This window comes from Mirounga angustirostris, unplaced genomic scaffold (assembly GCF_029215605.1).
Source record: "Mirounga angustirostris isolate CCGP_5_RB_7025 unplaced genomic scaffold, mMirAng1.0.hap1 SCAF_16, whole genome shotgun sequence".
Taxonomy (NCBI): Eukaryota; Metazoa; Chordata; class Mammalia; order Carnivora; family Phocidae; genus Mirounga; species Mirounga angustirostris.
The window spans coordinates 40,787,377-40,859,465 of record NW_026991724.1 but is presented as its reverse complement, the minus strand read 5'-3'; the positions used below and the strand labels follow the sequence as shown (position 1 = coordinate 40,859,465).

The 72,089-nt window shown below is 43.9% G+C and overlaps 1 long non-coding RNA gene across 1 annotated transcript; it reads left to right on the top strand.

Annotated features, from left to right (window-relative positions):
- The first annotated feature begins 34,393 nt into the window (after positions 1-34,393).
- Positions 34,394-48,161, top strand: LOC135362794 (uncharacterized). Its single transcript, XR_010408005.1, has 4 exons — positions 34,394-34,449; positions 41,776-41,971; positions 42,141-42,415; positions 46,063-48,161. It is a non-coding gene; the product is annotated as an uncharacterized LOC135362794 (long non-coding RNA).
- Positions 48,162-72,089: the final 23,928 nt, after the last annotated feature.

Genomic DNA, 72,089 nt, shown 5'->3' with positions numbered 1-72,089 from the left:
AATCTTGTTTTATTTTTCCCTGCCTCCTCCTATGCGCCTCTGTTTTGTTTCTTTTTTTTTTTATTTTTAATTTAAAAAATTTTTTAAATTTTATTTTATTTATTTTATTTTTTTTTATTCTAATGTTAATCCCCATACATTACATCATTAGTTTTAGATGAAGTGTTCCATGATTCACTGTTTGTGCATAACACCCAGTGCTCCATGCAGAATGTGCCCTCCTCAATACCCACCACCATGCTAACCCATCCTCCCACCACCCTCCCCTCCAGAACCCTGTTTGTTTTTCAGAGTCCATCGTCTCTCATGGTTCGTCTACCCCTCCGATTTCCCCCGCTTCATTCTTCCCCTCCTGCTACCTTCTTCTTCTTCTTCTTTTTTTTTTTCTTAACATATATTGCATTATTTGTTTCAGAGGTACAGATCTGAGATTCAACAGTCTTGCACAATTCACAGCGCTTACCAGAGGACATACCCTCCCCAGTGTCTATCACCCAGTCACCCCATCCCTCCCACCCCACCCCCCACTCCAGCAACCTTCAGTTTGTTTCCAGAGATTAAGAATTCCTCATATCAGTGAGATGATATGATACATATCTTTCTCTGTTTGACTTATTTCACTCAACATAATACCCTCCAGTTCCATCCATGTCGTTGCAAATGGCAAGATCTCATTCCTTTTGATGGCTGCATAATATTCCATTGTATATATATACCACATCTTCTTTATCCATTCATCTGTCGATGGACATGTTGGCTCTTTCCACAGTTTGGCTATTGTGGACATTGCTGCTATAAACATCGGGGTGCACGTACCCCTTCGGGTCCCTACTTTTGTATCTTTGGGGTAAATACCCAGTAGTGCAATTGCTGGATCATATGGTAGCTCTATTTTCAACTTTTTGAGGAAACTCCATACTGTTTTCCAGAGTGGCTGCACCAGCTTGCATTCCCACCAACAGTGTAGGAGGGTTCCCCTTTCTCTGCATCCCCGCCAACATCTGTCGTTTCCTGACTTGTTAATTTTAGCCATTCTGACTGGTGTGAGGTGGTATCTCATTGAGGTTTTGATTTGGATTTCCCTGATGCCGAGCGATATTGAGCACTTTTTCATGTGTCTGTTGGCCATGTGAATGTCTTCGTTGGAAAAATGTCTGTTCATGTCTTCTGCCCATTTCTTGATTGGATTCTTTGTTCTTTGGGTGTTGAGTTTGATGAGTTCTTTATAGATTTTGGATACTAGCCCTTTATCTGATATGTCATTCGCAAATATCTTCTCCCATTCTGTTGGTTGTCTTTTGGTTTTGCTGACTGTTTCCTTTGCTTTGCAAAAGATTTTATCTTGATGAAGTCCCAATAGTTCATTTTTGCCCTTGCTTCCCTTGCCTTTGGCGATGCTTCTAGGAAGAAGTTGCTTCGGCTGAGGTCAAAGAGGTTGCTGCCTGTGTTCTCCTTTAGGATTCTGATGGACTCCTGTCTCACATTGAGGTCTTTCAACCATTTGGAGTCTATTTGTGTGTGTGGTGTAAGGAAATGATCCAGTTTCATTCTTCTGCATGTGGCTATCCAATTTTCCCAACACCATTTGTTGAACAGACTGTCTTTTTTCCATTGGACATTCTTTCCTGCTTTGTCAAAGATGAGTTGACCATAGAGTTGAGGGTCCATTTCTGGGCTCTCTATTCTGTTCCATTGATCTATGTGTCTGTTTTTGTGCCAGTACCATGCTGTCTTGATGATGACAGCTTTGTAATAGAGCTGGAAGTCCGGAATTGTGATGCCGCCAGCTTTGCTTTTCTTTTTCAACATTCCTCTGGCTATGCGGGGTCTTTTCTGGTTCCATACAAATTTTAGGATTATTTGTTCCATTTCTTTGAAAAAAGTGGATGGTATTTTGATGGGGATTGCATTGAATGTGTAGATTGCTCTAGGTAGCATTGACATCTTCACAATATTTGTTCTTCCAATCCATGAGCATGGAACGTTTTTCCATTTCTTTGTGTCTTCCTCAATTTCTTTCATGAGTATTTTATAGTTTTCTGAGTACAGATCCTTTGTCTCTTTGGTTAGATTTATTCCTAGGTATCTTATGGTTTTGGGTGCAATTGTAAATGGGATGGACTCCTTAATTTCTCTTTCTTCTGTCTTGTTGTTGGTGTATAGGAATGCCACTGACTTCTGTGCATTGATTTTATATCCTGCCACTTGACTGAATTCCTGTATGAGTTCTAGCAGTTTTGGGGTGGAGTCTTTTGGGTTTTCCACATAAAGTATCATATCATCTGCAAAGAGTGAGAGTTTGACTTCTTCTTTGCCAATTTGGATGCCTTTGATTTCTTTTTGTTGTCTGATTGCTGTGGCTAGGACTTCCAATACTATGTTGAATAGCAGTGGTGATAGTGGACATCCCTGCCGCGTTCCTGACCTTAGGGGGAAAGCTCTCAGTTTTTCCCCATTGAGAATGATATTCGCTGTAGGTTTTTCATAGATGGCTTTTATGATATTGAGGTATGTACTCTCGATCCCTATACTGAAGAGTTTTGATCAAGAAAGGATGCTGTACTTTGTCAAAAGCTTTTTCTGCATCTATTGAGAGGATCATATGATTCTTGTTCTTTCTTTTGTTAATGTATTGTATCACATTCATTGATTTGCGGATGTTGAACCAACCTTGCAGCGCAGGGATAAATCCCACTTGGTCATGGTGAATAATCCTTTTAATGTACTGTTGGATCCTATTGGCTAGTATTTTGGTGAGAACTTTTGCATCCATGTTCATCAGGGATATTGGTCTGTAATTCTCCTTTTTGATGGGGTCTTTGTCTGGTTTGGGGATCAAGGTAATGCTGGCCTCATAAAATGAGTTTGGAAGTTTTCCTTCCGTTTCTATTTTTTGGAGCAGTTTCAGAAGAATAGGTATTAATTCTTCTTGAAATGTTTGGTAGAATTCCCCTGGGAAGCCATCTGGCCCTGGGCTTTTGTTTTTTGGGAGATTTTTGATGACTGCTTCAATTTCCTTAGTGGTTATAGGTCTGTTCAGGTTTTCTATTTCATCCTGGTTCAGTTTTGGTAGTTGATACATCTCTAGGAATGCCTCCATTTCTTCTAGGTTATCTAATTTGTTGGCATAGTTGCTCATAATGTGTTCTTATAATTGTATTTCTTTGGTGATGGTTGTGATCTCTCCTCTTTCGTTCATGATTTTGTTGATTTAGGTCATTTCTCTTCTCTTTTTGATAAGGCTGGCCAGGGGTTTATCAATCTTGTTAATTTTTTCAAAGAACCAGCTCCTAGTTTCGTTCATCTGTTCTACTGTTCTTTTAGTTTCTATTTCATTGATTTCTGCTCTGATCTTTATGATTTCTCTTCTCCTGCTGGGTTTAGGCTTTATTTGCTGTTCTTTCTCCAGCTCCTTTAGGTGGAGGGTTAGGTTGTGTACTTGAGACCTTTCTTGTTTCTTGAGGAAGGCTTGTATTGCTATATACTTTCCTCTTAGGACTGCCTTTGCTGCATCCCAAAGATTTTGAATAGTTGTGTTTTCATTTTCATTGGTTTCCATGTATTTTTTTAATTCTTCTTTAATTTCCTGGTTGACCCATTCATTCTTCAGTAGGATGCTCTTTAGCCTCCATGTATTTGAGTTCTTTCCAACTTTCCTCTTGTGATTGAGTTCTAGTTTCAAAGCATTGTGGTCTGAAAATAGGCAGGGAATGAATCCAATCTTTTGGTATCGGTTGAGATCTGATTTATGACCTAGGATGTGATCGATTCTGGAGAATGTTCCATGGGCACTAGAGAAGAATGTGTATTCCGTTGCTTTGGGGTGGAATGTTCTGAATATGTCTGTGAAGTCCATTTGGTCCAGTGTCATTTAAAGTCTTTATTTCCTTGTTGATCTTTTGCTTAGACAATCTGTCCATTTCAGTGAGGGGGGTGTTAAAGTCCCCCACTATTATTGTATTGTTGTTGATGTGTTTCTTTGCTTTTGTTATTAATTGCCTTATATAATTGGCTGCTCCCATGTTAGGGGCATAGATATTTACAATTGTTAGATCTTCTTGTTGGATAGATCCTTTAAGTAGGATATAATGTCCTTCCTCATCTCTTATTACAGTCTTTGGTTTAAAATCTAATTTGTCTGATATAAGGATTGCCACCCTAGCTTTCTTTTGGTGTCCATTAGCATGGTAAATGGTTTTCCACCCCCTCACTTTCAATCTGGGGGTGTCTTTGGGTCTAAAATGAGTCTCTTGCAGACAGCATATCGATGGGTCTTGTTTTTTAATCCAGTCTGATAGCCTGTGTCTTTTGATTGGGGCATTTAGCCCATTTACATTCAGGGTAACTATTGAAAGATAGGAATTTAGTGTCATTGTATTGCCTGTAAGGTGACTGTTACCGTATATTGTCTGTGTTCCTTTCTGGTCTATGTTGCTTTTAGGCTCTCTCTTTGTTTAGAGGACCCCTTTCAAGATTTCCTGTAGGACTGGTTTTGTGTTTGCAAATTCCTTTAGTTTTTGTTTGTCCTGGAAGCTTTTTATCTCTCCTTCAATTTTCAATGACAGCCTAGCTGGATATAATATTCTTGGCTGCATATTTTTCTCATTTAGTGCTCTGAATATATCCTGCCAGCCCTTTCTGGCCTGCCAGGTCTCTGTGGATAGGTCTGTTGCCAATCTAATGTTTCTACCATTGTAGGTTACATATCTCTTCTCCCGAGCTGCTTTCAGGATTTTCTCTTTGTCTATGAGACTCGTAAGGTTTACTATTAGATGTCAGGGTGTTGACCTATTTTTATTGATTTTGAGAGGGGTTTTCTGTGCTTCCTGGATTTTGATGCCTGTTTCCTTCCCCAAATTAGGGAAGTTCTCTGCTATAATTTGCTCCATTATACCTTCTGCCCCTCTCTCTCTTTCTTCTTCTTCTGGGATCCCAATTATTCTAATGTTGTTTCGTCTTATGGTATCGCTTATCTCTTGAATTTTGCCCTCGTGATCCAGTAGTTGTTTATCTCTCTTTTTCTCAGCTTCTTTATTTTCCATCATTTCATCTTCTATATTACTGATTCTCTCTTCTGCCTCATTTAATCTAGCATTTATTAGCTCCCCCATTTTTGATTGCACCTCATTAATAGCCTTTTGATTTCTACTTGGTTGGATTTTAGTTCTTTTACTTCTCCAGAAAGGGTTTCTCTAATAACTTCCATATTTTTTTCAAGCCCAGCTAGTATCTTTAAAGTGATGATTCTGAACTCTAGATCTGATATCGTACTAATGTCCATATTGAGTAGGTCCCTGGCAGTCGGTACTACCTCTTGTTTTTTTTGTTGAGGTGATTTTTTCCGTCTTGTCATTTTGTGCAGAGGAGGATAGATTAATGAGAGAACAAAATGCTAGCAGAGTAACAGCGTCCCCAGAAAATATACTCTAAACAAATCAGAAAAGACCTGAAGCAGTGGGAAAAGAAAGGGAAAGAGAGAAAAAAGAAAAAGAAAAAAAAGAAAAAGATAAAGATAAAAATAAAAACAAAAACAAACAAAACAAAACAAAACAACAACAACAACAAAAAACCAGAATGTGATCAAATATGATCAGGCTGGTATATAGATCAGTGCCACACACTAGATTTGGGGTGTATTTTGGTCTTTTAGGAGAAAGTGCCTCTCAAAATTTTAAAGAAAGAAAAACTTATATATGTACAAAAATAAGGGTTGATATGATGAAGGGATGGAATATGACTGTAAAGATGGAAATTATAAAAAATTTTATAAAAGGAATTGATAAGAAGTTGTTTGAAAAAAGAAAGAAGAGGATTTAAAAAAAGAAAAAAGAAAAAAAAAAGGAGAGGATGTGATCAGGCAGGGGAATAGAAAACACCATATACTAGAGATTTAGGGTATATTTTAATCTGTTAGAAGAAACTATCTCAAAATTTTAAAGAGAGAACAACTTATATATATAAGCCAAAAATACGGGTAACTACTATGAAGGGATAGAATATGACTCTAAAAATGAAAAATAAAAATGTTTTTTTAAAAAAGGGATTGATAAAATGTTCGTTGAAAAAGGGAAAAAGAAAAATTAAAAAAAAAAAAGAAAAAAAGACAGTTAAAAAAATATTAACTTTGAAAGACTAAAGAATCATGGTAAAAAAGCCGTGAATTCTATGTGCAGTATTCCCCTAGCGCTGGAGTTCTGCCGTTCTCATTGATCGGTAAACTTGGTCTTGGCTGGCTGTTCTCGCTGATCTTCTGGGGAGGGGCCTGTTGCCGTGGTTTCCAAATGTCTCTGCCGGAGGCGGAATTGCCCCGCCCTTGCCCCCTCCCAGCTAAGTAATCTGCTCGGGTTTGCTCTCCGGGGCTTTTGTTCCCTGCGAGCTTTCCGTACAGCTTTGGAGGCGGAGAGTGAAAATGGCGGCCTCCCAATCTCCGCTTCGGAGGAGCTGAGAACTCGGCCCCGCTCCTCAGTGAGCCCCCAGAGAAAAGCCGTCAGTCACTCCCGTCTCCCTGGTCTCCGGCCGCACTCCGTGCTCCCCCGGCCTGTGACAGTGCGTTTCTATCTCTGGCACCCGACTTGGTGTGGAGTCTCCGAACCCAGCAGATCCCTGCGGTGCGCTCCCGCGCGGCTCCTCCCAGGGGAGGAAGGTGAGTCTCCCCGGATCTGCCACTTGTGGGGTCCCTGCTGGAGGAGCAGGGGCCCGACTGGGCCGCGGATCCCGGTTTATGGCCACCCCGAGCTGAGAGCCCGCGCCTGGGCTCCGCCTCTGCAGCCGGCTTCCCTGCTCCGATATCTGGGAGCTCTGCCGCACTCAGGCACCCCCGGTCTTTCTGTGACCCCGAGGGTCCTGAGACCACACTGTCCCGGAGGGTTCCACCCCCCGCTTAGCCACCAGGGTGACGTCCCTCAGCGGAGCAGTCTTTTAAAAGTTCCGATTTTGTGCTCCGCGGCTCTATCACTTGCCAGAAGCGGCCGACGGACGCCCCTCCCCCGCCGTCTGTCCTCCCGAATATCGCCTTGGATTCACTTCTCCGCACGTCCTACCTTCCAGAAAGTGGTCGCTTTCTGATGAGAGAGTTGTTGCTCTTCTTTTCTTCGATCTCCTGTTGAGTTTGTAGGTGTTCAGAATGGTTTGATCCCTATCCAGCTGAATTCCTGAGAGGAGACGAAATCCAGGTCTCCTACTCCTCCGCCATCTTGCTCCACCCCCCCTCTGTTTTGTTTCTTAAATTTCACATCTGAGTGAAATCATATGATAATTGTCTTTCTCTGATTAACTTACTTCGCTTAGCATAATGCCCTCTAGTTCCATCCACGTTGTTGCAAATGGCAAGATTTCATTCTTTTTGATGGCTGAGTAATATTCTGATGTGAGATATATATATATATATATATATATCACAGTTCTTCTTTATCCAGTCATCTGTTGATGGACATCTGGGCTCTTCCCATAGTTTGGCTATTGTGGACATTGCTGCTATAAACACTGGGGTGCAGGTGCCCCTTTGGATCACTACATTTGTATTTTTGGGGTAAATACCTAGTAGTGCAATTGCTGGGTCATAGGGTAGCTCTATTTTTTTAAAAAATTTTTTATTGTTATGTTAATCACCATACATTACATCATTAGTTTTAGATGTAGTGTTCCATGATTCATTGTGCATAACACCCAGTGCTCCATGCAGAATGTGCCCTCTTTAATACCCATCACCAGGCTAACCCATCCTCCCACCCCCTCCCCTCTAGAACCCTCAGTTTGTTTTTCAGAGTCTATCCTCTCTCATGGTTCGTCTCCTCCTCTGATTTCCCCCCCTTCATTCTTCCCCTCTTGCTATCTTCTTTTTTTTTCTTTTTTTTTTTCTTAACATATATTGGATTATTTGTTTCAGAGGTACAGATCTGAGATTCAACAGTCTTGCACAATTCACAGTGCTTACCAGAGGACATACCCTCCCCAGTGTCTATCACCCAGTCACCCCATCCCTCCTACCCCACCCCCCGCTCCAGCAACCCTCAGTTTGTTTCCTGAGATTAAGAATTCCTCATATCAGTGAGGTCATATGATACATGTCTTTCTCTGATTGACATTTCACTCAGCATAATACCCTCCAGTTCCATCCATGTCATTGCAAATGGCAAGATCTCATTCCTTTTGATGGCTGCATAATATTCCATTGTATATATATATACCACATCTTCTTTATCCATTCATCTGTCAGTGGACATCTTGGCTCTTTCCACAGTTTGGCTATTGTGGACATTGCTGCTATAAACATCGGGGTGCATGTACCCCTTTGGATTCCTACATTTGTATCTTTGGGGTACATACCCAGTAGTGCAATTGCTGGATCGTATGGTAGCTCTATTTTCAACTTTTTGAGGAACCTCCAGACTGTTTTCCAGAGTGAGGGTAGCTCTATTTTTAATTTCGAGGAACCTCCATATTGGTTTTTTTAAAAAAATTTTTTTGTTGTTATGTTAATCCCCTCCATACTGTTTTCCAGAGTGGCTGTACCAGCTTGCATTCCCACCAACAGTGTAAGACGGTGGGAATGTCCTCCATGTCCTCACCAGCATTTGTTGTTTCCTGACTTGTTAATTTTAGCCATTCTGACTGGTGTGAGGTGGTATCTCACAGTGGTTTTGATTTGTATTTCCCTGATGCTGAGTGATGTAGAACATTTTTTCATGTGTCTGTTGTCCATTTGTATGTCTTCTTTAGAGAAATGTCTGTTCATGTCTTCTGCCCATTCTTGACTGGATTATTTGTTCTTTGGGTGTTGAGTTTGATAAGTTCTTTATAGATTTTGGATACTAGCCCTTTATTGGGTAAAACATTTGCAGATATCTTTTCCCATTCTGTAGGTTGTCTTTTGGTTTTGCCAACTATTTCCTTTGCTGTGTAAAAGCTTTTTATCTTGATGAAGTCCCAATAGTTCATTTTTGCCCTTGCTTTCCTTGCCTTTGGCGATGTGTCTAGGAAGAAGCTGCTGTGGCTGAGGTCAAAGAGGTTGCTGCCTGTGTTCTCCTTTAGGATTTTGATGGATTCCTATCTCACATTTAGGTCTTTCATCCATTTTGAGTTTATTTTTGTGTATGGTGTAAGAAAATGGTCCAGTTTGGTTCTTCTGCATGTGGCTGTCAATTTTCCCAACACCATTTGTTGAAGAGACTGTCTTTTTTTCCATTGGATATTCTTTCCTGCTTTATTGAAGATTAGTTGACCATAGGGTTGAGGGTCCATTTCTTGGTTCTTTATTCTGTTGCATTGACCTATGTGTCTGTTTTTGTGCCAGTACCATACAGTCTTGATGATTACAGTTTTGTAATAGAGCTTGAAGTCCGGAATAGTGATGCCACCAGCTTTGGTTTTCTTTTTCAACATTCCTTTGGCTATTCAGGGTCTTTTCTGGTTCCATACAAATTTTAGGATTATTTGCTCCAGCTCTGTGAAGAATGTTGATGGTATTTTGATAGGGATTACATTGAATGTATAGACTGCTCTGGGAAGCATAGACATTTAAACAATATTTGTTCTTCCAAACCACGAGCATGGGACATTTTTCCATTCTTTTGTGTCTTCCCCAATTTCTTTCATGAATGTTCTGTAGTTTTCTGAGTACAGATCCTTTACTTCTTTGGTTAGATTTATTCCTAGATATCTTATGGCTTTTGGTGCAGTTGTGAATGGGATCAATTCCTTAAATTCTCTTTCTTCTGTCTTGTTAGTGTATAGAAATGCAACTGATATCTGTGCATTGATTTTATATCCTGCCACTTTGCTGAATTCCTGTATGAATTCTAGCAATTTTGGGGTGGAGTCTTTTGGGTTTTCCACATAAAGTATCATGTCATCTGATACTCTATGCAGATGTTCTTCTTTTTAATATGAAAAATTCTACCTCTTTGTGTTTTTTAAGTTGATCATGATAGGCATTCCTATGTGCATTTTAAACTCATCACAGCCTACTTGAGTTAATATTCTACCACTTCATATAAGTAGTAAGAACATTACAACAGTAAAGTCCTTTTACCCCACCATTCTTTGAGCTATTGGTGTCATGTTTTTAATAATAATAAGCCCCAAACGTTGTGTTACTATTTTTTGCTTACATAGTTGTCTTACAAATAAATTAAGAGAGGAACCAAAAGTCTTTCATTTTTACCCACATATTTACCGTTCTGATGTTGTTCATTCTTTCTTGTAGATTTGAATTCCAGTCTGATGAGAAATCAGCTGTCATTCATATCATTGCTCCTCTGTATGTTGTCAGCCTTTATTGAGAAGCTGCTTTTAATATTGTTTCTTTATTTTTAGTTGTCAACAGTTTGACTGTGACATGATCTAGGTGTGGTTCTCCTTATATTTATGTCCTTTGGGCTTCACTAAACTCGGCTCTATAAATTCATGTGTTCCACAAAATTTCTAAAAAATTTGCTTGTTATTTCTTCACATATTTTCTATTTTCTCTCTTTCCTTTCCATTCTGAGACTAGAATCATATATATGTTAGACTGATTGACATTTTCCTCACAAGTCCCTGAGATACTGTTCATTTTTCTCTACTATTTTTCTCTCTTTCAGATTGAATAATTTCTATTGATCTGTTTTCAAATTCATTAACTTTGGTGTTCTGCCTCCAATTTTCTGTTAAAGCTGCATATACAGAGCTTTCATTTCAGGCATTGTATTTTTAAGTTCCAGAATTTCCATTTGGTTCTTTTTTGCATATATATATATACATACATATGTATATATATTATATTATGTATATATATATATATTGTGTGTGTGTATAGATAGATAGATATACACATTTTTTGGATGTTTTTGCTGTGACTCATGATTACCTTTTCTTTTAAGTCCTTGATCACATACGTATTTATAAAGCTGCTTGAAAAACTTTTCCTGATAATTTCAACATGTGGGTTATGTTAGGGTCAGTTTTTATTGAATTATTATTATTATTATGGATCACATTTTGATGCTTCTTTTTATGTCTAGTAATTTTTGAGTGGCTAATAGACACTGTCAGTGATGCTCTGTGGGGATTCCAGATTATGTTATTTTTTTTTTTTAAGGAGTGTAACTTTTGTTCTGTCAGGCAGTAACATTTCTAGATATTTTCTCTCTTTTTTTTTTTTTTAAAGATTTTATTTATTTATTTGAGAGAGAGAGAGAGTGAGAGAGAGCACATGAGAGGGGGGAGGGTCAGAGGGAGAAGCAGACTCCCTGCCGAGCAGGGATCCCGATGAGGGACTCGATCCCGGGACTCCAGGATCATGACCTGAGCTGAAGGCAGTTGCTTAACCGACTGAGCCACCCAGGCGCCCCTCTAGATATTTTCTGTCCTGTTGGGGTTGGTTTAATTTGTTGCTAGGACCTATTTTAATTTTGAGCTTGTCTTTACTTTGGACTATTGTTCTTAATCTGAAGGCATGGCCTTCTGAGATCTCGACTGGACACTCTGAGCTTTCAATGAAGCTTCTCTACTTTAGCTTGCCTGAAACTTCGAGATCTTCCAGCAGTTCACAACCTCTGGTATCACCATTCCATTCTAAGGTCCATAGCAGGAGGCACCTACAAGGCTTACATGGAATCTCCCCTGTGATGCACATCCCAGTCCTCGGCCAGGGTACCACGGTGAACCCTTAACTAGATGCACAGGGCCTCTTTTTGTGAAGTTCTCTCTCTTTCGTTATTCTGCTCCACAAAATTCAACCACTTCAACAGCCTAGAACTCCGATATCTGCTGCTTTAGCTTAGTACAACTGGATTTGGATAGAAATAATGGGGTCCACTCCATTATGCCTTCTCTCAAAATTACAGTCCTGCACTGTATTGTTCAATGTCTGAAAACAGTTGCCTCATAGCATCATCCAGTTTTATAGTTGTTTTTGACAGGAGGGCAAGTCTCATAGCAGTTATTTTGTCATGGCTGGAAGCAGAAGTTCTCCAATTTTTTAAAAAAGAGTATGTTATTTAAAATATAAATGCTGATTTTTGTCTATGTCAGTGCTTTAAATTTTAGTAGGGCCTGTTTAATGTATGGATGGATTAGATGTGATTTGACTCTTCCTCTGATATTTGAAAGGCCTTTAATAAAGAACCAACTATTTATTTATAATTGGAGATACAGATTAACTTTTTTAAATTTTTATTTTTTACTCTTTTTTTATTTATTTTATTTTATTTTTTTATTTTTATTTTTATTTATTATTTTTTTTATTCTTATGTTAATCCCCATACATTACATCATTAGTTCTAGATGAAGTGTTCCATGATTCATTGTTTGTGCATAACACCCAGTGCTCCATGCAGAATGTGCCCTCAATACCCATCACCAGGCTAATCCATCCTCCCACCCCCCTCCCCTCTAGAACCCTCAGTTTGTTTTTCAGAGTCCATCATCTCTCATGGTTCATCTACCCCTCTGATTCCCCCCCTTCATTCTTCCCCTCCTGCTACCTTCTTCTTCTTCTTCTTCTTTTTTTTTCTTAACATATATTGCATTATTTGTTTCAGAGGTACAGATCTGAGATTCAACAGTCTTGCACAATTCACAGTGCTTACCAGAGCACATACCCTCCCCAGTGTCTATCACCCAGTCACCCCATCCCTCCCACCCCACCCCCCACTCCAGCAACCCTCAGTTTGTTTCCTGAGATTAAGAATTCCTCGTATCAGTGAGGCCAAATGATACATGTCTTTCTCTGTTTGACTTATTTCGCTCAACATAATACCCTCCAGTTCCATCCACGTCGTTGCAAATGGCAAGATCTCATTCCTTTTGATGGCTGCATAATATTCCATTGTGTATATATACCACTTCTTCTTTATCCATTCATCTGTCGATGGACATCTTGGCTCTTTCCACAGTTTGGCTATTGTGGACATTGCTGCTATAAACATCGGGGTGCACGTACCCTTTCGGATCCCTACTTTTGTATCTTTGGGGTAAATACCCAGTAGTGCAATTGCTGGATCATATGGTAGCTCTATTTTCAACTTTTTGAGGAAACTCCATACTGTTTTCCAGAGTGGCTGCACCAGCTTGCATTCCCACCAACAGTGTAGGAGGGTTCCCCTTTCTCCACATCCCCGCCAACGATACAGATTAACTTTTATAGCAAGCTGCTAAAGAATGAACCCTGGGCTGGTTGTCAGGACAGCTGGGCCTTAGCCCTGGGTCTGCCACTCACCTTTTCTGCTTTTCTGGCCTCAGCTTCACTATATGTAAAATGAATTGAATGAGTTGTATGCCCTCAGGTCCCTTCTAGCTCTGACACTCTGGGATTATCATACTGAATTTTGACATTTCACTCTTTGCTGACAGCAAGCTTTTCTTAGATGGGTGGATGGTGAAGATCCTGGTAGGTTGGGCTGCTGAATGGTTGAAATAGGCAGAAAACAAAAAAGGGGCATCTTGAGGCACAAAAACCAAATTTTATCAATTGGCAATTTTGCATAAACCAGGCTTCATTATGAAAGATGAGAGTATCAATGAAAAGGATTCATGGAACAGGTGTGTACCATATTTTCTAGACCTGTACTGATGAGGGTAGTCATTTCTTGAGCACCTGTTGTGCTCCAGGTACTGAGATTCTCCCTTTCTCTCAATCTTGCTGTCACTCTCACTCTTTTTTGATACATTATGCCCCTTTCCCCCTTACAACAACTATCAGAGAAGTCTTACTATTCTTATTTCACAGATGAAAAAACTGAGGATCAAGGAGATTTAGTGAATTCTCAAAGGTCATGTAGTAAGTGCTGTGGACAGGATTTTAACTCAGGCTTTTCTCACTTGCTGTTCACTGTATTCCTAATATACTGGGAGATTTCTATCATAACACCAGGCAATTGTTATATTGGCCAAAAGGACCCACTGTTTCTTCCTAATCCCTAACATAGGTATATAGTTTAACAGTTTGCAAAGCACTTTTGGGTAAAAAATCCAATTTGATTCTTACAAGAACATTATAATTATGGTCCTTTCACAGATCAGGAATCTGAGGCTACATGAAATTCTCCAAAGAAACACTCGCAGCTTAGTAAGTGGTGACGTCAGGCTTTCAACTGAGCTCTGGCTGCCTCGCAAGCTCTACACGTGGTTGCCTTTAGTTGGGTCATGGTTAGGAACAGAGCTGAACTGCTCAAGGTGATAACAGCTAGTGGTTGAAGGTGTTCAGGGCAATACTACTGCTGCTGGGAGCATAAATTGGTACATCCCCTTTGGAAGACTGTTTGCCTTTATTTACTAAAGATGAACACATAACCCAACAGGGTCTCATGTCTGCATGTGTATAAGAGTGTTCACAATGGTAACCAAAGATGATGATCACCAATAGATAGGTTACATAGTGTCCTTAGTTCGTTCAGGCTGCTATAACAAATTACCCTAGACTGGGTGGCTTATAAACAACAGAAATTTATTTCTCACAGCTCTGGAGGCTGGAAGTCTGAGATCAGGGTGCCAGCATGGGCCTGCTGGTGGTCCCTCTATGGGGTTGTAGACTGCCAACTTCTCTTGTGTCCTTACATGGTGAAAGAGGATGAGAGAGTGCTCTACGATCCTTACATAAGGTCACTAATCTCATTCATGGGGTCTTCATCCTCATGACCTAATTATCTCCCAGAGGTCCCACCTCCTAATACTGTCTCACTGGGGTTTATGATTTCAACATGTGAATTTTGAGGGTACGTAAACTTCAGTCCATTGCATACAGATTTCAGGATAGTCATGTAATGGATTATTAAAGCAGCAACAAACACAAATGAACTACTACTATGTGTAACAACTGGGTGAATCTCTTGAAAGGAAGAGTCCCTACACAAAAGAATATATACTGTATGACTCACTCCATTTTTATGAAGTTCAAAAAATAGGCAAACTTCATCTATTAGAAAATCAGACAGTAGTTAACTTTGGGTGGAAAAGTTAGGATAATGATTGGTATAGGGGGTCCAAAAAGGGCTTCTGGGACTTTGGCAACCTTAATAGTAGTTACTTAAGTGTGTTTACTTTGGGATAATGAATTGAGATGTACACTTGCGACTTGTGCATTTGTTCATCGGTGTATGTTGTGTTTCAACAAATAAAGTTTAATGAGCACAAAAAAGAAGATATTGAAGTTGAAACTATGTGGGTTCTTTAAAAAAAGTCTTGGTGTAGCTGTCTTTCTGGGTTTATCTATTTTCTAGAAAGCAATTACTTAATCTGACTTGTAATCTTAATTAAAAATATATAAAGCACAAGTGACTTGGTTCTACAGTTCACCTTAGGTGAACTGTATTAGCATTCTGGATCCCATGTCTCTTTGATATATGTATTTACTGTAATGCAGCCAAAGAACTTGCTCTAGTTCTTGATGAGGGACTTTTTAATCATCTGGTCTAAGCTTTATAACTCTAGAATGACAGCTATTAAAATTTTGAACACTTGTGATTGAAAAGTTCACCTCCAGGAATCATTTTTGTGAACGCTATGCAATCTGGATGCTGACCACTACAGGGCATTCCACACAAGTTAGTGACTGTATTCCCTACTCAAACTGTGAATAAACTCTGGGCATGCTACAGATTGGAGATTTGGGGTCCAACAAAAAATGGGGTCTTGTGATGCTCTGAAGAGGGCATCTGTTGAATTTTTACTCCCAACATCCATTCCTCCTGATTTTACTGGGTGGGACTCACAGGGCACTTCCCTGAGCCTGCATGCTTTGGCAAAGCTTTGGCTCAGGGAGACACATGAGACCCAGTTTCAGCCAATCAATGTGCTCCGTCCCTCTGGCTGCAGTGATTGGTCCAGGCACATGCATCTGACCCAAGTCAAATGCAGCGTGGGCCAATCAGTTTCAGTTCTGAGCTTTGGTTTGGACTCATCTTCCTCTGGCCTAAGTGTTTTATAGACATGAACCTCAGGCTACTAGAGTACCCCACCCACTGAGCTGTGGAAGAGAGCGAGGAAGCATCTGATTCATCATCTCTGATTCATTTCTGCTCTAAACCAGCTCACCTTTTGGATCCTTCATTTATGTGAGCCAATATATACTCTCTTTCTCTTTCCCCTTCAGCTGCTATGCTCACCTATTCTCTGCCTCACCTGTATCTCGATCATTTTTTCACATGAATGATGGAGGTAGTTCTGTTCTGTTCCTTTCTTCCTCTCTCCCTCCCTCCCTCCTTCCCTCCATGCTTTCCTTCCTCTTCTGATGGAGGTAATTCCAACGACCACCCTCTCACGGCGGTTGAGAAAAATCCTAAGCACAAGCGCTTGGAAAATTTCTTTGGCTTGACAACAGCGATGGCAATGATAACAATACTGGCAAAACCCCAGGTTTTTTCCAAACTTCTCAGCAGTTGCGTGGCAAGTTCACACCATCCTCTGTTGGCAAGATGTGGCAAATATTGCAGCTCTGTGGTAAGAGTGAGAAACCCATGTCCTGAGCAGTTGGGTGGCTCTTCTTAGCTGCTCTGGCTCTATTGAAACCTCCCAAACTTTGGTCTGTGTGTGTGTGCACATATGTGCATGCACGTACACGTGTGCGTGCATGCATGTGCATGCAGGTACATGTGTGTACACGTGTGTGCATGCACGTACATGTGTGTACGTGTGTGCACGTGTGTGCATGCAGGTGCATGTGTGCATGTGTGCATGTGTGTGCGTGTGTGTAGGAGGCTTTGGACTCTCTTCCTCTTTTGTTATGAGGGAGAACAGGGAGCAGATTGGAACAGGTTGTAACACTTCCGCACGCCAGTGTCCTGGTGCTTATTTCATAGTGCCGTCTGCCAATTGGCGTCTGGATCCCATGCCTCTTCGATTTATGTATTTACTGTAATGCAGCCAAATTTCAGAGAGAGGAGAGGATATTCTAATTTAATAGTGAGAGCAAGGTGTAGTTTCTTATGAAGGGAGGGAAATACACTGCCTTCTTATGTGATATCAGAAAATAAGACTCTGCTTTTCCCTATCCATTTAAAAATTAAGACATAGGATGTCATTTCACCAAATGGTTATCTCAGTGTTTTATAAGATCTGATCATTTTTAAAAAATTTTTTATTGTTATGTTAATCACCATACATTACATCCTTAGTTTTTGATGTAGTGTTCCATGGTTCATTGTTTGTGCATAATACCCAGTGCTCCATGCAGAACGTGCCCTCCTTAATACCCATCACCGGGCTAACCCATCCACCCACCCCCCTCCCCTCTAGAACCCTCAGTTTGTTTTTCAGAGTCCATAGTCTCTCATGGTTCATCTTCCCCTCCAATTTCCCCCCCTTCGTTCTTCCCCTCCTGCTACCTTCTTCTTCTTTTTTTTTTCTTAACATCTATTGCATTATTTGTTTCAGAGGAGCAGATCTGAGATTCAACAGTCTTGCACAATTCACAGTGCTCACCATAGCACACACCCTCCCCAGTGTCTATCACCCAGTCACCCCATCCCTCCCACCCCACCCCCCGCTCCAGCAACCCTCAGTTTGTTTCCTGAGATTAAGAATTCCTCATATCAGTGAGGTCATATGATACATGTCTTTCTCTGATTGACTTATTTCGCTCAGCATAACGCCCTCCAGTTCCATCTGCATCGTTGCAAATGGCAAGATCTCATTCCTTTTGATGGCTGCATAATATTCCATTGTATATATATACACCACATCTTCTTTATCCATTCATCTGTCGATGGACATCTTGGCTCTTTCCACAGTTTGGCTATTGTGGACATTGCCGCTATAAACAAGATCTGATCATTTTATTTGTGCATATGTGATTTTAAATTAGGTACACATTATATTAGGAAATAAAGATAAGCAGAATAAAAAAAAAACCCAGCCCAATCTTACAAACAAACAACCAAGCAAACAAATTCCCTAAATCGTATTGTATCGCCAACCACTATTTTCCTTTTTAAGTTGGTTAAAAATATTACCTAAAGGCCAAGAGTCTGCATGTCAGAGTTTGAGGCCATTGCAAAATGTGGGCCGAGGTGGTGAGCACCTGTGATGGAAAAGCTGGGAGCACTGGGATGTGTCTGCAGAAGGAACTGGAAGGTGAAGAATAAAGATGTCTATAGTGTGGGTGCCTGGGTGGCTCAGTTGGTTGAGCGACTGCCTTCGGCTCAGGTTATGATCCCGGAGTCCGGGGATCGAGTCCCACATTGGGCTCCCTGCTCGGCGGGGAGTCTGCTTCTCCCTCTAGCCCTACCCCCTCTTGCGTGCTCTCTCTCACTCTCTCTCTCAAATAAATAAATAAAATCTTTAAAAAAAAAAGAAGATGTCTATAGTGTAAACCACTCCCTAAATTCCCGTGGCACTGGGGAACGCACTGGGGTGCACTGACTTGCACCAAGAACTGCCCCCCCAACCCACTCCCGGCCCCCATATCATCCCCATTGCCTTTGTAGGAATGTTTTCCACCTTGGATACCACCCTCCCAGGCTTCCCTCCACATAGAGTAAATGTATTCGGTCAGGCTAACTGATGATGCTTAGCAAAATGTCAGTATGTGGTGGGCGTGCAGGCATCAGGGACCACAAGCAGGGCCCGGGTCAGCGGGGACATTGCCCCACTCCGTACGGGGTTCAGTCACTGTGTGCTGCAGCCCCAGAATTCCATTTGTCTGGCTTTGAAATTTGAAGTTCTGTGTGTCTCCATCCTGCCCCATCTCCATGACCCCTACTTCCACTTGTACCTGCTCCCTTTGTGTACTGGAGTTCTCGAACCCTCCCGGGCACTTCTGGGCAGGCTGGTCTTGTCCTGGGTGTGCTGTGACTTCGAAAGGGTGGGCAGAGAATCCAGACCCTGTTTCTAGCCCTGACTGATGTGGACAGTGTCTGAAACTCACACCGTGCCTCAGTTTCCCCTTCTTTCAAAATGCATACAATGATACTTATCTTTTTACTTCTTGCAGACATTATAAAGTTAAAATGAAATCATAGATGTGAAAGTAATCAGGAAAAGGGCTCTATGCAAATCCATCACTGTGATTAGCATTATTGTTATTACTTTTATTCAGGCTCAGAATGATCACATACTTCTGTGAAAGAAATGATCTGGGAACAGAAAAAGAAGTAAAAGCTGCATCTACCTGCAACCTTGGAGTAGAAAAATCCCCTTATTCTGTTTCCTCTTTCAGAATAGGACTTGATGTGATCGGGTCATTGCATGTAAAATGCTTTAAGAATGTGATCTGCACTTCATCATTTTAAAATTCAAACATTCCTGAGCCTTTTCTCCCCTCACCCCGTTCATATTTATCTTCTCGGTCTTGCCTTCATTGGGCACCACATTTGTATTGATAAATTGTAGGTGGAGGGAGATGTATTGATGGGATTGAGACAGTTCCGAATGTAGAGAGCTGGGGCTTTGCATATCATTACACCTAGCTAGCTTTTTGCCTCCTGAAAGCTGTCGATTTGTGCATTATTGCTATTCAGGCTGATAAATGACAGTAATTGTTCTTAAGTTGAAGAGCTGGTTTAATATGCTGTCTGGCCTGGGAATTTCCTGAGCACCAGGGTTAAACTAGTGCTCCACTCGAGCTAGCAAAATGGCCCTTTTTTCATCTCAGACTATAGAGTTAATTGAATTACTCGCTATTCATGCAGTTTGTAGCCTTGATTCTAAAGATACCATGAACAGTAGGGGGAGGGAGAGGCTTTCTAGGGGGCTCAGGGTAACCGTGAGCCCTGCGTCAAGGACACGACCTCCCTTCCCCGAGTGGAGGGCAGTTGGCGTTCGACAGCGCAATTTACTTTCCTGTCCATTTGCTTGTTGCTGGTTCTTTTGGGGTAGCCCCTCCAGAGCTATCCAGATCATACAGCCCTGGAGGGCAGCAGGATTCCCAATGCTGTGAAGATGATTTCTCTGAGGCTATATCTGCGTATTTCTAAAGAAACTTAGCTATCAGAGCACTTGAATTGCTTGCATTTTATTTTGTTTACTTTTTTAAACTTCTGGGTTGGGAACTTGGGCTATGATCGAGGTGAAGTCGAAAGTTGCCGGGTATTTGTGGCACAGCCCGGACACATGTCAGGTGACTCTCACTCAACCTTTCGATCCAAAGGGCTCACTCAAGCCATTCTGAACCAGAGAGCCCTTCCTTTGACCAAAGGTCAGGGACTTAACTGCAGGCAACCGGGGAGGAGGATCTTCCCATCACGGAATGTCTAGTCTGAACTTGGTGAGTGGGCAGAGGTTACCAAAAATGTATCCCCTGACCAGTTGAACCAACAACCGTATCTTCATGGTGTCCCTCGGCAAGAATGAACACGAAGGCAAATGCAAAGCAAATGAGAGACCCAGCCCAGCTTCCTTTACCCCTAGTGTTGAGATGACTCTTTAAAACACCAATGGGGTTCAAAATTCCAGATTTGTTTCCATTTGGGGACCAATGTCCAGTTTCCCCACTTGCATAACTGTGTCTTGGCAGGGGAAACCCAGGTCATTTCTCGCACACATTTTTATGCTTTTGTAACAGTTTTTGGCTTCATTAGTGGGTAACCCCCTCTCTCTTTCTCTCTCATTCTTTCTCTCTGGATGGAAGAGAAAGTTTGGTACCAAATGATGCTCAATGTCCTAACTGGAAACAGTTACCGTGTTTAGACCCAACTTAAAAGAAGTTTGGAATGCTCTTTTCATGTGCTCTTTCTCTGATCTCAGCAATCAAGTGTGCCCACTAAAGCAAGACTGAGGGATGGAACCCCAAGCCGGAACAGCTGGAGTAGGGAGAGCCTCCCATTTAATGGCATTAATCATTTCTCACCACAGAAGCCATAAAAATCCATCTTTTGCTCCCCGACAAGGTGTGAGATAATGAAAGAAGATTGCTTAAAATGTAAATCATTTGGATCTGTTGGTAACACTGTTTAGAATTAAATTCATGTGTAATAGAACTTCCGATCAGAAACGGTTTCCCAGACAAAGCCATCATACGTTCCATAATCTCATATGGATGCTTCCAACGTTAATGGAGCTGGTGCAGCCCCCTTGATAATGCTCTAGGCAGGAAAGGATCATTTTTCCCAGGTCTGTAACTAGCAAACATGACTGCTAATCATTCACTCCAGTTCTTCCTGTCCAGCATCCCAAAGAGTGCGTCACACACCTTTATGGGGCTTGAGAGAGGTCCCAGGTGTGCTATTTCCCTTGCCCGTGACTCTTCTGTACACGGGAGAGACAACTCTCTGGTGTCTAAGGGTGACCTGCTGAGTCGCCCAGGGCCTGACGAAGGTCAGGTTCCCTCCTTACTCTCTGGGCCTCCTGCTGCCCCCTTCTGTGCTGTCCCACGCCTGGGGAGGGCTGGCTCGGAGCTCAAAGGGGTAGCAGGTGCTAGTCTAATGCGGGGCTTCCTTGGGGCTCCTCTGTGAAACCCAGTGAGCTCTGGAGCTTGGGACATGTACTGCCCGTGGCATGTAAATACTCGTGGGTACTGCAGGGGCATGGCAATAAAAGACGTTGAATCAAATATCAGTCTTCCTTCAATCCACTTTCAAGCCTTCTGATTATATCTAAGAGAGAGGGCTATTTGGTGCAAATATATCTTTAACACTTGCTTCTCTTACATTCGGTAACCTCCCTTTACTAAAAACAGGAGAGCTGGCCTTGGACTCAGGACCTTCTTTAGGGGACAGTATCTAGCTAGAACTAAAAAAAATGCCACTTTTAAAAAATGATGTTTATTTTGTAGTTACATTTTATCTGTGACAAATGCTACTGATTTCCCTTTATGGTAGTGATACAGATTCCCTCTAAATACATTTTTTTTTAAATAAAAGAGTCAATTTAAGGATAATATTAAGCAAACAAGAGTGCAAGTGGTTCTAGTTTGTGGAGAAAATCCTGAAGGTGCCGTGACTAGGGCTGCAGTCCGGGTGACCTCCCCATCGCTGGGGGGCCCTGGAAACAAGAGGGCAGGACTCCATCCTATTCTAGAAATCAGAGTAACTCAGCACAGATTCCAAAGTACTTTAAAAATACCACTGGCTTCTTTTCTGTTTGAAAAGGAATAGATGTTCTTTGCAGAAAATTTGGAATATATAGAGAACACACACAAATATAGAGGGCATAAAAAAAGGCAAAAGAAGGAAAGGAACAATCCCTTAAGATCCCATTCACCAGAGAGGTAGCCCTTGCTAATGTCTTGGTTTATTTTCCTTTAGTCTCTTAATATGCAAACATACATACATTTTTTCCTCCTTTAAACAGAGCTGTGGTTACAATGCACATACAGTCTTGCAATCTGTTTCTCTTTTTTCCGCTTATGATATTGTGAATGTTTTCCCATATCACAATTTTCTGTGGTACTTGGAGTTTCATCAGTGAGTTCAGATTAATCTGATTCTATTAATTGAAGCTCTTTCTAGACATTGGGGAGACACCGAGCCGAACAAAGACCCCAGCCTGCAGGAATTGACATTCTAGGTACATGTGGACAGAACGCAATCGCTCAACCAATCCCTTGTGGTTGGAGACATAGAAGCTCCCATTTTTTTTGTTGTTGTAAGTAAATAATGCTGCAATCAACATTCTGGATCCTGACATCCTTTTTGCACGTTTCTGTTTCCTTTGGTGAAATCCCTAGAAGTGGCATCTCTGGACATAAAAATATGGGCCTTTCAAAGTGTTGACATGTCCACTTTTCTTTTCATGTGATTATTTGACATCTGCATATTCTTGTCGGTCAAGTGTCTTTTAATGTTTTCTGCCCATTTTATAATTGGACTGTTAGTGTTCTGTTAACTGTTGAGTTTGAGGGTCCCTTATATATTCTAGATACTAGTTCTTTGTTGGATGTGTGGTTTGCAACTATTTTCTCCAGATGTGGACCTTGTCTTTTTATCCCCCTTCACGTGGCTTTTGCAGGGCCCCAAATTTAATTTTGATGAGGTCCAGTTTGTCAGTTTCTTGTACTTTTCTCGTAAGCCTCACTGTATGCATGACTTAATATTAAGAATAAGAATATGTATTTCCGGGGCACCTGGGTGGCTCAGTTGGTTAAGCGGCTGCCTTTGGCTCAGGTCATGATCCTGGGGTCCTGGGATCGAGCCCCGCATCCGGCTCCCTGCTCAGCGGAGAGCCTGCTTCTCCCTCTCCCTCTGCCTGCCACTCTGCCTACTTGTGCTCTCTATCTATCTGTCAAATAAATAAATAAAATCTAAAAAAAAAAAAAAAAGAATATGTATTTCCCGAGGACCTACTAAGCCCCAAGTACTTGTTTAGGGTGGGAGATACCATGCTGAGAAAAAGGTATGGTTCTTGCCCATATAGAGTAAGGTAGTAAAAATATAATTTTTGATATATAGTAATATATAGAATTTAACATATAGTATATTATTTATAGTATTAGTACAGTATGGTATTATATACAATATATTTTTATGGTACATATTATTTAATATATGGTAATTATATTGACTGTATTGGTGAAAAATGCCTTCAAGGGAAAGAGGAGGTGTTCCAAGAGGGCGAAGTAGATGGCAAAGACCGCTTCCCTGAAGAAGCATTGTGTGTGTGGAATGAAGAGAATGAGGAGCTATTGGCCCATTGGAGAAAGAGGAGCGGACCCAGGGCCCAGTCTTGGAGTAGCAGGAGCTTGACGTGTTTGAGTGCGGAAAGGCCAGGGGAGGAGGGACTGGCAGACATGGCCATTGGGAGGCAGGCCAAGCAGGTGTGCCCCATAGGCATTAGGGGGATTTGGGACTTTATCTTGAGACCAGTGGGAGCCAGTGAAAGGTTGCTTGGGTTGAAGGTCCTTGTGAGCCATTTACTGAACTTCGGGAAGAGCTATGTCATATTCTTTGTTTTGCAGAAATCTCAAGTCTGCATTCATGTGAGTAAGCAGACACTGAGATTAGTTGTTGACTTATTTACAGATCCTGATGTCTAGAATCCTCTGCAGTTAAAAAAAAAAAAACGTTTTAGAAACTTCCACTTTATGTCTAGGATATACAAAATGGCCTATAAATTATGAGGGAGATACAGTTGCCCAAAGGAAAATGACAACAGCTCTACCACTCTCTGATAAGTTAGATGACATCAAGGATTGCCAGAAGCCTGAGGTTTGCTGGGCATATGAACTGGGGATTGGACCGCTTCTGTTTGTTAGGCATGAAGTGGGGGTGGGGGCCTGGCTGTGGCTGACCGATTGGCTTGGATGAGGCTTAGAAGCATACGTGGTTCCTGGGTCTCTGTGGGTCACCTCAAATTTGCTTCTGGATGTAGGGAACACTTCTTAACACCTTGGACTCAGCAAAATTCTGGAAATGCTCACTCCCTGGGAAATGGATCACCTTTATCCATCTTGGGTGGCTGGGCTAGTAGGAGTCTTAGGGCTGTGTTGAGACAAAAAGACAAGATTAAAGAATACAAGGGGCTCTCAAGGGGCACCCGGCTGCCTCCTGATCTCGGGGTTGTAAGTTCGAGCCCCACATTGGGTGTAGAGATTACTTAAAAATAAAATCTTGGGGCGCCTGGGTGGCTCAGTCATTAAGCGTCTGCCTTCGGCTCAGGTCATGATCCCAGGGTCCTGGGATCGAGTCCCACATCGGGCTCCCTGCTAGGCGGGAAGCCTGCCTCTCCCTCTCCCGCTCCCCCTGCTTGTGTTCCTGCTCTCGCTGTCTCTCTCTGTCAAATAAATAAATAAAATCTTAAAAAAAAAAAATCTTAAAAAAAACCAAACAATAATAAAGAGCTCTCAAGGCATACTGTGTGCCCAGAATTCTCATTTGTAATGCGTGCGGGACACACATACCCCGTGGACTATTCCTTAGTGGCACTGGCCCTTAACCCAGGCCTGTGGAAGGCATTTCCTTGGCATAGTGTGTGTTCTGGACACTGACAGTGTCCCCAAAGGTGCGTACTGGAAAGTGGGGGATAATGTTTCAGGGGTGGGAAGTCCCCAGGACTGTGCGAGGCCCCCACAGCATCCTCACCAGCCTCTGCAGCCCCTGCCCCCTCCCCGAGGAGAAGATGACTGTTGGAATGTGCGTGAGCTCCTCGGAGGCCGTCCACCCCCCGAGCTGGCTCTCTGTGGGGGCGGAAGGGAGTGGGCCAGTTGTAACACCAGCTGTCAGCATACAAACTGCTTAATTCCAAAGCCACACCACCGGCAGAATTGAAAACACCACACTTGAGTTAAAGTAAGCTCAAGAAACAAAGAGAGGAATTTTCGACACAGGGCAGAGTGACAATGGGTAGGAGGGACACGGGAGCCCTAGAAGGGGGTCTGACATGGCGACGCTCGGGAAATGGCCCTTTGCCATTTGCCCACCACCATCTTAGAATGAGCATTGTCCGTGGGCTCTCTGGGTCGTCTTTCCCCTTGCTGGTCTGACATGTGAAATGGGGCAAATTGTGGACCCAAGGATGCTGCAGATCCACCTTTATTTCAACTGTGTAGAAGATCTGAGAGGGTGGGAAAGAGAAGCATGCTAATACCCTCCCTGCCTGCCTTCCTCTAGGAGGGACATGCTTCTCTTACCTCCATGTCTCGAGGACTCAGCCCCTGCCAATGGTTAGGATGTTCAGCACGCAGCTCCAAGCAGAGTGGACTGGGAAGCATTTAGATATGCCACTTTACTATTATATATATTTTAAAAGTAGACACAGCTTCAAATGAAATGCAAAACAGCATCTCTGGGTAGTGGCAGCCCCTTTCCCTGTCATGGTATTTGGGACGTGTCTGAAATACCTAATGGGAAGGGAGCCTTGAGTCACCAGTGGAGTTGGAGAGTTTCCTTTTATCCGCTGGGTGGGAGTGTGGGCCACAGCCTATGGGACCATACCTTCTTGTCCGTAATAAATTTCCTTCACCCTGTGCTCCTTTTGACACTTGACATTATTCCTTGGGCAGGTCTCTATCGCTTTACCATCCACGTTCATTCCATGGGCATTTATAGGTGCCTATTCTGGACCTACCTAGCCTTGGTTCCCAGGAAGACCAGAAGTAAGACACAGTTCTCATTTATTTATTTCCCTGCCTCTCCTTTCCCCTCCCCTAGGTGGGCTGTGAGCATCTTGAGGGCACAGGTAATGTCTTATTTATCTATGTATCCCCTGGGCAAAATAGAGCACCTGGCACCAAGTGGGTACCTGGCGGACCCTGAGTTGGAAATGGCATTAGGAATGCTGACCTTACTTCTTTCCCTCTTTGCTCTGCTATCGTCTTGGACTCAATATCCACTCCTTCAGCCAGCCTGTTCTGAGCACATTGCCAGATGCTGGGGCTAGGTAATGCGGTGAAATCAGGTGTGTGTCTTGGGGTATCCTCGCCACAGGTGGGATGTCTGGCTGTCTGTGGCCACTCAGCAGGTGTGGGCTGCTAACCCCCCCAGATATGGAAGGAGAAGTGGTGGGATGGAGACTTAGGATCCCTGCCCCTCCCAAAAGGAGGCAGTACGCTTCTGGATTTCCAAACTCTTGGGGGATCCAATGTATATCCAGGTTTACTAGTCAGGAAAACCTCTAATGGGTGAGCCAAATGCTCAGATCTATAACAGAAGAGTATAGTTTAGGTAGGGGATTCATAGGTGGGCACAGTCATTGCTCCCAAGGAGAGCTGAGTTATAATACCAGGGTTGAAGCAAACTTCCAACACGTCTCCTGCTCTAGTCCCTCAGCCCGAGATGGGTCCCCACGGTGTGCCTACCAGGGACCAAGGCAGACCTCTAAACCCACCCTTGATCTCCCCTTTTTCTTGATGCCGTCCCTGGGAAGGATGGAAGGCTGTAGGAATAAGACACATGGATGTGGGGCTGGGCGAGGTGAGCACATCATATTCTAGAGCTTATGGGACTTTCAACCTGTCCTCAGGGAAGATTCTGGAAGCACCCCAAGGCTACCCTCCAGCTTTGGCACCCCAAGACAGGGTGCTCCTGGCCCAGACAGGGGCTTGCTCCCCGAGGTTCCTATCTCCAGCCCTCTCGGCCACATGGGTATGAGGCTTAGGCTCTGAGCTTTCTTCCTCCCTCCCCAGGGAGCTGCTTCCAGGAATTCTCACCTTCTCCAAACCACTAGGGGAAGCCCCTCCTTGCCTCATTTGACTCGGTTACATTGCTTCTTCTTTGAAACTCAAAACAGAGAAGTACACTGAGGAGGAGAACTTATTTTTTCTCTCTTCACTCTGGAAGCCAGCCTTGATCTGAATGTTCCTATAGCAACATTAATTCTCCCAAGTTGCACCTGCTGTATGATAAGTTATATATATAGAAGACCCACTGGGGTCCAAATACCCCATATGTGCAAGTGAATGAGTTAATGCTGCCGTGAGAATTAACAGTGTTCCGCTTCCTGATTTTTTTTTTTTTTTTTTTTTTTTGCTTTCAAGCTACAACCCGTGTTTGCTGGGCGCTCTGGATGTAGGGTTTGGGGAGCAGTAGGTGTGGGTGCATTTCTGGCAGGGACCCGCCTTCACGGCAGAGGGAAGGGCGTCTGCAGAATGTTTGAGTCTCGAGATGGAAATAGACTTGGGGATGCCAGTGTCCTTCGTAGTCACCACTGAATGATTCCTCGAGCTCAGTTCTAGCTGCTGCCTTGGCCTCCACAGTTCTCTGACGGTGAAGCTCCACAGCAGAGGCTTTGTGGAGAGTGTGGGAAAGAACCCAGGACTACACACTGGCAGATGGGGGCCAGCCGGGGCCAGCGTCTGATGCTGCTGGAGTCCTGGGGGCTGGGGGAGATGTAGGCAATCCTAGGCCAGTGTTTGTGCCTGTTGGCGCAAAATGTAGATTGTTTGGCTCTGGGAAGGTTTGGGCCCTTTGTGGGTCTCTGGGTTGTTGTGTATATTGGATAGGATATATGCAGTGTCAGTGAGAGTTTTTTAATGGCCATGGGGCACCTGGGGGGCTCAGTCAGTTGAGCGTCTGACTCTTGATTTCAGCTCAGGTCATGATCTCAGGGTCATGAGATTGAGCCCTGCTTGGGGCTCCACGCTAGGTGTGGAGTCCGCTTGAGATTCTCTTTTTCCCTCTCCCTCTGCCCCCACCCCTGCACCCACTCCTAAGGAAAAAAAAAAAGGAAGTAATGGCCTTGATGGTAAGAGAGATGGTTTACATTTCACACCATGTCCCAGGCCAGGCATGGCGTTCAGCATTTTCTGTGCAGGGTGTCATTCACCCCTTCCAGCAAGTTCTGTGATTCTCTCCATTGTACAGGTTTCGATCCAGAAAGCCAGCAATGCCAGAGCGGGAGTAAGACCTCTCGAGCCCATGCTGCTGATAACACACTACTCACCACACCTCACTCTAACAGAGGCCTGTGGGTGGCCTGAGGACCCAGGGACTCCTAGGCCTACCCTTGCCCCTTTAAGCCTTGCCTTGGTCCCTAACCTGGAGCCCACAGTCTGTCTTTCGCACAGACTAACCCTCTGTGGGTGAGATTCCAAGGGTAGGATGAGATGTTCTGAGGCAAGTGGTGAGAGGCGGGGCACCCTGGGGTCTCCACAGCACACTGTGTAGCTCGTGGCCCCTCTGCTCCGGAGCCCGGTGGACATGGCTACCTGTGTCCGTTTGGTCAGCTGTCCCTCATTGCCCCTACCCCTGCGGCTCTCAGGAGGCCTACACGCGAGGCCTTGGCCATGGCTGGGGGCTTCAGGCCTCGGCGGCATCTCAGGCGAGATCTTAGAATGCCATCGACTGCCAGATACTGTCACCCTGCTGGCAGCTTTCTGGTGGGGACTCGGGGGTTTTTAAAGAGTTACCTTGAGGCTAGTATCCAAAATCTATAAAGAACTTATCAAACTCAACACCCAAAGAACAAAGAATCCAATCAAGAAATGGGCAGAAGACATGAACAGACATTTTTCCAAAGAAGACATCCAAATGGCCAACAGACACATGAAAAAGTGCTCAATATCGCTTGGCATCAGGGAAATCCAAATCAAAACCTCCATGAGATACCACCTCACACCAGTCAGAATGGCTAAAATTAACAAGTCAGGAAACGACAGATGTTGGCGGGGATGTGGAGAAAGGGGAACCCTCCTACACTGTTGGTGGGAATGCAAACTGGTGCAGCCACTCTGGAAAACTGTATGGAGGTTCCTCAAAAAGTTGAAAATAGAGCTACCATATGATCCAGCAATTGCACTACTGGGTATTTACCCCAAAGATACAAAAGTAGGGATCCGAAGGGGTACGTGCACCCCGATGTTTATAGCAGCAATGTCCACAATAGCCAAACTGTGGAAAGAGCCAAGATGTCCATCGACAGATGAATGGATAAAGAAGAAGTGGTATATATATACAATGGAATATTATGCAGCCATCAAAAGGAATGAGATCTTGCCATTTGCAACGACGTGGATGGAACTGGAGGGTATTATGTTGAGTGAAATAAGTCAAACAGAGAAAGACATGTATCATATGATCTCACTGATATGAGGAATTTTTAATCGCAGGAAACAAACTGAGTGTTGTTGGAGTGGGGGTTGGGGTGGGAGGGATGGGGGGGACTGGGTGATAGACACTGGGGAGGGTATGTGCTCTGGTAAGCGCTGTGAATTGTGCAAGACTGTTGAATCTCAGATCTGTACCTCTGAAACAAATAATGCAATATATGTTAAGGGAAAAAAAGAAGAAGAAGAAGAAGAAGAAGGTAGCGGGAGGGGAAGAATGAGGCGGGGAAATCGGAGGGGTAGATGAACCATGAGAGACGATGGACTCTGAAAAACAAACAGGGTTCTAGAGGGGAGGGGGGTGGGAGGATGGGTTAGCCTGGTGGTGGGTATTGAGGAGGGCACATTCTGCATGGAGCACTGGGTGTTGTGCACAAACAATGAATCATGGAACACTTCATCTAAAACTAATGTTGTAATGTATGGGGATTAACATAAGAATATAAAAATGAAAAAAAAAAAAAAAGAGTTACCTTGAAACCAGAGGGTGAAGAGTCCAACTCATTTCGGGCTGTTCCTGTTTCCTGCATTTAACGAAAGGCCTTTTCCTACTCTGCCCACAGCTGCTGGATACCCTGAAGGGGTATAAAACTCAATAGACACAGAGATAAAAACCCTTGTAAAAGTTCTTGGTTCTGAACCTTCTTTAATGGCCCCGTTTGGGAGTGTTCCTGAAGGCTGTTTTGGGAAATGAAACGGTCCATTTGTCCCCTTGTAAAGCCGAGCTGAGCCCTGAGCAGCCCTGGATGTCCTGTCATCCTGACTGTGCCTCTGGTCCTACGGCCCAGCAGAGGGCCGGGCACAGCAGCTGGGCACCTGCCATGGGCATGGGTGCCCCTCGGATCGATGTGCAGCGGTGAGGAACGTGCCAGGCTGCTCTGGGGCTCCGGAGCCTGGGCTGGGCACTCTGCAAGAATTAGCACCCACCCAGGGGCCAGCTCCCGGCATTGTTCTGTGTGCCCCCCTCCCACCCTGGAGGCACAACTCCCGGAGATGGATGCCCATGCCAAGAAGTGCCCAACCTGGTGCAGATGCACGGGGTTGTTCACCAGGTCTGTCCTGCTGACTCTGGCACCAAGGGGCAGAGCCAGGTGGAAAGACGTGGCTCAGCTCAGGGGTCTCATGGTGTGGTGAGCAAGCCCAGTGGGTGGGATGGTGGCTAGGATGTGGGCTAAAGCTCTTCTACCCATCGTTTCTTCCCCCTTCCTCCCAATGACCAACCAACTGGGCAGGATTCACTTCATGGAAGGGATGGTGCAGCAGAATGCAGGAAATTGCAAGTTGGTTCCTAAATTTTGGGGTTCAGAGGTATAGTGGTTTGCTCAGGTTGCTGTAACAAAATACCGCAGACTTGGGGGGTTAGCCATCAGAAATCTATTTTTCACCAGTCCTTGAGGCTGGAAATCCGGGATGAAGGTGTCAGCAGGATTGGCTTCTTCGGAGGCCTCTCTCTTCGGTCTGTAGGTGGCTGTCCTCATATGGTCTTCCCTCCATGCGTGTTTGTGTTCTAATCTCTTCTTATAAGGACAGCTGTCACATTGGGTTAGGGCCCACCGTAAAGAACTCATTATAACTTAATTACCTCTTTAAAGACCCTATCTCCAAATATGGTCACACTGGGCTGTGCCAGGGGCTAGGACTTCAACATATGAATTTGGGGGGCATACAATGCAGCCCAGTACTCCTTAAGTTTGATTAGTGTAGCTTATTAAGAAAACAATACAACAACATTGCAGATCCTCAATAGTAACTTAAATTATTTTTTTGCTGCAATGTTTATTATTATAAAATAACAAGATTTAGTGACATTTACTGAGTTCTTCTCATGTGCCAGGCACCGTGTGAAGCGCTTTCCCTGCATGCTTTTCTTTGATTATTACGACCATGCAATGGATAAAGATCGTAATATTCTTGACTACAGATCTTACAGAAGTAGGTTAAACTCCATATGCTTATAGCTTTTAGACAACTATAAAACCAGGCCTCATATACAAATTTAATATAAACAAAATGATAAAACCAGTGCAATTCAAAATAACGACATTCACTTAATGGAAAGGATGACGTTGTTTTGCTGACACTAAATCACAACTTACAACGTAAATCTGGAACTGGCAAATATAACCCAGGTTCTCTCCAGATTGGCAAGATTACATGTCTTGGGGGTGGGGTGGGGTGGGGGCAGGGCTGGCTCAACTTTTCTACCATGTTTGAACCATCACTGGTGACAGGACAGGGGATTCCTTCTTTTCTCGACCCCTTCCCTTACCTCCCTCATTCCTTGTTGAAGAACCAATAAAGAGGAGATACGTGATTTGCCTAACAACACATGAAAGTTATGCTCTAAGACCTGCCAAGATAAGAAGAAAGGTTCATTGAGACAGTCTGAAGAATCTGAGCTATCTAAAATCTCAAAGTAATACAGCATCTGGAAGATCTGACCCTGCCCCTCCAGCGTGGGACATGGATCCAGAGGGAGGGTGTAGGATGGAAAGAAATCACGAGAGCTATAGGAGACAAGAGAAACCAGAGAGTGAAGATAGCAGGTGTCCAGCTGGTGGATTCCATGAGGACTGAGAGGTGACTCAGTGGAGAACAGCATGGACATGTTATATGCTATCCCCTGTGTTCTCCTGATGGGTCCCAGGTCTGTCACAGCACACACCCCCTTTCCCCACACCGTGGTTGGAATCACTCAGGACTCACACTCCCATGAACAGAATTCTGCGATTTTATTTGGCCTTCCCTCAGCCCCAGTGCACACTCAGCCTCTACCCCTTTAGTCTTTGATGATGACAGAGTGTGCTTTGATATCCACGGGATGGAAAACATGAGACCTGGCATGGAAATCACATGATGGTTGGTCACCTCCATGATGTGGAATATGTTCATACTCATTGTGTCTTTTAGATGGATTTTCACCAACGTAAAAATACTCAAAAAAATTAAAAATCGCCAGAAGCAGTTGTGGGCCCCCCTGAGAATATATCCACGGGCTTCAGTTTGAGAGTCTTAGAGTCTGTCCAAAGGAGGACAGAAGTGCTCCCTGAAGGAGCACTAGCCCTAAGGCAGAGGAGGTGGATTTTAATTCTGTGGTGCTATTCACTGGCTTGGGGGACTTTAACACAGAGACTTCATTCCTCTGGGCCTCAGTCTTCTGAAAAATGGTGGTATTCACAAGATGGTGGCAGGAGCCAAATGTGACCATAAGGACAACAGTAGTGTGACCTTAGTCAGCCAGGGTGGGTGCAGTGCATGGCGCTGGTGGAGGGGACTGCAGGTGCCCAGGGTCTGGGGCTGATCTTCCTGGTCCAGGAGTCTGGGTGTGGGGGCAGCTGGAGGGTGTTGGAGGCTCAGCCCTGTTGGGGCACCCTCTTTGGGAAAAAGGGAGGGGTGGCACCCCAACTATGATGTTTGACTCAAAGGGCAAAGGCACTGAGTGATGTCTCCTGCAGAGGGCGAGGCTGGTCCTGAGGCAGGGCTTGGGTGTGGGGCATGGAAATCCTGCATTGTACTCAGAGACCCCCCCCAACCCCCCCTCCCATGGCCCAGCTTTTCTGTAGGGCCCTTTTCCTGCTAGGATACCTGGGGCAGAATTCCCCAACCAAGGAAGGGCTGAAGAAGGCTCTGGGAGTAGGTAGGCATATATCCCTGGAGGTTACCTTTGGACTCTCCATGAGCAGGGGTAAGCAGCTTTGGTCCCCTCCATCGCTGGGACACAGCTAGAGCTGTGAGTCCACAATGCTGCGTGGGCTGGAAGGGGTCTTTGGTGGGAAGTCAGGTGTCTGGAGAGGGGAGAAGGCAGGCAAGATGAGGCTACAGAGATGGGTGAAAGCCAGAGCCAGCTAGGTAGGGTGGGGGTCTTGCCCTCACAATAGGAGGTGGTTCACCTGGTATTCCATTCCTTTCGATGTGGACAGAATAGGTGTAGGTCCTGGATTGAGAGCCTGCATGGCCTCCTCTGGCCAGCACAGCTTCCTTCTCCATCTTTCCAGGCTCTACCTGCAGTTCCAACAAGGACCTGCCTGCGCAGGGTGGGGTGGGGGGAGTCCAGCTCATTGCCATCCTCTTGGTTGTCACCCAGCCTCCCAGGCTTTGTTGGACCCAGCTCTGAACGTGTCCATGTGCCACATGCATGCGTTTGTCATATGTAAATATGCACAGGGTGGGGGTGGTGGTGGGAAGGTCTGGAGGAAGGGGCTGGACACCTATGCTTGGGTCAGGTATGATGGGAGGTGTTTGGGGACCAGCCTGCAGCAGGCACCATGTGGTTAGTCCCTATAATCCCAGAGGAGCTTGGACACACCCTCCCCTTCCTGCAGGAAGTCTCTGCTCTTCCCGTGGCTGGGGCTATTATCTTATGAAGCCAGGTTGCTGGCCAGCTGTATGTCCTTTGAATCAGAGCTGCGGAATGGGGTCTCCCAGCCACCCTGCTTCCCTCTCAATATGGGGTGCTCTGTGACCCAGTTCAGAACAGTTTCCAGCCTTGGAGCTGCTGGGGTCTGAGGTTGACTTGGTGACTCCGGGTCAGTACCACAAATTTACCGTTATTCCTGCTTGGTAATCAACACCCTTGCCGGCTGCTCCAGCAGCAGATGGGAGAGATTTAAGGGAATATTTTAATCTGAAATCTAGCAGCACGGAGACGAGAGTGGCATGGGGGACAGGCTGCAACCGGCATATTTATCGTCCGAGGCTGACCATCCACCCGAGTGAGTGCTGTTCGTCACTTCAGACGGAGAGCTCATCACTCTCCGTGTTTATGATTTCAATGCCTGTCCTTCAATGGGGTTGCGGTGAATTAGCTTGGTGCCATTTTCTAAAATATCAAGCATTTTTATACATTAGGTATAGTGAATGGCAAATACTTGATGTAAAGTCTGCAGTTTTACTCCATAACCAGATTGTAAAATATGAACTGAATTAATCATAACTGCGAAGACTAATGGTACGTTTTCTCTTATTTTATCTTTAGTGCCTTTCAGATCATGTTTTAAAACCTTCTATGTCTGGCGTTGGGAACGCAGCCGCGGCTTGGTGGTGGATAGCAAGAGGCAAAGGTCAGACCGGAGGCTGCACAAATATTGTGTGCTGGATTTATTGTTTTAATTAAGAGCGTGGCAGTTCATCATAAACTGTTTATGGCGTTTCTGCACAGTGCAGCATTTTGAAATCAGCTGTTTTAATGAAAACATAATGTCATATCTGTCAAAGTTCTAAATATTTTGAAAGTGAAATATGGAAACAAGAACTTTAATTCTGGGTTTACTGAGATTAGGTCATTGAATTGCTTTTAAATCCCTTAAGAGGGTCACATCATGGGTACCATATGGTTTCATGGAGGTGACTGGGAAGAAAAAAAATTCTAGGAGGTTCTCAAGCTGGTTATTTAATAGTGAAAATACAAGTTGAAGGTTAATGTATCGAAAAACAAAACCATTACAGTTGGCGTTGGGGTTTGAGATTAAAGATGCAATCATGGGTGTGCAGGGGCCTTGATGCCCAGTTGTTTGGGGAGACCTAATTGTGTCGAGAGGGAGCCGAGAGCCTCTCAGGGCGGGAGAGAAATGGAGGCGCCCCTGTCCTTTTCCAGTGATAAGGCTGCTACATCGCCATGTTTGCAACTAATTATTTATAATGACCTCAAAGATGATGAGGTTTCATGGACTTTTCAGGCTGAGCAGTTTGCAATCCTAATAATTCCCTCTCATGGTCGCTGGGCATCTGTGTAGACATGTCAGCCATTCCTGGTTACATTTGTTAGGGAGTCGGATAAAATATTTGTCTAATCTGGAAATTGTATTTTTAGCTGTACCCTCATTGGAAACAGAAATTAAGCTTGTCATTAGATGCCGGGCCACAGGAGTTGACTGAACAGGGTAATGTATGTTATATTCTGTGCTATACTTGGTCAAGTTTCATATATATCGTATTCCACATTATTTTATTAACTTTAATATCTGCACTTCCTATTACCAGACATGCCCCTCATTCAAAGCACAGAGGCACAGTTCTCTAATCAGAAGTGACAGGCTATATACTTTCTCTCAGCCATTACTCGGTAGCCTAGAGCAAAGAACTCTGTTTCCTTGAAAATGTTTTGAATTGGGTTATTTTTATTGAAGTATTAAAGTAATTCTTCAGATTTTAGGCTATTATTTAAGTACTTTTGGGAGAATACAATAACCTCTGGATTCTATAGGCTTTGTTACTTTAACAATACAAGCTGCTAAATGCATCTTTTTAATGCTGGTTATATAAGTGTCTCAGAACTCATCTGACCAGCGGAAGCTAAGAGCATTCAGGTAATTATAGAAAATTAGCAGGCTAAATTAGTTTAGGAAAGCACAAAAGTATAATATTTAAGCTGCTTGCAAAACATGGGCCCTGCTTGCCAGATTTGCAGTGACAAATTAGCATTTCTAATGATTTTATCTTTGTCTTTTTTTTTTTTTAATTTGATTGAAATAGCTGATAGACTGGTTAAGCAAGCTGAACTGGGCACTGGCTGGTATATTCTGAGAACGGACCCATGATTTCAATAAAAATTTTGATCTGTGATATTGGAGGAGGCAGCAACAGCAATGGCCAGACTCTGACTGTGAGTGTTGGGCCGGAAAACCCATGGTTGGATGGGACGGCCCTGTTGGGGTGCTTCTGGGGTCAGAGGTCAAGCCACAAGGGCACCTTTCTGGAAGTGACTCCCTTTTACCAACAGGGAGGTGGAAAGAGGAGACAAGTCACAGATACGCCCTGAACTAGTGTGCCCGTGACACTTACGTGGGGGCACAGTTTTATCACACTTTGGATGCCCAGGGGTGAGTGTGTCACCAGAGGTTTGAGTAGGAGAACAGGATTTCACTGAGCACTCCATACTCACCAAGCCACAGTCTTTGGCATGTTGTCCGTGGAACCCTCCCTATATTGTCCTTCTCCCCTGCCAGGACGGGCCAAAGAATGGGCGCCATTGGCTCAAGACCAAGTTAGCAAATGGCGGAGTTGAGATTGGAACCCAAGGTCAAAGTCAAGGTTCTTCCACTCTGCCGTGCCACGCCATCTCCACTGAACCGATGAGAGAGTTTCTACCTCATTTTTTTCCTTTTGTCGAGTCTCAGGGTAGTTTTGTTTGCCATCGGTCATTTCTTTTTTTTTATTTTTTTTAAAGATTTTATTTATTATTTATTTGAGACAGAGAGAATGAGAGAGAGAGAGAGAGCACATGAGAGGGGGGAGGGTCAGAGGGAGAAGCAGGCTCCCTGCCGAGCAGAGAGCCCGATGCGGGACTCGATCCAGGGACTCCAGGATCATGACCTGAGCCGAAGGCAGTCGCCCAACCAACTGAGCCACCCAGGCGCCCCAACCATTGGTCATTTCTAATGTGACCTAGAGATGATAAGTTGTCAAGAAGCTTTTAGGAAGGATAGTTTGTAATACATGGCTAAACAAAAAACAAACAAACGCTCCCAAAAACCCAGTGAGAAAATCAGCATTAGACCATCAGAAAAATAGCTGGATCCCATGTCCTTCTCACATATCCATTAGAATTGACTTTCCAGTGTGGGAAAACTAACAAAATGAACCATGTGCTAAGTGCAAATCTGATAACCTGATAGGGAATCCAAGCTGCAATTTATCTTGGGAAAGTGTTGGAATTCATCTAAAAAACAAAATTCTGGCCAATAATCTAGGCATTCTGCTTTGGGATCAAGTACATGGAACCTGGGATTTCTGAAACTCAGTAAGAACTTGTATACAGGAGAGAGGGGGAGGACATGTTAAAGCAAATGGGAATACGGAGGGCTTTAAAAGCAATGTGGTTTCCAAAGCAACCAGCTAAACATCAAATAGAACCATTTGGTGACTACTCTGGAGACCATGGTTCTAGTCATTGAACCAGGGCATGTCCCAACACACTAAAACGCTGGCCAAATGGCTACGGATGTTATTTCTACTAACCTGTATGTGTGCACCCACAGTGCACAGTTTAAAATTCGTGAAGTCTTAGGGGCACTGGGTGGCTCGGTCTGTTAAGCATCTGACTTCAGTTCAGGTCATGATCTCAGGGTCCTGCAATCGAGCTCTGTGGCAGACTCCGTGCTCTGCTTGTCCCTCTGCCCCTCCCTTTGCTCATACTCTCTCTCTCAAATAAATAAATAAAATCTTAAAAAATCTTAAAATCTTAAAAAAAGTAAAATTCATGAAGTCATAGATCTTTATAGTAGGCTGTTAGACCGGCATTGTTACCCCCCATATTATAGATGAGGAAATGACTTTGCCTTACTCTCTTAGCCCAAGGAATCCAGTTAAGCAAAGCACAGTTTAGTTGGAGACAAAGGGAGGAAACAGTTTTTTAGAAAAAGTGCTTGGAATGTCCTTCATTATATGTTCTGCTTAGGAACTATCTTCCTTCTATGATGACCGATTCTCTGTGAGATCATTTATTAGCAGTGGTAGAGATAGTGATGTCCACCAAGCATTCCTGTCCATTCTCCCAAATTTCCCAGCCTCCTTGCAAACACAGAGGGTTGTATCTTCTGTTTGGCCAAAGGGCTGCTTCCCGCTGAAAGCATAGAAGAGCCTGTGTGCGGCTCATCATGGCTCTCTCTGACTTCCTCTGCTCATAGAGGCCTATGCTGAGATGTAGGAACCCAAGCAAGATTGACACAGCCTGGACTAATGAGTCACACGGGATGTAGCAGAGCTGTCCTACGAGCCGCCCAGATTTTCAGCGGGTTTCGTGAGAGCGGGGAAAGTAACATTGCTGTGTTAAGCCACCGAGATTCTGGGGTTGTTTGTTACAGCAGCACAAACCCATCCTATCCTGACTTTTACACATCCCTCTGGCTCTTTCCAGACGTGGAGGCTCCTCCTCCTCCTTCTACCTGGTTGACTTCCCATCCTCTTGGGTTTAGCTCAGTGATGACTGACTCCACGAAGCCATTTGTGATCTTCATATTAGGGGGATGGTGTAAAAATGAATTCTACTGTGTGTGTAGTTGTCACCATCGTCCCCTCCTTGCTGAAATTGACTGTAACAAGTGGTTGGAGTTTTCACTGGAGGGTAGTTTATATTTATTTGAGCTGCCACCAACTCTTATTTAGTTTGCATAAACTACCCGGGACAGAAGAAGAATCTCCCCGGACCCTGTTTATCTTGCGAGAGCGGAGCTTGCTCTAGAGAGCGGGTCACTCCTCACGTGGGCCTCCCTCCATCCCTTTTAGCGATGAATAATCCGTCATCAGGAGAGGGGATTAAAAAATAGATTTATTGTTATTTCTAAAAGTCAGAACTAGAGGATGAGTAAACACAACAAGAGATGTATAAGAATGTAAGTAGAAACACTATTTTACAATAACATGTACTGGAGCACATTTATGTACTGGAAACTATGAAAAATAACTCTCTTTAAATGATTTAACATTTGCTCTTCCTTATATACAGTCGAATTTCCAGTGGGAGAACAAAGATACGCATGGCTCTCTGGGCCTTTCTTCACGAAAATCCTTCCTTAAAACCTTCTGGAATGCTCCACGAGAGCCAATGTGTGGTGTTAGCAGGAAACGGGGGCTGCCTTTAGTGCACATGGGTATGCATGTCCTATCTTCCTGACTCCCCTCACACATTGGGGATCATTACTGGGGTCCGGGGGACCCCATGGACAGTCAAGCAAGAGAGTCATTTGGAATAAGGCTCTGGAGAAAAAAGAGAGTGTGCCTTTGCATGAGGAGACCTGCATTCTGTATCTGTGATTGTTCTCCTAGGGGAGTCTGTGTTCAGGGTGGTTCGGGATAAGTTGTTTCTTCTGGTGATGGGGATGCAAAGCACTAACTGAAAAAAAAAAGGGCTGATTTCACAGCTTTGCCCCTTTTTTCCCTGGAGGCCTCATCAGGCAGGCCATGTGGTTGGCTGGATTGATAATATAGAAAAGGATTCTAATAAAAGGTGCTGATCTAGGGGTGCCTGTGTAGCTTAGTCGGTTAAGTAGCTGACTCTTTTTTTTTTTTTTAAAGATTTTATTTATTTATTTGAGAGAGAGAATGAGAGAGAGAGAGCAGGAGAGGGGGGAGGGTCAGAGGAGAAGCAGACTCCCCTCCGAGCAGGGAGCCCGATGCGGGACTCGATCCTGGAACTCCAGGATCATGACCTGAGCCGAAGGCAGTCGCTTAACCAACTGAGCCACCCAGGCGCCCAGTAGCTGACTCTTGATTTCGGCTCAGGTCATGATCTCAGGGTTGTGAGATCGAGCCCTGCGTCGGGCTCTGTGTTGGGTGTTGAGCCTGCTTAAGATTCTATCTCTCCCTCTCCATCTACCCCTCCCGTCACCTCCTTCTCTTAAAAAAAAGGTGCCAATCTAAACATCTAGACATACTTCATAGTCCTTGAAAGTGGGTGATATTTGTAGTGTCTTAAAAGTGGATTGGTTGGAAGGGTATTGCCTTGGGGTTTTTGAGGACCCTAAAGACCAGGGGGACCTGAAACTGGCAGAGTGACCACTGGAGTGATATGGCCCAGAGCTGGTGATGGCTACATGGTATCACAATAGCACCGAAACGAAGAGCTGGCTGACCATTCCGGTTTGGTCCACATACTGGGCATGAGCATCTTTTTCTAGAAGGGACCGCTTCTTAACGGCATCAGCTGCTTGTTTTGACATCTGGGTGGACTGTGTAGTCTTCTTTAATTTGGTCAAACCCAATGACTGGAGAACATAAGGGAACAGAGCAATTTGGAATAAAAGATGAAGTTGAGGACTCCGATCTCAGATACCTTTGATACAAACATTCTCTCCTTTATATTCTCTTCTGGGCACGGCTTGGATGCTGGAGGTCTGGTTTTTACGACCCTTTCCCTCACCCTGTGTAACTAGCCAAACCTTCTTTCCTTAAGAAAGCGACCTGGATGGAATGTGATCACAGAAGTCCCCTCAGAAAAACAAGGACAGCATTTGCAATATTTGGGAGTGAGAAGTAAAATGTGTGGCTCGTAATCTTTGTTTTCACGTATGCCAAATCACAATCCCATGTGTGTGCATGTGTATGCACACATGTAATACCTAAGTTTAATTGCCTGCTTTGGAAATCTGTGACAGAAAAATAAGATCACATAGGTGTGCGTTGGTTTTTTGCATATGTTGAATCTCTGGTTTCAGTATTATCGAACTGGTTTCTATCTTTCCCTCTTATGCAGTGGCACTGAGCAACCTCCATACTAATGTAATATTAAGGACCGCATAATTAGCCACCTTAATAAATTTTTCCAAGATGGATAGGCAATGTTTGGCTTTCTTCAGAAGAAACATTCCTCTAATAGTATTCTGTGGGAAGCTATGGAGAGAACAATGAACAGAAATATCTGGAAATATATTAAGATATATGTGCATATATTGGACATTAGCACCATACCCTAAGCATATTGGGAATATGCTTCAAAATATTTCAAACATTGTTGACCTTTGTTATATAATCCCAGGCTCGGGGAAACATATTTGCATAGACTTAGCAATATATTGTAAATAACTACATAGGACAGTGTGTATTTTTCCTTAAGATGCAGTATTATAAGCAAGACATTAAATTATGCCTATCAGACAAAGCAGCTGGATCTCGACATTTTTTTATAGCGCATTCTATTGGGAAGACATCCCTGCTTCTAAAAAGCACATGCATTAACTGCCTGATTCATGTGGTGACATGTGGCATATCCAAATGCATTATGGATCTCTCAGGAATAAAAACAACATAGCAAAACCATCACCTTGGGATGTTCATTGAGTGAATATTTTACAGACACACTCCTTTTATATTTATATAATAATTTAGTGTTATGACAATTTTTTTTAGCAGAGTTGGCAGTTTTTCTTTTTTATAATGGTATTATATTTGTGAGCCTATTAAGTGCATATGGGATAAACTACAGAAAAAAGTATTTTTCATAATTCCTCAGGGTGCTTGTAGCAAAAAAAAAAACATATTGGTTTAGAAAAATGTTAATAAAAGGTCAAGCAGAACTTTCCAGTGCTTAGCATGACAGCGATGGCAATTTTGAGGCCTTTTTTGAATTGTATATCGAGGACACGTGGGGATTTATGGGGCTTCCAGAAGGAAAATGGCACCTAATGTCCTTTCTGAAAGGGAGACTGACCCTTTGGCAGGGCTTATGAGTCTTTAACAAAGAATCACAACAGCGTCTTGCTTCCCCCTCCTGCATCTATCCCCCCTCAACAATGAACCCGGCTGGTTTCCGGCTTGGCCTGGGTACCTAGAGGCCAGCCGGGCTGGGCTGTTGGCATCAGGGGCTGCACACGGGCACCTCTCTAGCTGGGCATCCTTCCAGGAGCCAGGGGTGTGCATGGTGAAAATTGGGGGTACTTCTTCCATCCTCCCAGGCAAAAAAGCACAGCTGCTTCTCCAGACCAGAGGCAAAGGCAGGTGCATAGAGATGAATGGGACAATGGCCACCTGCCGAGCAGCGTGTCAGGGGGCTGAGGTCCTGGCCCTTCAAGTGCTGCCCAGCCCCGCGTGGGAACCCCCGTTGCTCATGCGCTCCCCAGCTTCCCATTTCTCTTGCAACCGGGACATCAGGTAAGAACACGGAAAAATTCTGTATTTCTTAATCTCTCTCCCCCCACCCTTTTTCCTTTCAAAGAACTTGTAAAAATGCAAAAATAGAGCATAGTTATTTGGGGATTTTTATTTAGCAGTTGTCTGAATTTTAGCATGTTTCAGGCAAACCTATACACTGTGATTCCAGGCCAGCCTCAAATGGCGCTTTGTCAAAATAGAAATGTTCTCCGTGAAGAAGTGGACAGAGAGTGACTGCCTTGGAATGGACCCAACCTGGCTCCCCAGTAGCAGGAGCCCAGGAGGCCAGGCCCCTCGAGTAGCCGGACACACCCTCATCCCATGGCCATTTGGCTGTGGTCCTCGGGAAAGGTGGAGAAAAGTCGCAGGACCCACAGGACATCGGTCACACATTTATCCTGGATCTGCCTGATTGTTTTTCCGGGGCTTCGCTTCATCTATCTGGTCAGCTCCGCACTTACTGTATTATCGTGCAAATGACAGCAAAGGGCTCATCGGAGCCCAGCTTGGGCTCCTACCTTTGAGAAGAGGGGACTTGCTGGGCTGCAGTGGCCGGGCCTTTGGGGCTGTGTCCCACCTGCGATGCTCATTGCGGGGTTCCTGGGCACCTCTTCACCGAGGCCAGGCACACCAGGGCTAGTTGAAGCATGCTGCCCTTGCCCTTGTGGGGACAGAGACTAATCCAGCCATCACCCCAGCAAGTATGGAATTACAGGGAGTATGGAATGTCCCCATGAGGACACAGGGCTCAGTGCCATGACGGTGTGAAGAGGTGGGGGTTCGGCAGCTGACCCTGTCTCTATTGAGAATTCTGAGATTTTTGCTCTTATGAATTTTTTTTCACATCAATTGTGATTTTTGAAAATATTGCACTTGCCTTGATTGTTGAGTTTTTTGGTGCCTCCTTACAGTTTGAGGTGAGTGCCTCACTTTCCTCACCCTAGACCTGTCGCTGTGAGTCGGTAGACTAGGGTCAGGTCTGGGGTGTGGGGTGGTGGTGGAAAATATGGAAAATATAGAAAATATGCCCCTGAGGAAGGGGAGTGCATGCCTATCAGCTAATCAGGGAGAAAGTTCCAGAGAGAAGGGACAGTACACACTCAGTTGTAGATGAGGAGGAGGACTTGGTGTGTTCAATGTGAGGCAGGAGCCATGTGGGATGGGGGCAGGGGGAGCCCCCAGTCTTTCAGAGCTCATGACCCCTCCCTCCCCAGCAGGATGCCCTGTCACTTCTGTCTGCGGCCCTGCTGTGAGCAGCCTGCTGACCCTGTCCCTCCCCCTGGCCTGGCTTTCAGAGGCATACTACTCCCCCCAGGATGAGCCCCTGCCTGCCCAGCCTGTATGGATCTCTGCCACCAGTCCTGCTCTGCTGGGCTCGCCGGGGCCACATAGCCCAGGGCAGTCCACCCTTGCCGCCTCCTCCGGGATCGCCTTGTAGCTTGGGTCTTCTCTCTCCACACTCACTATGAGCTCCCTGGGCTGGAACTGCCTCTTTGCCTTTTCTGGTGATCTCCTCAGGCCTAAGTATGGCAGACGTGGGGCAGGCTCTCAGGACACCCCTGCGCATCTCCAAATGGGCAGTTTTGTCCTTGGATCCCTTAGTGGAGCAGCTCAAGGGAGAGCATGCTGGGTCAAAGTATATTGTGTATCTTCGGTGAGCCTGAGGGTGGTGAGGGTCGCTGAAGGGCATGGTCAGCCCCCCAACATGTCAGGGGGTGCAGGAGGTGGCTCCACATTCCCAGAGCTCTGCCTAGGATGGGTTTGGTGTTGGTGCAGGGTCTTATCCTTCCCTTTCCAGCCCTGGGACCCTTTACTGGTCATGCAGACAGTGTGACATAGACTGTTCCCAGAGCATGTGGCTTGGTGGGAAAAGAGCAGGGTCAGCGCAACTAATCCTTTTGTTTCTAGTACGTTCTGCACTAATTTTGTGGAGGGAGCATGGCTGAGTGTCTGTTTAGGAATCTAATGTTGGGATAAAAAAAACAACTCAATGTTTATTAAATGTGCCTATCTACTTCCTAATTTATCTCGCCTCTCATCCCTTAACCATTTTTGAGAAAGGAGGGGAGGTGCCCCTGGGGGAAGGAAGTCACTTGGCGCACAGACACTCAGACATGGGGCTGTCCTGCAACCAGGAGCCCTCCCCTTCCTCCAGGGGCGGTGCATTGCTGAAGGTCCATAGCTGCTCCTTTGCTCTGCACTCAGCAGGGACTCATCCAGTCCCCAGTTCTGGTCCCCATGGGCAGGGGCAGGATGCCCAGGGCTACAGTTCTGGCCTCAGGTGTGACGCTCACAGGCATATTCACTTCCACCCGCCCAACCCCTCCCTGCTCTGGCCAGCAGCAAACACGGCTTCCCTTAAACACGGCACAGTGATGCCTTTAGCCCCCTGGCTAGTGAGGAACTTTTGTGCTCATTATGTCATTAGAATCCTGGGACAAGCCACCAGCTCACAGATGGGCAGACAGAGACCCAGCTTTGTCCGACTTTGCTGTGTCCTTCCTCAGCAGCACGTGGACACCCCGGGGTCTTGGGGAAGGTGATTGGTTCTGAAGGTACAAGCCCCCCAACACCCCCACCCCCGGACGTGGGCATGGCCTTCTTCCCAGCAGCAATGCTTGTATGAAGTGGATCCCTGCCGCCTTTGGATACAAAGCGGGTAGAGGAACAAGCCACTGGAGTGTGTCTACGCATCCCTCCCACTCTCCTCTGTGCTTTCTCTGTGTGGCAAACACTGATAAGTATCTGCCATGTGCCAGGCATCATACCAAGCACCAGGACAGAGCCGTGGAGTCCACGTCCAGAGTTAGGGTGTTCACAGAGGCTCGTGCACACAGGCCACCCCTTGTGCGCTCCCGCTTCCCTTTGTTGAAGCAGGCAGGGTGGAAGGGGCAGGCCTTCCCACTGCATGTCCAGGCTGCCTCTGTCCCGCGATGTGGTCTCGGGCGGGGCTGTGGCTTTTGTGAGACCCAGGGGGCCCGGGGCCCCGTCAGAGCCTCCTGGCGCTAAGATGTCCACGGTCAGCTTTGCATTTCACTTCCTGCTTTCCATGTCAATACTGTGGGTCCCAGGGCTAGCTTTTTGGGTGGGACTGTGCCCAGAAGACTCTTTTGGGGATGACTTTTTTTTTTTTTTTTAAATCACATGCCTTACTTGGGACAGATGGATTTTCAGGTGGCCGAGAGGGCACCAACCTGGAATCTTAGTACCTATAACCACCTGGTACCTCCTGTCTGGTGCCTTCACACATCTACTGAACCAGTTTGTCCCCGGGCATTTGGACCCTGCCTGGACTCCTGAGCTGTGTCGCACAAAAGAAACTCCCTCTCCCCCATCCCAAGCACAGGCTCCTCGAGCCAGCTCTGGATTTGGGTGAGGATGATGGAAATCACAAATTCATCTCTGAGCTATTTGCACAGAGGTGATGGATCCTAGTGTCTGACCCCTAGGAAGGCACAGGACTAACCTCACACTGTCCCCAGGGCCCAGCTCCCAGGTCCCCTATCCCCCAACACCCCAAGGGGGCTTACTGGGTACAAAAGAACAGTTTTCCCGAGCGTGGTAACACAGACCTCTTCAGATACTGGGGAAGCAGTGCACAGAGAAATGGGAATACGGTACCCGGGAGAGGCAGAGACCTCCTGTAATTGGGGAATGCAGATGTGGAGGTCTAGAATAGGCACCTCAATTTAGAAGAATAATTTTAAGAAAAAATTTTGATTAATTTTTATATACAAATGGTGATAATGATTTTTAAAAGATTTAGCAGGGAAAACATAGAATTCCGCCCCTGCCCCCATATAAATACAGTGGACTCACATTGGAACTCAGGAGGAAATAAGTCATGGAAATCCATTAGTGATCTCCTAACCCTGAAAAAAGGTGTAAAATCCCATATATTCCTCCTCCCATCACATGGGGCATTGGATGTAGGAAAACTTTCGATCTAGATTTTGGAGAAAGTATGATTTCTAGGCTGGACCATGTGGTGATGGATACAAAGTAAGGGTAGATGATTGAATGGGTCAATAATACATGTTCTCCTGTCTTTGCTTCACCACTAACTGGTCAACATTTTGGTTGGACCCAAGGCCAATTTGTAGGATGATTTCTGGACTGAGGAGGGATGGCGGATGATGTATCTCCAGTCAACGCTCTTGGCCTGGTTCTCTTTTTTCAAAAAAAGTCCAGATCTACTGAGAGATGAACTGCCTGAGCATCTTTGTTGACCAGGGGCCCTGAGGAGAAAAACAAGATTCCACCCCCAAGATGCACTCATGGTTGCTTACGGAATTGTCAAGTGTGGGGGCCAAGGTTGCCGGCCTGGCACAAGCAAGGACACCCCAGCTCAGGCCCAGCATCTGCAGTGACCTCCTGACTCAACCGGAGTCGTGGTGTCTGCGGAAATGAAATTGGATCCCATCCTTCCGCACAAAATCTTCCACTGGTCCTATTGCAATTACACCCAGAAGAAAATTCAAACTTCCTACTATGGCCCAGAAGGTTCTCCAGGATGTGAGAACTCATACCCTCTCTCAATGTGCCGGACCCTACCTTCTGCCATCTTGCCTTTGCTTTTTTCCTTGCCTCCTTGCTGTTCCTGCAACCTGCTCCCCAATCCCCTGGCCTTCAACCTGCTGCTTTCTCTGTGGGAAATGCTTGCCCAGATGTGCGGTGACCCGCTTCTCACCCCACTCCGGTTTCTTCTCTTTGTTCACCTCCTCCGAGTGGCCCTCCCTGAGTCCCTCCCAGGGGTAGCTCCCTTCCCCAGCTCTCCCTCTCAGCTCACCCTGCTTCCTCCACAGCACCCCATCTCTGCTTTCTCCCTTTGTTCTCCATCTCTCAAAACTGTGACTCCATCAGGGTTTATGCCTGTGGCTCAGCTTCTAGAAAGTGCCTTAGTCTGAGTATGCACTGGAGCATATTCCATGACTATATGAACAAACACCTAAATGCACCACTGGCGGGAATGTAAATCAGTACATTTCTAGGAAACCACTGAAAACGATTTTTCTCATTAACAATTGATAAGAAATCATTAAATGTGCAAAGTTAGAAAATACCAATCAGCAAAAAGAATATTAAAAATTACTTACAACCTCACACACTATAATTATTTGGACGTGTACCCTTACAGTTTTTTCTGTGCATGCAGGAAGCACAGTTACATTGTAATTTACCTTTTATTACTTAACAGTATATTATGATAAATCCTTAAAGGTTAATAAGTACATTTTTAGGACATTACTCTTGAGGACTCTGTTGTATGGAGAATTTATATATATACATACATATCTATGTACATGTCTGTTTACTTTTCTCTTGTTGGACATATGATTCGTTTCCCCAAAGCAATGAACAGCTTGAGCTAAATCTCTATACACATCCGTGAGTGATTCCTTTGAAAGCAGAGTCTTTGGGTTGTGCATTTTTAAGGATTTTGATAAAATTACCAAATTACCCTTCATAAAGTTTACCCAACCTATCCTATCAACCAGTGGTGTCGAAAGGGTTCATTTCTTTGCCTTTAACAACACTCTATATCACTGTTTCTACCTTTACCAATACAGGAGCCCCTATGATCTCATTTTTGCTTAAATTTGCATGTCTTTGATGACTAATAAGGTTGAGCATCTTTTATATGCTTATTTATCATTTGAATTTATTCTTTTGTGAATTGCTATTCATGTCCTCAATACGGTTTTTCCTGTTAAAATATTTCTTCGTTGTTCGTTTGTAAGAAAGCTTTATACATTAGGGGAATTAACCTTCTGTTATATGTATTAAATCTTTTCCCCTGGTTTTGGTTTACCTTTCAATTGCAAAACTGTATTTTTCACATGTGGATATTTTAAATTTGTACAATTCAAATTTAGCTATCTTTTTTTCTTTCTAGTTTCTGCCCTTGGAATTGGATTTAGAAAAAGCTTCCCCATGACAATTTATGTAGATGGTACTTTTTCGTTTCACTTAAAATTTTAAATCTTTAATTACTATAAGATTTCCTTTAATATGTGGTATCAAGCAGGGTACTAATTTTATTTTCTGGGTGAGTGGCAGATTGTACTTATATTATTATGGATTACTTATCCTTTCCTCATTGATATGAAATGCCTTTGTGTTAAAAATATAAATGTATGCATATGTGAGTCTTTCTGCACTCTCTTTTGCGCTTCAGTTTTTTTTTTTTTTTTTTAATGTAGGCTACACTCAGCATGGAGCCCAACATGGGGCTTGAACTCACTACCTTGAGATCAAGACTTGAGCTGAGATGAAGAGTTGCATGCTTAACCAACTGAGCCACTCAGGTGCCCCTGTGTGCCACTGTTTTAATTATTGTTGCTTTCTGCAATATGTTTTAAGATCTGGTTGAACGAATCCCATTTCTCCCTCTCTCTCTTTTCCTTTTTTACGAAAATATTTCTTGGCTATTTTTTACTTATTTGTACTTTCAAGTGAAATTTGAAATCAATGTGACAAAATATCAAAAAAGCTTTGAAGGAGTTTTTTGGACTTGCGTTTGGTTGAAAGATTAGATGGGGTAAGATCGACATGGTGAGGGTACAGACAGAGCCTCCCTGCCCAAGAGCCAGTGCATCTATTTTTATTATTCATTTGAGTACAGTTTGATGTTCACCCATCATTTCTCATAATATTCTGCATATCGACATTGCGCATCTAGAAAACAGTAATGTCATTAAGAGCCTTAAAAATGTTTATCTTCTTAGTAATTCCACCTCTAGTGATCTCAACAATGTGAACAGAAGTTCATGCATGAAGATTTTAGTTACAGCATTATCTAGAATGATTCCAACGTTAGAAGCACTTTAAATGAACAATAATTGGGGGATGTATAAATAACTTTTGATATAGTCACAAGTTGAAATATTATGCAGCCCTTAAAAAGATATTTATGGAAATTAGTTTAGCTTAAATGTTGCCTGGGAAATCCATGATTGGACACTGCATGAACACTTTTATATTTTGTATGTATATCTTCTGTACCCATCATAGAAAGCTCCTAGCATAAGACCAGGAAAATGGGCTAAAATGTAAATAAAAGTGGTTATATTCGGGAGAGGGGCAATGAGTGATGGTTATTTTTAATTTGAGGTTTTCTGCACTTCCTCACTTTTCTGCAGTTTGTATGTATTGATGTCCCGAGTGGAGCGAAGTGAACGAAGTGAACGTCTGGAAAGTGAGCCTGCGCCCCACGCGCTTCCCTGGACGGGCAGGCGAGTCGGGCGGTGCCGGCCGGTGCCGGCCGGTGCAGTCCCGCACTTGGCCGGAGGGTGGCAGTGTCCGCTCGCAGACCCGCCGCACGCGGCCCGCTGACCTTTGTCAGCCTCTGCAGTCTCTCGTTTATCACTGATCACAAGAGTGGAATGAACATATTTACTTGTGTTTTGCTTTCCACTTATAATATCTAGTGGCATGGGAGGGAAATGAAAACAATTGTTCATAGGGGAAATTTATGAGCTTCATCTGGCTGCGAGATTTCCGCAGTTGCCCCACGCCGCCCAGGGACTCGGATTGCTTTTTGCATCTTCAGGCGAGGGGGAAGGCGCGTTTCCATCTGCCCGAATGGCTCTTGAGTGTTCGTCATTCCTGGCTTTCTGTGGCGGTGGCCTCTGAACAGCAGACTTTTCCAGCCATCTTTCCCTTCCCCTTGAGCTTGAGAAGAGCGCGCGCCCCCCCCCCTTTGGGGCTCTCACATTAAAGTGGTCCCCGTTTCACGCTGGGCCCTCCACCAGGAGTCTGGATTAGCCTGGGTTTCCAGACTATCCTGCAAGGTCCTAAAATTTCTTCCCTTTAATGAGCTGGGGTGGGGCTCTGCTGACCCCTTAGGAACTTCAGGAGGCCTCTTCAATCTCCGGATTTGGGGGCGGGCGGGAAGGGGGAGCTTGTGGGCAGGTCCCTCCTCCTGGGGGTCTAGCAGCAACCTGAGAGCTATTGTCCTGTTGTCTCCTATCCAGGATTGAGGGGTTGGTGAGCCTGGGAGGAGGGACACCTGAGAGCTGAGGGCTATGGCTTCCATCCCTGGCCAGCCTGGCTCTCTCAGCCTGGCAGAGGGCAGGGTGATGGGAGGGGAGCTGCTCACTCTGACTGAGGAGAGGACAAATCAGTGGGCCCTTGTTGTCTTCAGACCTCTTGGACCTTGGGCTCCTGGAACTTGCTCCTGGGAACCTGGAACTAGCTCTACCTGAAGCCCAGCCCTGGGTGGGAGTGCCCATGCACTGAGCTGTTCTGTTGCCCTCATGAACAGCCCCCTCCCAGGTTGTGCACTGAGACACACTCAGCCTGGGCAGAGAGGTGCCAGGGGTTCACACTTCAGGTGAGGCTGGAGGCTGTGTGTAAAAGGGGGAAGCCAGGCTGGTGGTACCAGGGGCTTGTAGTACCAGAAGCACGGAAGATGTTAAAACCACAGGAACATGCTGTTAGTGTGCTTTGATGTGGGAGACTTTTCTACCACTTGATGCATGTCAGTATGTGTATGTTTTTACGGGGGTGCTGATATTGTCTACAGCAGAAAAAGTTGTTTGGGGTTATAATCCATCTGGGATTCTGTCTGGTTCCCTCCTCCCTTCCTCCTTCCCCCCCTCCCTTCCTTCCTTCCTTTCTCTCTCTCTCTCCCTTTCTTGTTTTCTTTCTCTCTCTTTTTTCTTTCTTTTTCTCTCTCTTTCTTTCTTGTTTTCTCTCTCCCTTTCTTATTTTCTTTTTCTTTCTTTCTTTCTTTCTTTCTTTCTTTCTTTCTTTCTTTCTTTCTTTCTTTCTTTCCTTCTTTCTTCCTTCCGTTTTCTTTCTTTCCTTCCTTACTTTCTCTCTCCCTTTCTTGTTTCCTTTCTCTCTTTTTTCTTTTTCTCTCTCTTTCTTGTTTTCTTTCTTTCTTTCTGTTTTCTTTTTCCTTTTCTTTCTTTCTTTCTTTCTTTCTTTCTTTCTTTCTTTCTTTCTTGTTTTCTTTCTTTCTCCTTTTCTCTCTTTCTTTCTTTTCTCTCTTCCTTCCTTCCTTCCTCTCTTTGTTTCTCTCTTTCTCTCTTTCTCTCATCCTCTCTTCCTCCCTCCACCCTCCCTTCTTTCTTTCCCTCTCCCTCCCTCCTTTCTTTTCTTGGCTGGGGGAGGCTTTCCTAAAGTGACTGTGCCTTTGGGATCCCACAAAGCCCACAGGGTGCTCACTCCCCGACTACACAGTCTCACTTGGCTGGGACCGCTCCAGCTCTGCACCTGCAGGGATGTGACAGGGTGTGGCTGCCGCAGTGAGAAGGGTCAGGCACACAGGTGAGCCTTCGATGCCAAGTGGCCAGCACAAGGGCCTTGTGGAGTCTTGGCCAAGACTCTCCCCTGCAGCTGCATTTCCAGCCCCCTCCCCGCCATGGGACCTGAGCTTCCCTGGGGACAACCTCAGCATCACTAAGGGATCCAGTCCTAATTCAGCCAGAGCTGTTTCCTCCCAGTGAAGTTTTCACTGTCAGGAACAGAAGAAAGGGAGCTAGTCCGCTCTCTGTCTTGGAGTGAATATTTAAAGACCCCATGTTATCAGCAGCGAGGACGCTGGCTTTACATTCACTGGTAGACGGTGGTCTGGTTCTGTCTCAGTGTCTCTCGCCCACAGGACCCTCCCTCCGCTCATTACAATCCACTGCATTTCCCCAGCAGTCTTACAATCAAATTACTCAAAATTGCACTGCTTTATTGCATATTGCTAAACTCCAAGACAAGCAAATACCCAGATAATGAACAATTATTTATGACAAATTATTACCTTTACATATAAGATTAACAGTTTTTATTAAGTTTAGTCAATGTGACAACCCCTCCCTGAAAAATAGCATGTGGTTTTCAGAGTGCCTGCTGAAGGTCAGGTGTGGACGGTGCTGTTTGAGGGGGTGTGTTTATGGGTTGCGGGGAGCCCCGCGCCGGTGGGGCCAGCCGTCCACTCTTTCCACGGAAGGCAGTCATCTTGCCACTTCGAGAACTGGGCAGTGTCCGTGGGGCTTCCTGCTCCCTTTGTCTACCTTGAATATGTAATGATAAAAGCACTCAAGAACGGGACAGGTTGCACTAATTGCTTTTGCATTTAAGTTTTAAAAAATGTGTATTATTTGAAACTGAACTTAACTTTCACAATTATTTATGGACTCACTAACGTATGGTTTGGTGATTTCCCCCCATCTGCATGGTTCTTCTTGTGAACAGAAACCTCTCTCAGCTAATTATAACATACAGTATTTCCCCAGCAGTCTTACAATCAAATTATTCAAAATTGCATTTCTTTATTGCATATTGCTAAAACCCAAGACAAGCAAACATCAAGATAATAAACAATTATTTATTGCAAATTATTACCTAATATATAAGATTAACAGCTTGTAACTATTAAGATTAATACATGTGGTAAACTGTATTTATTATACTTATTTTGTAGCAAATATCTTTGTATAAAACATATGTTTATGTATTGCAATTAATGAGAAAAAGTGTAAGATTAACAATTTATGTTGGGTTTTGTTTTTAGATTTATGCACACTGTAAAACTTATTTATTGCACTTATTAAAAGTATTTAATGATGGACTTTTAGATGCTATATTTTTAATGTACAAATATAAACTAAAGGAGTATTAAATTACAAAATGGAAAATTATAACCGAAGTCAAAGAATCTAACTATTTTCTGCTATAAATCTGCTTTAAAAAGATCATCACTGGAATTACTGAATCTTTAAATAGTGGCCTTTATAGTACATAATGAGTTCCAATGAGTTATCCTTTGAAAGGCTTTTTTCATCATTAAAACTAAACTCAACATCTTGCTCTTAAAGATAAATGTAGCTAACAGTGTAAACAGCAGAATCGTTTCATTTTATGATGAGATGTTGAAGTCACATTGGTGAAGAGCGGTGTGCCTGGATGGGTCCCCCACAGCTGAGGGAGCAGGACCAGCAAGGTGGCACAGATTTAACTCACCTTGATGGCATTGAGCAGCCTGGGGGCGGAGGGGGCGGTCCCCAGCTTTGCCATCCTGGCTCGCCTCCCTGGGGTGGAATCTCTATGCCACAGAATTAGAAAATGATGCACCCCGAAGGTGGTGGTATTGAGACTACTAAAAGAGAAACGAGGCACTGGCTGAGCATTTCTTGCTTTGCCAGGGTTCAGAGGCCCCGGCTGCTTTGGTGGGATGGGAGGGGAATTCTAGAAGACAGTCAGAGCAGAGGAGCTAAAGAAACCCCTTGAGAGAGGCGCCTGGGTGGCTCAGTCGTTAAGCGTCTGCCTTCCGCTCAGGTCATGATCCCGGGGTCCTGGGATGGAGCCGTGCATCGGGCTTCCTGCTCCGCGGGAAGCCTGCTTCTCCCTCTCTCACTCCCCCTGCTTGTGTTCCCTCTCTTGCTGTGTCTCTCTCTGTCAAATAAAATAAATAAAATCTTAAAAAAAAAAAAAGAAACCCCTTGAGAAAACCGGCACAAGTTCTGGGTCCCTAGTTTTCATGGACCTTTTTAAGGAATGAGTTATGCAAATGAGCAATTCCTGGGTTTTCTTTGGAGAGAAGTTTCTGTAGCCAGGGGCTGCTAGCAAGAGGGAGCACCGCTCCTGAGCTGCCTTGTGTCCCCTGCATGCCTGTGGCCAGTGGCTTATACTCAGCTTGTGGACATGCGTTCTTTCCAACAACTGGGTGCTGACTCCTGAGTCTGGGGTCTTGTCCCACCCCACTTGCCCATGGAATGAGGCTGAGGATAGGGTTAGAGCATAGCTTACAAGCTGGACAGCACAGACCTCCAAACCATGGTCCTTGTGCAGGTGTGCGGAGACCCCGACAGGTGCTTGTTCCTCTGACCTCTGGACGAGGATTCGCCACACTGTGTGGGCGGGTTCCGGGGATGTGGGGGTGATGGTGGCGGTGAATGTCCTTCTTCTCCTCCAGTGCTGCTCACGACCTAACCCTTCTTAGGAGGACAAACAGGAAAAGGTGGAAGGAGGAGGCCAGGGGAGGCAAAAAGGGAGAAAAGAGCTTTTTGGTCTTAAGCTATGCGGATTTTTGTTCACTGATGGAAATTTGGAAAATAAACCCCGCTTACTCAGAACACAAGTGCTCATTTACTGGGCAGTTTGTATATTTTTATTTCAGGTGTTGAGAGAACCCCCCCCCCCCACAATTATTTGATTTATAGTATAGGACACATACAAACATTCTTTGAAGAATGTGTAGAAAATATAAAACTCTGTTATTTTGGGTCTGCAAGCGTCGTGGGTGCTGTTCGGTGCTCCTGCCCCCGGGGTGCACCAGCCCACATCCGGGCCGACCGAGGGAACGTGAGCAGGGGATCTGCTGCTCCCTCCAGAAGGCTGCTTGCAACCTGTGTGTAACAGGAGGAGGTGGGCAGCCTGGTTGGCTTCCGTGTCCGCCGCACCCTCAGACTCCCTGCTTGGGACGAACACTCCCTTACTTCTCTTAGACACATATTTATTTATTTTTATGCTTTTTAAATTCATTTTTTTTTTAAAGATTTTATTTATTTATTTGAGACAGAGAGAATGAGAGACAGAGAGCATGAGAGGGAAGAGGGTCAGAGGGAGAAGCAGACTCCCTGCCGAGCAGGGAGCCCAATGCGGGACTCGATCCAGGGACTCCAGGATCATGACCTGAGCCGAAGGCAGTCGCTTAACCAACTGAGCCACCCAGGCGCCCTTAAATTCATTTTTTATTGAAGTATAATTAACACAGTGTTTATATTAGTTTCCCGCGCACAGTATAGTGATTCAACATTTCTATACATGACTCAGTGCTCATCCCCCTCACTGTGCTCTTATTCCCCTTTATCTCTAGCACCCCCCCACCTCCCCCCCTGGCAACCGCCAGTTTGTTCTCTGTATTTGTCTGATTTTTTTTTGGTCTCTCTTTTTTTTTTGGTTTGTTCATTTGTTTTGTTTCTTTAATTCCACATATGAATGAAATCATATGGTATTTGTCTTTCTCCGACTGCCTTATTTCACTTAGCATGATACCCTCTAGGTCTGTTCACGTTGGTGCAAATGGCAAGATTTCATTCTTTTTTATGGCTGAGTAATATTCCATTGTGTACACGTGTGGGTGCACGCACACCCACACACTAAATAAACATAAGGGTGCATATATCTTTTCAAATTAGTGTTTTCATTTCCTTTGGGGAGATACCTAATAGTGGAATTACTAGATCTTACGGTATTTCTATTTTTAATTTTTTGAGGAAACACCATACTGTTTTTCACAGTGGCTGCACAAATTGCATTCCCACCAAAGGTGCACGAGGGACCCTTTTTCACCACATCCTTGCCAACACTTGTTATTTCTTGTCTTTTTGATTTTAGCCATTCTGACAGGTGTAAGTAGATATCTTATTGTGGTTTTGGTTTGTATCTCCCAGATGATTAGAGATGTTGAGCATCTTTTCACACGTCTGTTTGCCATCTGTATGTCTTCTTTGGAAAAATGTCTATTCAGGTTCTCTGCCCATTTTTAAATGGGATTATTTGTTTTTTGTTTTTTGTTTTTTTTTGGTGTTGAGTTGCATGTAAATTCTTTACATGTTTTGGATATTAACCCCTTAACAGGTATATCATTTGCAAATATCTTCTCCCATTCAGTAGATTGCTTTTTTGTTTTGTTGATAGTTTCCTTTGCTATACAAAAGCTTTTTATTTTGGTACAGTCCCAATAGTTTAATTTTGCTTTTGTTTCCCTTGCCTGAGGAGACATATCTAGAAATATATTTCTATGGCCCATGTCAGAGAAATTACTGCCTCTATTTTCTCCTAGGGGTTTTATGGTTTCAGGTCTCACATTTAGGTCTTTAATCTATTTTGAGTTTATTTTTGTGTATGGTGTAAGAAAGTGCTCTAATTTCATTCTTTTGTATGTAGCTGTGCAGTTCTCCCAACATCATCTGTTGAAGAGACTGTCTTTCCCCATTGGATATTCATGCCTCCTTTGGTGTAGATTGATTGACCATAAAAGCATGGCTTTATTTCTGGGTTCTCTATCCTGTTCCTTTGAACTCTGTGTCTGTTTCTGTGCCAGTACTATACTCTTTTGATTACTATAGCTTTATAGTGTATCTTGAAATTTGGGATTGCGGTACCTCCAGCTTTGTTCTTTCTCCAGACTGCTTTGGCTATTTGGGGTCTTTTGTCTCTCCATACACATTTTAGTATTATTTGTTCTAGTTGTTTAGGAATTTATTTATTAAGAAACCCACTCACCATTTCTTCATTTTAAAAAAAGATTTATTTATTTATTGAGAGTGAGAGGGGAGAGAGAGAGAGAGGAGGAGCAGAGGGACAGGGGGAGAGAGAGAATCTCTAGCAGACTCCCTGCTCCCTCCCTCCTGTCCCACTACTTCACTTCAGCAAAGCATTTCAAAAACCTTACAGTGTGCACACCCTTCAACTCCTGAATTCCACTTTTAGGAATTGTCTGCAGGGAATAGTCTTGGATGAAACAAAGAATCACGTATGGCGGCATTTACTGCAGCTTTATTTTTGACTTTTTACTATAGAAAATGTAACAAATATACAAAAGGAACATGACTAGAGAAACAGTACCCCATTTCCTGTTCCTCAGATCCAACTGCTGGGCTCCTTCCTGTCCCCTGATTTATTTTTTATTTATTTATTTTTAAAATTTTATTTTATTATGTTATGTTAATCACCATACATTGCATCATTAGTTTTTGATGTAGTGTTCCATGATTCATTGTTTGCGTATAACACCCAGTGCTCCATGTAGAATGTGCCCTCCTTAATACCCATCACCGGCTAACCCATCCCCCCACCCTCTTCCCCTCTAAAACCCTCAGTTTGTTTCTCCGAATCCATAGTCTCTCATGGTTTGTCTCCCCCTCCGGTTTCTCCCCCTTTCATTTTTCCCTTCCTACTATCTTCTTCTTCTTCTTCTTCTTTTTTAACATATAATGTATTATTTGTTTCAGAGGTACAGGTCTGTGATTCATCAGTCTTACACAACTCACAGTGCTCACCATAGCACATACCCTCCCCAATGTCCATCACCCAGCCACCCCAAACCCCCCACCCCCCACCACTCCAGCAACCCTCAGTTTGTTTCCTGAGATTAAGAATTCCTCATATCAGTGAGATCATATGATACTTGTCTTTCTCTGATTGACTTATTTCCCTTGGCATAATACCCTCTAGTTCCATCCACGTCATTGCAAATGGCAAGATTTCATTTAATTTTGATGGCTGCATAATATTCCATTGTGTATATATACTGCAACTTCTTTATCCTCTCATCTGTCAATGGACATCTTGGCTCTTTCCACAGTTTGGCCATTGTGGACATTGCTGCTATAAACATCGGGGTTCATGTACCCCTTTGGATCACTATATTTGTATCTTTGGGGTAAATACCCAGTAGTGCAATTGCTGGGTCTTAGGGTAGCTCTATTTTCAACTTTCTGAGGAACCTTCATACTGTTTTCCTGTCCCCTGATTTATTGAAGCAAATCCCAGATACCATGCTATTTCACCCATCAATAATTCAGAATGCTTCTCTAAAAGATAAGGACTTCTCAAAAAAGCATAAGTGTAATAATACCTTTATCTCACTTTAAATTTCCCAAATTCCTCCATATTGTCAAATATTCAGTCGATGGTCAGTTTCCCCTGCTTGTCTCAGAGCCTGACTTTTTCTTTCTTTTCTTTTTTAAAAATTTATTTATTTATTTTTGGGATTTTATTTCTTTTTTTTTAAATTTTATTATGTTATGTTAGTCACCATACAATACATCATTAGTTTTTGATGTAGTGATCCATGATCCATTGTTTTCGTATAACATCCAGTGCTCCATGCAGTACGTGCCCTCCTTAATACCCATCACTGGGCTAACCAATCCCCCCTCCCCCTTCCCTCCTCCCCTCTAAAACCCTGTTTGTTTCTCAGAGTCCATAGTCTCTAATGGTTCATCTCTCCCTCCAATCCCCTCCCCCATTTTTCCCTTCCTTCTCCTAGTGTCCTCCATGCTATTCCTTATGTTCCACAAATAAGTGAAACCATATGATAATTGACTTTCTCTGCTTGACTTATTTCACTTAGCATAATCTTCTCCAGTCCCATCCATGTTGATGTAAAAGTTGGGTATTCATCCTTTCTGATGGCTGAGTAATATTCCATTGTATATATGGACCACATCTTCTTTATCCATTCATCTCTGGAAGGGCATCTCGGCTCTTTCCACAGTTTGACTATTGCGGACATTGCTGCTATGAACATTGGGGTGCATATGGCCCTTCTTTTCATTACATCTGTGTCTTTGGGGTCAATACCCAGTAGTGCAATTGCTGGGTCATAGGGTAGCTCTATTTTTAAATTTTTGAGGAACCTCCACACTGTTTTCCAAAGTGGCTGTACCAACTTGCATTCCCACCAACAGTGTAAGAGGGTTCCCCTTTCTCCACAACCTCGCCAACATTTGTTGTTTTTTGCCATTCTAACTGGTGTAAGGTGGTATCTCAATGTGGTTTTGATTTGAATTTCCCTAATGGCTAATGATGATGAACATGTGTCTGTTAGCCATTTGTATGTCTTCTTCAGAGAAGTGTCTTTTCATATCTTCTGCCCACTTTTTGACTTGATTTTTTGTTTTTTGGATGTTGAGTTTGAGAAGTTCTTTATAGATCTTGGACACCAGCCCTTTATCTGTAGTGTCATTTGCAAATATCTTCTCCCATTCTGTGGGTTGCCTCTTTGTTTTGTTGACTGTTTCCTTTGCTGTGCAGAAGATTTTTATCTTGATAGAGTCCCAAAAGTTCATTTTTGCTTTTGTTTTACTAGCTTTTGGAGATGTAGCTTGAAAGAAGTTGCTGTGGGTGATGTCAAAGAGGTTACTGCCTATGTTCTCCTCTAGGATTTTGATGGATTCCTGTCTCACATTGAGGTCTTTCATCCACTTTGAGTTTATCTTTGTGAATGGTGTTAGAGAATGGTTGAGTTTCATTCTTCTGCACGTGACTGTCCAATTTTCCCAGCACGATTTATTGAAGAGACTGTCTTTTTTCCATTGCATGTTTTTTCCTGCTTTGTCAAAGATTATTTGACCATAGAGTTGAGGGTCCATATCTGGGTTCTCTATTCTGTTCCATTGGTCTGTATATCTGTTTTTGTGCCAGTACCATGCTGTCTTGGTAATCACAGCTTTGTAATATAGCTTAAAATTGGGCAACGTGATGCCCCCAGCTTTGTTTTTCTTTTTCAACATTTCCTTGGTGATTCGGGGTCTTTTCTGATTCCATACAAATTTTAGGATTGTTTGTTCCAGCACTTTGAAAAATGTCATTGGAATTTTGATCGGGATGGCATTGAAGGTATAGATTGCTCTGGGTAGCATAGACATTTTAACAATGTTTATTCTTCTGATCCATGAGCACGGAATATTTTTCCATCTTTTTGTGTCTTCTTCAATTTCTTTCATGAGTGTTTGGTAGTTCCTAGAGTATAGATCCTTTACCTCTTTGGTTAGGTTTATTCCGAGGTATCTTATGGTTTTTGGTGCTATTGTAAATGGAATCGTTTCTCTAATTTCTCTTTCTACAGTTGCATTGTTAGTGTATAAAAAAGCAACTGATTTCTGTGCTTTGATTTTGTATCCTGCCACATTACTGAATTGCTGTATGAGTTCTAGTAATTTGGGGGTGGAGTCTTTTGGGTTTTCCACATAAAGTATCATGTCATCTGTGAAAAGAGAGAGTTTGACTTCTTCTTTGCCAATTTGAATACCTTTTATTTCTTTTTGTTGTCTGATTGCTGTTGCTAGGACTTCTAGTACTATGTTGAACAATAGTGGTGAGAGTGGGCATCCTTGACGGTTCCTGATCTTAAGGGAGAGGCTCTCAGCTTTTCCCCATTGAGGATGATATTTGCTGTGGGTTTTTCATAGATGGATTTTATGAACTTGAGGAATGTTCCCTCTATCCCTATACTCTGAAGAGTTTTAATCAGGAAAGGATGTTGTATTTTGTCAAATGCTTTTTTTGCATCAATTGAGAGGACCATATGGTTCTTCTCCCTCCTCTTATTAATGTGTTGTATCACATTGATTGATTTGCAAATGTTGAACCACCCTTGCATCCCGGGGATAAATCCCACTTGGTCGTGGTGGATGATCCTTTTAATGTATTATTGGATCCTATTAGCTAGGATTTTGTTGAGGATTTTGGAATCCATATTCATCAGGGATATCGGTCTGAAACTCTCCTTTTTGATGGGGTCTTTGCCTGGTTTGGGGCTTAAGGTAATGCTGGCCTCATAGAATGAGTTTGGAAGTTTTCCTTCTGTTTCTATTTTTTGAAACAGCTTCAGTAGAATAGGTATTATTTCTTCTTTGAATGTTTGGTAGAATTCCCCAGGGAATCTATCAGACACTAGACTCTTGTTTTTGGGGAGTTTTTTGATCATTGCTTCAATCTCATTACTGGTTATTGGCCTATTCAGGTTGTCAGTTTCTTCTTGTTTCAGTCTTGGCAGCTTATAGGTTTCCAGGAAGCCTTCCATTTCATCCAGATTGCTCAGTTTATTGGCATATAGTTGTTGATAATAATTTCTAATAATTGTTTCTATTTCCTTGGTGTTAGTCGTGATATCTCCCCTTTCATTCATAATTTTATTAAGTTGGGTCCTTTCTCTTTTCTTTTGGATAAGTCTGGCCAGTGGTTTATCGATCTTATTAATTCTTTCATAGAACCAACATCTAGTTTCATTGATCTGATCTATTGTGTTTCTGGTTTCTAATTCATTGATTTCTGCTCTAATTTTAATTATTTCTCTTCTAATGCATGGCTTAGGCATCGTTTGTTGCTTTTTCTCTAGTTCTTTAAGGTGTAAAGTTAGTTGGTGAACTCGGGATTTTTCTATTTTTTTGAGTGAGGCTTGGATGGCTATGTATTTCCCCCTTAGGACCGCCTTTGCAGTATCCCATAGGTTTTGGACCAATGTGTTTTCATTCTCATTGATTTCCATGAATTGTTTATGTTCTTCTTTGATTTCCTGGTTGACCAAACATTCTTGAGCAGAGTGGTCTTTAGCTTCCAAGTGTTTGAATTTCTGCCAGATTTTTTCTTGTGATTGAGTTCCAGTTTTAAAGCATTGTGGTCTGAGAATATGCAGGGAATAATCTCAATCTTTTGGTATTGGATGAGACCTGATTTGTGACCCAGTATGTGGTCTATTCTGGAGAAAGTTCCATGTGCGCTCGAGAAGAATGAGTATTCTGTTGTTTTAGGGTGGAATGTTCTGTAAATATCTATGAGGTCCATCTGGTCCAATGTATCATTCAAAGCTCTTGTTTCCTTGTTGATTTTTTGCTTAGATGATCTGTCCATTGCTGAGAGTGGAGTATTGAGGTCTCCTACAATTAACGTATTGTTATCGATATGACTCTTTATTTTGGTTAACAGTTGGCTTATGTAGATGGCTGCTCCCATGTTGGGGGCATAGATATTTACAATTGTTAGATCTTCTTGTTGGCTAGACCCTTTAAGAATGATATAGTGTCCTTCTGTGTCTCTAATTACAAACTTTAGTTTAAAATCTAATCTGTCTGATATAAGAATTGCTACTCCAGCTTTCTTTTGAGGTCCGCTGGCATGAAAGATGGATCTCCATCCCTTCACTTTCAGTCTGGATGTATCTTTAGGTTCAAAATGAGTCTCTTGTAGGCAGCATATGGATGGGTCCTGTCTTTTTATCCAGTCTGCAACCCTGTGCCGTTTTATGGGAGCATTTAGGCCATTCACGTTGAGAGTGATTATTGAAAGATATGAATTAATTGTCATTATGTTGCCTGTGAAGATGTTGTTTTTATAGATTGTTCCTGTAAATTTCTGGTGTATATCACTCTTGGGGTCTTTCTCCTTTTATAGAACCCCCCTTAATATTTCTTGCAGGGCCGGCTTAGTGGTCACATGTTCTTTCAGTTTCTGCTGGTTGTGGAAGTTCTGCATCTCTCCGTCCATTCTAAATGAAAGCCTTGCTGGATAAAGTATTCTTGGCTGCATGTTCTTCTCATTTAGTACCCTGAATATGTCTTGTCAGGCCTTTCTGGCTTGCCAGGTCTCTGTGGATAGGTCTGACATTATTCTGATGTTCCTCCCTCTGTATGTAAGGAATCTCTTCCCCCTAACTGCCCTTAAGATGGTTTCCTTGGTTCTAAGATTTGTAAGTTTTACTATTACATGCCAGGGGTGGGGGTTGGCCTGTTTTCCTTGATCTTGGGAGGGGTCCTCTCTGCCTCTAGGATGCGAATGTTTGTTTCATTCCCCAGATTAGGGAAGTTCTCAGCTACGATTTGCTCAGATACATCTTCCAGTCTTCTCTCTCTCTCCACTCCCTCCGGGATTCCAATTATTCTGACATTGGAAGGCTTCATGGTGTCACTTATTTCTCTGATTCTATTTTCATGGATTCTGAGTTGTTTTTCCCTGGCCTCCTCTTTTCCCTTTTTATCTATTATATTGTCTTCCAGGTCGCTTATTTGTTCTTCTGCCTCAGTTACCCTAGCTGTTAGATTATCTAGACTGGATTGGATCTCATTGATAGCATTTTTAAGTTCTGCCAATTCAGCTTTCATTTCTGTCCTTAGAGACTCTATGTTGCCATTAATTGATTTCTCCATTCTAGCCATTGTCTTCACAATTGCTAGCCTGAATTCCACCTCCGACATCTTGGTTATATCTGCATCCATTTGTAAATCTGCAGCATAAATCATAATCTCCGAGTCTTTTCTATTTTGGGGGCTCCTCCTCCTAGTCATTCTGTTGATGGGTGTTTGAGGGAATGTATAGAGTCGAAATTATTGACCAGAACCCAAGCAAGATGCACCTGTTTTCTTGGGACCTTAGGGTTGCTGGCCTCTTGTTTTCCCAGCCTGTCTTCTGCGGGAGGGGCCTGCCGCGCTGTTACTTGGGCAACCCTGTTTGGGCGGTGTTGCCCTGCCCCCCTGTGGTGGGGGATGGGCTCAGCGGGAATCAGTTTTTGGGGCTTTTGTTCTCTGGTGGCTTTCCCTGGCAGCTTCTGTGTCTCTTCCATGAGTCAGAGCAGAAGAGACCATTTCCAACCCTCTGCCTCAGAGCAGAGAGATCACAGTCTGTTCTTCAGTGAGCTCTCCAGGCCACACCATCTCCATTTCTGTCCGTGCTGCTATAAACTGCAGCATCCTGGGTTGTGTCCCCCTCCGCAGTGCTCCCAGTCCTGCCTCCAGGTCGGGGCACATCTCTGCCCTTTGTGCTTCTAAAACCGCCAGCTGCTCCCACTTCGCACACACGACCCCGCCGCTCCAGGTTTCCCCCCCGGGGGCTGCCCTAGAGTCCTTTCTCTGCTGCTACCGCTACCGGTCTGTGAGTCTGTGCCCATCCCCAGTGCGCAAGGCTGTCACTCACCGGCGGTGTAGGATCCCAATGGCCAGGCACCCTTCCGCTGCCGTTTATCCTCTGATATCTGCCCAGGGAATCACGGTTCCCCACTTCGTACCTCAAAACCAACTGCCTGCGATATTCTGTTTGTAGAGATCCAGATCTTACATCTCAGGCTGGTTTCGTCGGTGCTCAGAGTGGTCTGGTAGATACCCAGCTCAATTCCGGGGACCAGTTGAAATAGGGTCCCCTACTCCTCTGCCATCTTTCCTCTCCCCCCTGACTTTTTCTTTGAAACAGTTTCTTTGTTTGAATCAGATAAGGTCAGTCCATTGTGATTGGTTGACATGCTTCATCTTTTTTCACCCTTTCTCTCTCTTCCCTTTGGAATTTACTGAAGGAATTGGATGAGCTGGACTGTTTCCCCTCTACTTGATTTTGCTGATTGCTTTGTTTTCATGTCACTTAACATATTCCTGTGTCTCTTGTATATCATGTGACTTTGTCCCCCATAGAAATTATAGCATTATAGCTATTGCAGATATCTGTGTCTCAAAATATAACTTATGTTCATCTCCACTTTGAAATGATTGAATCTGCCACTAGACCTTATTATTCAATAAGTAAATGAAGATCCATATATATTATTATGCCACAAGTTTGCTTTTTATAAACTATTTTGATAACTATATTTCAATAGTTTATAACCTATACATTTTATTAAATTTCATTTTCCTGAGAAGAGGTGCACACTCTTCACCCAGATGACCAGAGGGGCCAATGGCTCCCAACGGTAAAATCTTCCAATATTTTAAGGCTGCAAAATGGTTATGTTCTATTTCTATCACATCTTCTTACTTCATTAGTTGGAACAATTTTATAAGAAGAAGTACCTATCATCAACTCTTTGGTTATCTTGATTTTTAGGGATTTGAAAAAATGAAACTTTTTATTTTGAGATAATTTTAAACTCATGTGCAGTTCAGGAAACCATACAGAGATCCCATGAACTCTTTACCGAGTTACCCTAATCATAGCATTCTGTAAAACTATAGTGCACTATCACAATTAGGATTATTGACATTGATGTAGGAAACATACAAAGCAGTTCCATCTCCATAAGAACTCCTTATGTTGTCCTTGTTTTATTTCCTCCTCCTTCTCAACCACTAATCTGTTTCTATACTTGTGTCATTTCAAGAATGTTATATAAATGGAATTATACCTTTGGGGATTGTTTTTTCACTTAGCATAATATATGCATATTATATTCATTTGTGGAATTTTGATAGATATTGCATTAAACCTATATATTAATTTCAGGAGGAGTAATCATTAGCATGTTGAATCTTCTTATCCATGAACATGGTATGTCTCCTTGTTTGCTTAGATCTTTCATTTCTTTAATCAGTATGTGTAGTTGTCTGTATATGTCTTGCACATATTTCGTTAGATTTACAACTTAATATTTCATTTTTTTAACAATTATAAATGTACTTTTTTTTTAAAACTTTGGTGTTGATGTGTTTACTGCTAGTTAGTATATTGAAATACAATTGATTTTTGCATGTTTATCTGGTGTCCTGAAAACTTATGAATTTGCTTTCAATTCTAGGAGATTTTAAAATATATATTTCTAAATAGATAATAATGTCATCTGCAAATATAAACGGTTTCATTTGTTCTCTTCTCATTTGTGTGCCTTTTATTTCTTTTTAAAAATTATTGCATCAACTAAAACTTCCAGCAACATGTTGAATAAACATGGTGAGGGTGACACCTTGCCTAAACTCAGGAAAATCATTCAGTCTTTCACCATTAGGTTCAATGTTAGCTGTAAGTTGTTTGTAGATGTATTTTATCAAATTGTGGAAGTTGCCCACTATTCCCAGTTTGCTGAGAGTTTCTTCTTTTTATAATATGAATGTGTGTTGAATTTTGTCAAATGCTTTTTATGAATCAATTAATATCATCATTTGATTTTTATTTTTTAATCTGTTAATATGGTGGATTGCATTGGTTGATTTTCTAATATTGAACCAGACTTGCATCAGTGGAATACATCCCATTTGTTATTGTGTGTATAATATTTTTTTATATATTCCCTAATCGCATTTGCTAATATTTGTGAAGGATTTATTCATCTATATTCATGTAGTTTCCCTTTCTCCTCCCTCTCTCCCTCCTTCCCTCCATCTCTCCCCCTCTCAGTCTCTCTCTCCCTCTCTCTTTCCCTTCTTCCTTAGCTCCCTCCCTCCCTTCCTTCCTGGCTTCCACAGTCTTTGTCTGGTTTTCATATCAGGGTAATACAAGTGTCATAATATGACTTGGGAAGCGTTCCTCTATTTATTTTCTGGAAGAGATTATGTAGAATGGTGTTAATTCTTCTTTAAACATTTGATAGAATTCACCAGTGACACCATCTGGGTCTAGAGATTTCCTTTTTGGGAGTTTTAAAACTACAAATTCAAATTTCTTAATCATTATAGGGCTATTCACATTATCTTTTTCATGTTAGGTGAGTTATGGTTATGTATAAAGAATGTGATACTTAGGGGCGCCTGGGTGGCTCAGTCATTGAGCGTCTGCCTTCAGCTCAGGCCATGGTCCCAGGGTCCTGGGATCGAGCCCCACATCGGGCTCCCTGATCAGCGGGAAGCCTGCTTCTCCCTCTCCCACTCCTCCTGCTTGTGTTCCCTCTCTCTCTGTGTCTCTCTCTGTCAAATAAATAAATAAAATCTTTAAAAAAAAAAAAGAATGTGATACCTAGAGCAACCACTAAAAAAGCTATACCAAGAGATACCGTTTATCCTCTGATATCTGCCCAAAACACAACAGATGATGTACTGGTGTCATTATTGCACTAGTTTGAATCAAGCACAGAAACATTTCTCCCTTGAAGTACCTTTATCTTTCCCAGTTTTTCAAATATTTTTTTTCAAATATTTTCTCTACACACATTTAGAATCACAGCAAACAGTGTTATGATTTTTGCTTCAACCATCCAACATGATTTGGAAAACTCAAGAGAAGGGAAGCCTATTTATTTACCCACATTTTTGTTGATTGAATTCTCTTTTCTCTCTTGATGTTCCACATTTTTTTTTTCTCTTCTTTTAGGGCATCCTCTCCATTTAAAGAACTTCCCTTAGCCATTCTTTTAGGGTTGGTTTTCCCCGGACAAATTCTAAGTTTTCCCTCACTGGAGAATGTCTTGATTTCTCCTTAATTACTGGTGGGTATTTTTGCTAGGTATAGAATTCTGGGCAGGCAGTTCTTTTCTTTTCGGTACTTGAAGAACTTCTACTGGCCTCCGTGGTTTCTGATGAGAAATTACTATTATTCTAATTGCTTTTACCCATATATTAACATGACTTTTTTCTGGTTATTTTCAAGATTTTTGTCTTTAGTTTTAAGAGGTGTAAATATGATGTATCTTTTTTTTTTTTTGTATATATATTGTTTGGGTAAACTTAGCTCTTTGATCTGTAGGTTTATGTCCTTTGTCACATTTTTTGTCAAACTTCTTCCTGTGAGTACTTTCTAGTCCCATCTTCTTTCTTGTCTCCTTCCAGGACTCTGAGGAAATGAATGTTAGGTCTTTTGTTATAATCTCACAGGTCTCTGAGGCTCTATTATTTTTTTGAGTCTATTTTTTCTCTCTGTCGTTCAGATTGGTTGATGTCAATTCTTCTCTTTTCCAGTTCACTGATTCTTTCCTCTTTCCCCTCCATTCTGTTTTTCAACTCATTGACTTAGCTTTTCACTTTGGTTATTATATTTTTCAGTTCTAAAATTTTCATTTGGTTCTTCTTTATATCTTTTATTTCTTTGTTGAGACTCTTTTTTTCATTTCAAGTGTGTTTGCAATTGCTCACTGAAGCCTTTTTTAAACGATGAATGTTTTAAAATCTTTGTCAAATAATTGTAACATCTCTGTCATACTAGTGTTGGCATCTGATTGTCTTTTTTATTCAGTTTGAGACCTTTGTTTTCTGTGGTATGATGATGATTTTTTACAATGACACCTGGGAATTTGTGTTATATTATGAGATTCTGAATCTTATGGAAACCTTTTGTTTTAGATGGTTTTGTCTAGTAAGGGAGTGGGGGCTGCCTATCAGTTTTGGCTTCAAATATTTTTCAGTTGTGTAATTTGGTGCACACATGTTTAGGATTATGTCTTCTTTGTGGATTAACCCTCTTATTATTATATAATGTCCCTCTCTGTCTCTGGTAATTTTCTTTGCTCGGAAGTCTCTTTTATCTGATATAAATATAATCTACCTCCAGGTTTCCCCCTTGCCTCTGTTGACACTGGAGGATCCTTACTACTTTGGGTGTGGGTAAGAGTACTAGCTTCCCATGTAGGCACCACTGACATGGTGATGGGGGTTGTTTTGTTTGTGCTGGAGGATGATGAAAGTCTTGATCTTCTGCTAGGCCTACTCTGACTCCCTCAGAGATGGGAGGCACGTTTTGTTAGTGCCAAGTGAGAGGTGAAGTTCAGGCTCCCCATGGTCTCTACTGACAGTTTGGAGAGACTTACCCTAGTGGGGATATTGGGTTTCCTTGTCACAGTCTCCTGAGGGTGGAAGTCTAGACTTCCCTTTTGGCCTTTGCTGGTGTAGATATGGATAGGACCACTTTTTTTTTTTTTTTTCACTGTAGTGTTTGGCTGGAGTAGAACAGTTGTTGTCTAAATGTTTTCTTTTCTTTTTTTTTTTTAAGATTTTATTTATTTATTTGACACAGAGAGAGAGATAGTGAGAGCAGGAACACAAGCAGGGGGAGTGGGAGAGGGAGAAGCAGGTTTCCTGCAGGGAGCCCGATGTGGGACTTGATCCCAGGACCCTGGGATCATGACCTGAGCCGAAGGCAGATGCTTAACAACTGAGCCACCCAGGCACCCTAAATGTTTTCTGTCTTACTTGGCTGACCCTTTCCTTGTCCTTTGGCTAGAGAGATCAGGCTTTCATTGGAAGTTTGTTTTCTGTGACTGTTGCAGTTTCCAGATTTCTGGTTTCCTTAGTTCCAAGTCTAGCATATATGAAACAAAAAGAAAACCAAAGGAACTGACTACTATGTCATTTCCTGGATTTTATGTCCTGGCCAGTCTGCCTTTTTTTTTTTTTCCTACTTCCTCTGGGACTGGTGAGCAGCCTCTCTTCCCTGATCACTTTTTCCTGGGGTTCATTCCATGCTGTTTAGCACATTGGCCTTTGGATCTCATTCACTTATTCATTCATTTCTTCTTTCATTCAACAAAATTGGTTGTGTGCCTACTCTTGTGGATATGGTGGTTAAAGACCTTGAGTTCCAGTTAGTGGAAAAAACAAATGATAACAGGGTCTGGGAAGACAGTCTCCCCAGAGCTGGCCTTGCATTGTCCTTGTGAAGGGGACTCTGTAGGGCAGGGCTTGGATCTGGCTGCTCTGCCCAGGACGAAACAGGGCTCCTGCTCATAGCCCTGTTGGGAGGCACCTGGGCGCTTGGCTCCTTCAGGATGCATTTGCTCATCTACTGAGCATCTGCTACTCTAGAGCCTGCACTGCAAAGGGATGTGGTATAAGAGAGGTGGAGCCAGCTATTGGCAGCTCCAGGATGGGCCTGGGTTGAGGCTGTAGAAATAATCAATACCTGGAATCTCACCCATGAATGGAGGGTGAGGGCGCCAGTGGTGGCAAGTGCTCAGGATTTGGGCACCGATTGGAAAAAAATCCTGGTAGAGACATGAGCAGTGAGCCCTAGTCTCTGCTCCTGTCATGTGGAGCAGCTGGAACAGGGACCAGGGACCCATGAGCATTGTCTTTCTCTTAGCATGATGCCCCATCCAGGTCCCCACCTGGCTTGCTCCCCCCCTTTCCCACGGGCACTGCTCTTCTGCCCACGATGCCTGTCCAGGCCCTGAATTGTGTTGGGAAGATGTGGCTCACCCATGTGGGTTATTATTAGCCTGCAAAGAAGTGAAAGGTCCTGAATGGGGGATGCCGAGCTCCTGCCTGACACCGTGGCCAAGGCAAGAAGGGAATGATTCATTATGGCTACAAGGTGTGCTCTAATTTCATATAACGAAATAAATGACAGTCGTATTTTGGGCGCCACCATGCGCAGATAGCATTGTTCCCTGACTGCCTCTCACCCGGGCTGCTGGGAGATTTAGAGCAGCCTTTGTGCAGGGAGATGAGAGGCTGGGAGGTGCCTGGGGGCTGGCAGGGCCGTGACCCTGGGAGGCTGTGTAAAGTTGCTGTTTGGTGGCTGGCGTGGCCAGGGAAAGGGGCCTCAGGACCCCATCCTTCCATTCAAGGACCCCCAGCCTGCTGATCCCACCTCAACTTCCTGTTCTTCCCATATTCCCTTTCCATTCTCATGGTTTCTCCAGACCCCACGTCCCATCCAGTTCCCCATCCAGTTCAGCCCTAGCTCTGGGCCCCCTCCTCCAGGAAGCCAACAGTACCCATCCTATGCTCTTCCAGTTCTGTGTGAGTGCCTCCCTCCCTCCATGCAGGCTCTCGGGCTCTCCACCAGCCTCCTGGCCCTGGCTGGGCTCTCTGCAACCACATGCAAACAGCTTTAGATGAGGCTTCTTTGGCTGTGAAGGTGGCCCCCCAGTTTGAGGCAGTGGGCCTTCACCTGGGTCTCCTGGGGTGGAGAATTCCCCCATAAGTTGAGCCCCACGATGGTGTAGCTGGGTATGAGCCCTCTGAGCAGCTCATGAGCCCCCAGCTCATACCTGGAGGGTATGAGCCCTCCAGGGCAGGGCTGCTGTGTGATTTGTGGGGCCTAGGGTCAAATAAAAACACAGGGCCACTTGTTACAAAATTAGCAAAGAATTTCAAGACACCGTAGCAGAGCATTAAACCCAGTGCAGGGCCCTTCTGAATGAGGGACTCTGAGCACTGAGCAGGTGGCAGGTGCATGAAGCTGGCCCTATCCAGCATCAGAGACAAGAGACCCAAGGTTGGAGCCTAGGGTCCCCCTGGGGACAACATGGGGTCATCTCACCTGAGCTGTGGCCAGGCAGGCTGGCAGGGCCATAGGGAAGGACACTGCAACGGCTGGGATGAAAGCACATGAGCAGGTTCCCGGAAGTGGCCACAGAACTGTGTTTCCCCAGTGCACTTCATTTGTGCTCTGGAACCTCAGATAAAAATAATAGAAGAGTAGGATAACATTCAAGGGCAATTTCATCCTTGGGCGTCTAACCAGGAAAGGAAACCTTGGGATCACTGAACCAAGGAATTCATATTCCTGCAATGTTTGCACACAAAATGGTCTCATGTTTAAAAATGCACATTAAGAATCGTGTCAATCATAGACACTTGGAAATGGTGCTGACTTGACAGGGAGACAGAAATTTTTCGTGGAGTTTAATTCGTTCAAACACCTTTTACATTTGGGGTGACAGCAGGATCAAGGACCAGGGGACCCGCACCCTCCCTGGCGTGCTGCCACTGCCTGTGGCTGGGCCACTACACGCATGGAGCGTGTCAGCAGCGAGCTGCCCGAGCCCACTGTGGAAGGGCCCTGGGCAACCATGCCGGATCTGGCCTTCTCCCCCTGGTCTCTCCACTGCTCTCCAAGATCAAGTCCTGGCATGACCTACATACCAGAAGTCGGGGGCTGGGCAGGCCAACTCCTGGGAGCGCAGACCCCCTGAGTCAGGGTCTGCACCAGCTCTCAGCCTGTGGGGACTCCTTCAGCTAAGCAGCCTTCCCTGGGCACTACGGAGGCTGCAGCCAGTTGTTCCATGGGCTGTCTTCAGGCCCAGGGTGTTTTTTTTTTTTTTTTTTTTTTTTTTTGCAGGGGAGTGGTGGTGGTTATGCATTGTTTTAACAAAACTTAAATTAGATGCCAGCCTGTAAATATCAGAAGATTGCACAGAAAAATCTAAATTTCTAGCTTCTCTTGGAAAAATCTGGAGATTCCTGCATGACCATGATTGGGGTGCTGAGTAGGGCTTCTTCTTTTTTTTTTTTTTAAGATTTTATTTATGTATTTGAGAGAGAGAATGAGCAAGGGGAGGAGCATGAGCAGGGGAAGGAGCAGAGGGAGAGGGAGAGAATCTCCAGCAGACTCAGGGCCAAGCACAGAGCTTTATGTGGGGCTTGATCCCACAATCCCAAGATCCTGACCTGAGCCGAAACCAAGAGTTGGATGCTTAACTGACTGAACTACCCAGGCGCCCCAACACAGTTACGTTTCTTATACCTGTCTGGCGTCACTCATTTAGGGTGTCTGCCTGCCTCCCTAGGCATTTTGCCCCTTTTCCCCTCATTTAGAAATTTCCTGTAGTGTTTTGCTGATCATGGGTAGGCCAGTGTTGGGGGACGTAGAAGGGTGTAGACAGGGAGGAAATGTCCATGCTGTCTATACCCGCCTCTGCCCTCGCACTCTGTGAATATACTTGATTTGTCCTGATGATCAAGTTATTGGGCTGATTTCTTACTGCCTCTTGAGAGCGGAGTGGGGGCATAATCTCACAGTGGGCAGAGGGAGAAGGGGGGAGAGGGGACTGTGGGCAGGAGGACACAACACATACGGCTTCTGTCACCTGTCCTCTGCCCCTGCTGGCTCAAACATGAATTTGCATCATTATGATCTTATCTTTGAAAAGCACCCTCCCTAAACTGTGTTTTTCTCCTCTAGAAAGCCTGTGCCCATGAGTGACGGCGAGAGCAGCTTGGAACAGGGCACCCCTGGACCCTTCAAAAAGGACGAGGCCTCA